Genomic DNA, 72,089 nt, shown 5'->3' with positions numbered 1-72,089 from the left:
TAAATTCAACTTTCACGGAGAGGCTATTGGGCACACTTCTAGTTTCAGCTTTCACATAGAGTCTATTGAGCACACTTCTAAATTCACAGAGGGGCTGTTGGGCCCACTTCTAGGTTCAACTTTGCACAGGGGAGTTACAGGGCACACTTCTAAGTGCGCAGAGGGGCTATTGGCACACTTCTAATACAACTTTCAATGAGCGGCTATTGGGTACACTTCTAAATACAACTTTCACAGGAGGCTATTGGGCATACTTCTAAGTTCAACTTTCACAGAGGGGCAAATGGGACACTTCTAAATTCACAGAAGTTATTGGGCATGCTTCTAAATTCAACTACTAATGCACTTCTAAATTCAACTTTCACAGAGAGGCTATTGGGCACACTTCTAGGTTCAACTTTCACTGAGAGTCTATTGAGGATACTTCTAAATTCAACATTGCACAGGGGGGTTATAGGGCACACTTCTAAATTCAGCTTTGTATAAAGAGGCTACTGGGCATACATCCGAAATGGTGAAGGTTGAGTGGTAGGGTAGTATGACGAGAAGTAATTGCTTCTGTCCCCGCCCTTGCCACACTTACTTGTTGGTGGCTTCTTGCTTCTCCTGCTGATACCTGCAGATACGACCTGGAGCCGTCACTGTGGGGGCTGTCATTTGCCTCGGGGTCCTTAGCCGATGGGGCTGCCGGGCAGGGGGCTGCCCTGGGGAGATTGGCTATGAATGGAAGTCCTCTTGACAGGACCAGTGGGAGGGGGTGGGCGGAGGCGGGAGGGCCGGGAAATAAGGAAATGGATGCGGGGGAGAAAGTGGGAGGTAGATGGGCTACCAAGGGGGCAGGGGGACCACGGATGCCACCAGGACAGGTGGATGTTTTACAAAAAACAAACAGCCGCACTCACCAGGCTCCGGAGGTCTAAAGGAGCCGTGGCAGGCACGCGAGTCACTAGGCTCGTTTCACAAGCTGGATTGACCAATGGAAGGAGGTGGGCAGGAGCAGGAGGCGGGAGGGCCATGAAATAAGGAAATGGATGCGGGGGAGAGAGTGGGAGGTAGATGGGCTACCAAGGGGGCAGGGGGACCACAGATGCCACCAGGACAGGTGGATATTTTACAAAAAACAAACAGCCGCACTCACCAGGCTCCGGAGGTCTAAAGGAGCCAGGGCAGGCACGCGAGTCACTTGGCTCGTTTCACAAGCTGGATTGACCAATGGGAGGGGGTGGGCGGGAGGTGTGAGGGCCGGGAAATAAGGTGGAACAATCTCCTGAAATGGGCAGACGCTGAGACAGCAGCATGGCATGAGGCAGCCAACAGAGGGGAGGATGAAGAAGTGGGACCTCTGACAGCATGGAGACAAATGGTAGCCACATTGTCGGGACCCTCCCAGGCCGATACCAGTGAATGTGATATGTCGGAAAACAGAGAAGGGGACGAACCCCATGACAACGGAAGTCTGAAGGACACAGATGGAAGTTCGAGTTAAAGGGGAGGAGGGGGAAGACATTAGTAAAGAACACGCAAATGTATGCTAAAATATTGGTGCTGAAAAATGATGGGTGTGATGGTTTTGGTTTGTTTTGTTTGTTGTAAAAACTAATAAAAACTATTTAAAAAAATGGTTGGGAGCACGAGAAACACAAAAAAACTCCAGCTGCAATACATATTACAAGACAATGTCGGAGTCAACCGAAATCGAAGAAACATCATGGAACTGTTAAGTTGCATGCCATCTCTCAGAACCATCGAATCTGGCGACATTAAGACTGTTGAATATATGTCCGAGCAACGTTCAGATTGGGTTGTTCTACACGTCCATTCTCAGCTGGTTGTAAATACTCTTAGAAACGCAACAAACAAGATGCTAATTTTTCGATATGAATTGACAGACTACAATGACCCGGAGCCTAATCCCCATAAAATGCCTTTTACCGAAAAATACCGCCAGAGTTTGCCTACGGCAAGTGAAACTCGAAGAGACTCTATACAGAAGCATTTTGAGAATGGAAGAGGAGCTCCTGACTCAAAGCAATCTTCGCAGGACATTAACTCACAGCTAAAAACAGATAAATATATAAAATCACAAAAAAAACGCTGATAGGCCATCTCTAAAAGACAAGTGGACGGGTGTTCCCTAATATCGTGGAACACGAGAGGATTTTTACACTTACTCCAAGATAACGAGCTGAACAAGGATGATTACACCATAATCTGCCTCCAAGAACTTTGGATGAGAACCGCGCAAGTATGCAAAGGTTTTTCCATGAACTTCTCTCCTGCACTGAAAAATGCATCTGGTCACCAGTTCTCTGGCTTAGACGAATGTATAACATCAGTCAGCACTATAATTGACGAATTTATGTTAAACTATCGGAAAATTTCAACTTTCATATGTGAGGACCGCAATCATTCATTTGACCAAGGGGTAAGATACAAAATCCCAACCATGGCTCCTAAAATGGTTGAGCAAAGAAATGGGTTGATGAGCTAGCAAGTAGGAACTGTGTAATGATGAACGGTCAAACATACGGGGACATACCAGCCCGTGCAACTTGGCAAAGAAACCAGTCTGACAAAACACTGGATTACATATGGGTCTCTCGTAATCTAGTGGAAACGACTACGAGCTTGAAGAGTGTAACACTTTGATACAGTGATCACGATGGTGGAAACATACATTGGTCTTCCCTAACAACACAAAGAACACAGCGTTATGACGCACCACTTGAGATAAATCAAGGTCTTAATCGGAATAGCATAAAACCTGCAGCAATTGCCGATCTCACAGCGAAACTGGGCAATAGCTCCTTAAACAGTGAAGTCTCAGTCGAGTATGCTCCCCTACTGGCCCAGTTCGCCTAAACTTGAAGAGGATGCAGAGCAACTAATCACTCTCATAAACATCCCTTCAGTAAGAAAATAGCCAGCACAAAGAGAAAATTACATATCGACCTTAAGTTGCTCAATCTATTTTGCCAACCAGCCATGATGTTGGGGAAAAAAAGAAACTGCAAAATTGTTACTGCAATTGGTTGCCAGCATTCAAGTTCTTTCGTGATCAGGAACAAGCCAAAACCTTGTTAAGATTGATCTGTTCTTGTAAAAGTCGTGGAATTTGGGCCATCATAAATTCTGGTCCTAGCTTCCAGACCGCTAACATGACAATCGGCATAAGTGAAAATGTCTGGATACAGCACTTTTCGAAAGTATTGAAATCTACTACTGTCCATGACCCGATGCAATACACTGATCACTCTGTGCCCTGGAACTTTAGTTACAGCACAACAGAGATAGAGGATTTGCTCACTAAGCTCAAAAACTCTGGGGAGCCAGGGCCTGATGGGATGACAAATTTGATACATAAGAAGAACAAAACCCTGTGGGCATCCTTTATTGAAAGCTTGTTTCAGAAGATAATGGAAGCAAGGAAAATCCCCTCCTCATGGTAATCGACAGTAGTTGTGCCCATATACAAAAAAGACCCGGCCAGCTACCGTCTGATTGCCTTGTTGGATGTAATTGGGAAGATCTTTGCTGGTGAGCTACAGAAGCGGTTGTCCCAATGGGCCAGTGAGACAAAGATTACTGATAAACGCCAGACAGGATTTACTCGTGGTGCTGGAGTCGAACTGAAACTCACCCTATTAAACTTCTTAAAACTGGAAGCCATGAAACACAACAGGCCCCTCTTCCTGGCATTTGTAGACCTACGCCAGGCTTTCGACCAAGTAAATCAGGCATTATTATGGAACAAATTGACAAAATGGAAATGCCCGGCAGAGCTGCTGCAGATGGTAATCCAGCTCCACTCAAACACCTCAATGAAAGTCTGCTTGAATGCCAACAGTGATTTATCGAAAGAAATTAAGACAGAACGAGGCGTCAAGCAGGGCTGCCCTCTGTGTCATGTGCACACATTCCCAGGCTCTCTCAGTCACGCACACACAATCACAGGCTCACTCAGGCACTCTCTCTAGGCCACAGACATTGCTCATGCTACTCAGCTGCAGCATCAGGGGTCTGTTCCACCGGCTTTCCGGCAAAAGGGTATGCAACTGGAACGCTGGGCGGGATGTCATCGCCTACTTCACAGATGGCAACTCCCATGGCGATTGTCCACACGACCAGCAAGAACATGAGTTTCAATTAAAACACAACGCGAGAGATGGAAACGCTTACTGAAACAACGAGCACGTGACATAGCGTCTCAGAATTCCTCACGCCCATCAAACAATCAAGCTTTCCTGACACCAAACTATGAACCCGCTACATGTGATGCATGTATCAGGACCACGTGACCCGTTACCCATAGCAACCCCTTAAAACAGCTGCGGTTCTCGACGAACATTGTTTCTCAGCTGTTGCAATCTGGCGTTTGCCGTTTCGTGTTCTGGATCTTGTTACTCTGCTTATTGGACCTCGGACTACGGATATCCATCCCTTTGTCTTGCCCTTGTCTGCTACGTTGTTTTGATACTAAGACTTCCTCCACTTCCGACCTCGGATTGAAACTACGGACTGCCTCTGGATCTTCCTTGTATATATATTCAGCTCGGACTGACCTTTTGAATCCTGCTCTCGGAATCCACAAACTCTGCTGAGTCCTCCCACTCAGTCTTGCCTCAGCAACCCTTCATGATCCTCAAGTGCTTCCAGTGAGCTAACAAAGTGTCTGCCCATACCTCCAGGTATACTCCCTGTTTATGCAGCTTTAGCCCACTGAGGGAACGGGAACTCCACCCTACACACCCTGCATCACTTCACAGTTCCTCCCCGTAGCGACCTGCATTCCATTTCCTGGTAGGTGCCATTATTGTTGTTCTGTTACCAGTACACTGCACGTAGCCTGTTCTATACTTACCTAACCTGCCCCTTTCTTTACAGCAGCCACTCGGAGGACCTGGTGTTCCTGTTCCTGCCACCTGTGGCCCTAATCCTCGAACAGCGAGTTTATTGTATCTCACTGTTGGTTGCTTAGGGACGGAGGTATACATACTTCACGCGATCCTCGAGTCTTGACACTCTGGCAGCTTTAATGTTTAACCTTTACATAGCCGATATGCCTGACGCGCTGTCAGATTGTAGCATCTTTCCACCTAAAATCAATGGTCACCATTTGAGCTAGGCAACATATGCTGACGACGTGGCGCTATTGGATGTTACGCAAATTGGTCTCCAGCGACGGATAACAAATTGGACCAATATCTCAAGATGAACAGCATGGAGATCAATGTCGAGAAATCAAAGATCATTGTTTTTGGAATCCAGTTGGGGAAGCGAGGGAAAAAGTTCAACTGGTCGGCTTCGGGAGAAAAACTTGAAAGAACAGAAACTATCCGATACCTTGGGATAATTTTCAATAAATCGATAAGAGAGTGGGAACGGATTAAAGATCTGCAAGTAAAAATGACTAACCTTGCCCTTCAAGGCGCAAAGTTACACCATGAATATGACAAATTTACACTCTTGTTGGTGATCCAATTCTACTGCCAAAAAGTGGTGCCAGCAATTACCTTCGGTAGCGAAGCTGGCCTGAATATCAACTCCAACACATGGAATCAGCTAGAAGTAAATTCTGGCGCTAGGTTCTCCGCCTCCCGCAAACTTTCGCAACTGCAGCGATGAGATATAAACTAGGCCTGCAGTCACTTGGGGCTACAGTATTATGGAAATCCCTTGCCTTAGACCGAAAGATGTCGATATTCGACAATGTTGTCCAATACGCAATCTTGAAAGAACATCCTGAAAGCCTGTATAATGGATTATTAAAAGCCTGGGAGACAAAAATCTTGGAAAACATGATTCACGTGGGAGCCTCTGTTGAATTACTCCACAATAATCCATGTGCAGTAAAAAAAAAGGTAAATCAGTGCGACTGGATTGCGACCCAGCAATATCGATCAAATTTAAAATCCCGTCTATCAACACCTGGAGATGTTTGCCCAGTAAATTACGTTCCAAGGTACCTGCGACAATTCCCTTCAAGATATCATCAGGATCAGTTCATACGGTTGCGATTAAACTTGTTACCAACTAAAGAGATGTTCTTTCTAAAACACGACAAAGAAACGTTCAAGTTATGTCGATTCCGGGGCAAGGATATTGAGTCACTGCTGCATCTAGTGACAGAATGCTCAGAAAGGACAGTGGCTTTGGACAAGTTTGCCCCTTTCAATGGAAACATAGAAGATTGGTGGAATAACCTAATATCTGGACACAACTGTATGTTGATTTGCGCAACTGTTGTTTATCTTGACAATCTATTGACAACTTGATGATTATCTAATTAACTTATGTGACCTGCGAAACTTGACCTTAGACAAAGTGTAGTTGTTCTGTTCTTTGTGTCTTTCTCTGAGTTTTCTTTCCTTTCTCTTGTGGTTCCTTGGTGCTATGCACTGGAAGCAATCGATTCTTTTTTTTCTAAATTTTCTTTTGCCCCAACCTTGTTCTCTACCTTTCCTAGGTGTTTTCTGTTGAACGACGAATGAGAATCATAATGTGTTCAAACATGTTTTTCCTTTGGTGAAAATTCAAAGGATTGTGTTATTTTTTGTTAAAAAGTTTTGTACAAAACTAAATACAAATAAAAAAATAAAAAAAATAAAGAAACAGAGTGACTATATATTTACACTATTAACAGAATCATGATATGGATCCAGAGTTATTACCAATAAAAATGCTGCTTATTCAACAAATCACACAAATGTATGTCCTGAAATTAGTGAATACCAAATTGGTCATATCTGAAATTATAGTAGTATGGAATTACTTACTACCTAGAGTCAAATTCAAAAAGTGATTTGTTTTTTAAACATGGGAGGGAAGTGGGCAGGGGCTTTCTTGCCTGCGCTGTGTCTTTTTGATGATCTGAAAATGGCGGCCACACATGGCAGTGGCCATTTTAAGACTCCTTTAATCTCAATGAGGTACAAAAACACTGGACTGCGAGATTCAAATTTAGGCCATGCCCCCTTTTTCGGCCCGCCCACCAGCCATGGACATTTCTAATATCAGTCCCTGGGCAAAGCCAAGCCAAAGTCTGGGTGCAGCTGTCTGCTGCTCAGACCCAGCATAGCCTTACTGTGCCTGCTCCACCTGCATCAACTGTGCTGAACGTAACATCAAGCTGCCCCTCGTTGTGAGAGCCTGTCAGCAGTCAGAACTGGTGCCCTGCGTGGGACCGCCTTCTGAATGCCTGCTCCTCGAGGGGTCCTGGATGGCATACCTGCTTGCCCACAAGCGCGAGATTCAAACTTAGGCCACGCCCTCCCACCAGCAACGGACATTTTAACATCAGTCCCTGGACAAAACCCCAGGCAAAGTCAGGCAAAGTCTGGGTATTTGTATTTTTATTAGTATTTATTTATTTATAGCGTGCGGCCTTGCTCTGGGGCATCTGGGCGCATGTGTCAGACTTGCTGTGTCGTGAAGAGTAATTTTTTTTTTTTTTTTATTTTTTTTATTGGTTATATTACAAACCTTTAAAAAGAAAGAAGCAAGAAGAAAGGAAAGAAGACAAAACCAAGCTATGCATTCTACATTCATCACAAATCGATACCAGTCCTCCTCCCATCATCTGGTTCCCATAACTTGTGCTAGATGCGGATCTCAGGATCTCACAACGAGCGGGACCACCGGGCTATCGTGTAAACGTTCCTTTATAGCACGAAGGAAGGAAATCAAAGCATATAACAACGCTCTGTTTGCTCCATCAAACATAGCTTTCCACCAGTCATCACGAGTGAGGCACTGAGAGTTCATTATTAGTGGGTTGAAAATGTTAATTCTCTCAGACTCAAACTCGGAGCACGTTATGATAAGGTGTTTAAGTGATTCCTTTGTGTTAGAACAGAATCGACACACAAGGTCCGAGTCCGAAGATTGGGACCAGTAGCAAAGACGTTCTTTAGTTGGCATAGCGTTCAGCCTAAACTGAAGGTAGGCGGCCCGGGCCCACTGGTCCGGGAAGCAAGCTAGATATGGAGCTACTTTTCCGTAAGCTCTTGCTTCGGCCGGTACTTCACGCATCGATTTAGATTTAGCTCTTTTGTCGCAAGTCTGGATCCAGTCATTTCGCCAAAGTTTCAGTTTTGCGGCATCTGGATTTTCGAGCAGCAATTGCATCGAAATGTCATAGAAACTGAGTACATCATAACATGTCTTATTCCATTGGAATGCAATTGTGGGTGCTTTGGCGAACTGTAGGCTGTGAAGAATCTTCATCTGAGGCAAAACGGTGTTAAGGTTTACTTTCCTGAAGATGCTTAGAAGATTCCAAGCGACCCTCGCTTGCATCGATATATAGCCAAGTTCATATCTAATGCAAACAGTGGAGGTGCCTTTGGGTAGGTGGAGAACCCTGGTCCAGAAGATGTTTTCTAGGGAACTCCACATTTCAAACCCACATCCAAAGGCATTTTCGCCAGCATAAATTAGAGAAGGTACCACCTTCTGCTGAAAGAAGGTTAACGTTGGTCTTAAGGTAAATTTCCCAAATTTTTTGTTGATTATGGCTGCTTGGCACGCCAATTGACGGCATTTGTTCTTCACGGAGTCCACCCAGGGAGCGTCATTTCTGCTGGCACTTAGTTGCATTCCTAAGTATCTGGTGTTAAGAACGCGTCCGATGGGTTCTTTGTTCACGTACCAGTTGAATTTTTGCCGGTTTAAATTGGAACCTTGCATTCTTTCAAGGACCATTATTTCGCATTTCCCTCTATTGATAACTAACCCGTTATCTGTTAGGTATTTTTCCACGGCATTTAGTTTGCGCTGTAAACCTATGGGGGTTGAGTCTATCAAAATGATATCATCTGCATAGACTAAATAGTCCACATGGGAGCCATGGAGTTTTGGCGGGAACGTGCGTAGGCCACTAAATACGTCCTTGATGTCGGATATGAACAAATTAAATATGGTTGCTGCAAGCGGGCAGCCTTGTTTGACACCTCGCGAGGTGTTGATGGGTACAGATAGATTGCCTTTTTGATCTAGGCGGACTCTGATGGTCGTGTTCGTATGGAGTTCATGAATAGCGGCCAGCAGACTTGCAGGGCAATTCCATTTGGTCAGTTTAGTCCAGAGTAGATCTCTGTTAATACTGTCGAACGCCTGAGACAAGTCTACCAAGGCGAGATAGATCTTGGCATTGGAGCGCAAGGCTTCCATTTTCAGTAGGTTTAGTATTAATAGGTTAATGCCGCAGCCCAAGCCTTTGACGAATCCCGTTTGTCTAGGGTCCATCTGATTGCATTTTGTTGACCACTCAGTCAGTTTTTGTTGAAGGAGAGTGGCATACACCTTGCCCAATACGTCAAGAAGTGCAATGGGTCTGTAGTTCTTAGGATTCCAACGATCGCCTTTTTTAAAGATAGGTATGATCACTGCTGATTTCCAAGACAGAGGGGTCTTGCGGTTGTTGACGATTCTTTTGAACAGTAGCTCACAAAAGGTAGTCCATAGTTCAGGTTGGAGCTTGAGCGTAAAGTTTGTTAAGCCATCAGGACCGGGGGCTCTAGAGTTGTGTAAATTCCTAATGACTCTCAATATTTCCTCATAATCAAAGGTCAAGTCCCAAAGTGGCAGCGCTGGTGGGCTCCAATCAGCGACCTCATTATTGTTACAAAAGAGGTTGGTATAAAAAGATACCCACTCAGACTCAGAGACCAGGTTTGCCTGGAGAGCATGTTGAGGAGCAAAGTTGTCCTTTATCAGTCTCCAATAATCAGCAGCGTTAGAGCTCTTCATTTTTGATAGCATCAACTCCGCATCATTCTGTAGCATAATAGATTTATGGGACTTAAGCCAGTTCTTATAGCTTTGTTTGAAATTTTTTATAAGCCCATTTGCAGCACTAGATGTTTGTTTGTGGGTCGATCTTATCTGCCAACGTAGGAGACGTTTCCGTTGTTGCACTTCAAGATCAAATTTATGTTTTGGAAAAAAAAGACTATTGGCCATGTGATTTTTGCGTTCTTGATATTGTGTTAGGAGGTGGCTGTATTCCGTGAGTTCGGAAATCTGGAGACCTTTCAAGATATTACCTGTCTCAGTGTGGTCTAGTTTTAGGCGAATCCTACCGACTCCTGTTCGAGTTGGAAAGGCCCAGCGATCTTGAGGTCTTATGTCAGTTGCCGCAAATGACAGTACCACCATCTCGTGATCGCTGTGTTGCATTGATCGGACGGACAGTCTGGATGTTTTCGTATGAATCCCACTGGAGACAATGATATAATCCAAGGTTGAATTTAGGTCGCCTCTTCTCCACGTGGGGGCAGCAGGAATATCGCCTACCGTTTGACCATTCAATATCATCAAGTCGCGTAGTTCCATTTCCAGAGACCATTGAGTTGCCAATTGAGATTCTAAATTGTTGACAGTCTTCTTGTGACCTGGTGTGTCCTGATGGTCAAGACAATCGATATTAAGGTCTCCACAGACTATTAAGTTAATTAGGGGGCAGGCTTCAATCTGCTCGTCCAACGCCTTGGTGACTTCATCTATGAAGTTTGTAGTTCCACTGGCCGCGTGGTTCCAGTACAGATTAAAGATGCAGATGTTAGTTGTCGCATCAGCAGCCATGCTGCCCACCCCGACCGTGGTCACTTGAATAAATGGAGAAATAACAATTGAGTTTAGGATCCGAAGACCTGAATTAATCCTAACGGCTACCAGAAGGCCTGACATTGGTCTTCCTCTAGTCTGTTTGAAGGCTGGAATATAGGCAATTTCAAATCCTTCCAGAATGGGTTTTTCACGTAGCCATGTCTCCTGTAGGCAAATAAGGTCCAAGTCATCGGCCCAGGTGGTATTAAACAGATGAGTGAAGCCCCTTGTGTTCCATGATCCCAGAGTAAGGGTTTTGTTGCTGGAAGGGTGTTTGAGGACCTGGCGTTAGCGAGGCGTGATATTATTTAAAGATTCAGCAATCCACGCCCATTCCTTCTCTTGACCCCTCGGCAGCATATCAGACCCTTGCAAAACTTCAGTATGATGTGTTTGACTGGCACCTGAGATTGTAATCTTGATGTTTTTTAAGCTAGATGTCTCGTTCACGGACTTGCTGGTATTCTGTGCCGGAGGGAAGGATGTTAAGTGCGGAACTTCAGTGACCCTCTCACAGGAGCGATCAGATGGGTTATTGTGGTCTCTTCCGACCTCCAGCAAGATCGCAGCTTTATTCAGAGCTTCTTCTGGAATCCGTGTAGGGGCTAGGGAAATGTCAAAGCCCAGCGACATTAAAACAGGTCCGGCTTGGAGCAGTGTATCAGCTATCAATTTGGACTGTACATGTAGAATAACTGCATCATTTTTGCTTTCTTCAAGAAATTCTACAATTTTTAGATCACCAGATTCTATTGCTCGCAGGCTCGGTACTAGATGACAAAGCCATAACACATTATGGCGATTCATTATCAAGTCATCAGCAGAGTCGATACGTTCTAGAAGTACTTGGTGGTAAGTAGGCTCATTCTTCCAATATTTGTTCTTGAGGGATTCGTTTGTTGTTTGCTTACTCAATGATAAGTTTCTTTGCGACCCCCCAGTAGCCTTGGGTTGCAGCAACTTAGGCAGGATACCCCTAGAATTAGAGCCAGACGAGTCATTTTTAGCAGCTACCGAGGATGACAGGTTGACACAAGGAGCAGAGGGAACTAGTGACTCAGGATCTTCCATCTTGGATTGGCCAGTGTTGCGTGGGTCACACGTTTTACGGCGTTTCTCCTCTAAAGTCATGAAGGGTTGCGACCAGGTGTCCGTGTCGTCTATGGGAGTTGTGGATTGACCAATTTTTTCACCTAGGGATACAATTCTGGAGGACTTCGAGGCTGGCGCTTGTGGATGAGTGAGATTATGTCCAGATGGATTTACTCCAGTGTCAGGCTGGTTAGTCATGTGAGGACAAGTAGCACTCAAAAGACCGGTTGAATTGCCAGGCTGCTTGTGTACATTGAGAGGGCTCGCCGGTAGAGTGTCAAACTCAGCAGCCTTCTCCACGTCCTCAGCAAAATCCTCTTCGTATACAGACATGTTTAGCAGGTCCTCAGATGTGCCACATAAATTGATTGTAGGATCTGCGATCAGGTCCAGATTGTTAGATGCAGCATTTAACGGAGGGTCTGATGCACCCTTTGTTTCTTTTGAGATTGTTTTATTAACAATTACATTCACCGTTTTTATGTTACGCAAAAATTTCCTGGAATGATTTCCTCGGTTCCTTTTTTTTGTTAGTATGTTTTTTGATTTTTTGGCTTCGTTGCCTCCACAGTTTCCAGTTTTTGGACCTGTAATGGGGCCGTTCGTGGGGTGCTTAAAGATGTCATAGACTTCAACAGCGGCGTCATTTCCGTGATTTTGTGCAATAATGGACCCCTCTTTAGTAGAATCAGGAGCAAGATTTTGATTGGAGGAGGCAGCCAATTGAAAGTCCAGAGGAGGCAAGGTCGCTGCGGCTTGAATTTCCACAATAATGGCCTGAGCATTGGTCAATTGAGGAGGAATTGGATCAATGGCAGAGGGAGCAAACTCGTCCGTTTGCGAATCTACAAAGCATGGAGCCGGCAGCGACAAATATAGATCCTGACCGGCTTCTTGCGGCGCTTTTTCATAACAGGCCAGCTTATTTAAACTTCGCTTTGATTCAATAGCAGTGGCCTCTGCTATTTGGGCACATGTGGCTAGTGGGATCCGAGCAGATGAACAGGCTACAGGTTTGTCTGGAGTCTGGGAGCACGGTAATCGTTTATCTTCAGGAATTCCAATATGGCCATGCTTATCGATTTTTTGTTGAAAAAGATGTAGAGCCTGTTTTGCCACTTCAGCCAATAATTTTCTATCCAAAAAAGCGTTTTTGTTACTGTCTATTAGTGCACCTAACGCCAATTCAGCCTGTTTGTCAGTGTGCAGAGAAGTATTTTTTAAGGTCGTCTGAGAGATCTCCAGTTCAGCGATCTTTGTATTCATGCCAGAGATTAAGGCTGTTAGGTCTTTCAAGTTGTCATTAATGTGTTCGTACATTTTCAAATATGGAGCCAAAGCAAGAGTAGTAGATGACATAATAATCGTCTGAATTTCTTGTATGGTTGGTAAGGGGCAATCGTTTCCAGAGCTGACCGTTGGGAGGCCTGTGGATCGCCTTTTATTCAACGGAAGGCGTCTGATTTTTGGAAAAGGACGCTCCATAAATGATGAGTCCGATAAAGATGAATCTGACGTAGCGTCGGAATGGGAACCCATGATTGAAGAGCTATTTTGCGAAATAGGGGAGTCAGCTCTTTTTGCTGAAACAAGTTTCTTCTGTGAGCACTTGATGTTCGGAGAGAGGCTCGAGCGTCTGTGTTTTCTTTGATTCACCTTGGTCATAGATACGCTCTGCGGAGGACTTTTATCCCACAGTACAGGAGGGGGCGCCTCGACTACAGAGATCGTGGATGCCCTGACATGGGCTGTAGCACCCGGCGTAAAGTTTTTTAATGCCGAGTTGTTCAATCTGTTTTTATTCAAATGTTTGAGGTCCATTAACAGCTTATTCACAACTTCCAAGGAATTTCTTCGATTGGTAGAGTCTTTTCCATGCTGGGCCGGCAACCTCTCCCGCTCAGCGGTTGTAAAAGAGCCACGGGAGAATGATTCCGGCTCCAGATTTTGCTCTGGTTTGTCCGCTTCGTTGAATGTAAAAGCTGTGTCAGGGAGATAAACATCAGGTATTGTGTTCTGTGGCGTCATAGGTGACGGTAACAGCTTTTCATGTGCACTGTAAAATCTTGTACGCGGAGAACTGCTGCTTATTTCTTTTGGCATTAGAGCGCAAACTGCATCGCATGCACCTGGGCTCTTTGGAAGAGCCTGGTCGTCCGACGTTACGCCAGTAGACTTGCGAGGAGGCATTAGCACAGTGCCACAGACCTGTTGCGTTGTACTACTGTTATGAGGAGCAGCAAAGGATGGAAGTACAGCAGAGCCACATGTTGGGGCCGAGGTGATCATCACTATCGGAGAAGTCTGAACTTCATATTGTTTATCACATTTATCAGATGGCTCATCATATTTACATTGACACGGGGAGTGGGATGGGGCGTCATGGAGGGTGTCCATTTGAAATGGACTAGGCTGCACAATAGTAGTGTCAGTAATATGCTGTCTTGTCGAAGACTCGACTACTGACTCAGGACACACACTCTCACTGGGCCCTCTCGAGTGGTCAGCATAAACCGGAGAGTCTGAATTTAGTTGCAAGATAGAAGACACACATGCACTTACTGTGGTTTCCTTGTTGTAATGTCGCTCCGCTTCATTCGTCAACTGTATGCCTTCAGCAGCATCAGGCGGTGGGACAGGTATGCGAGACGGTTCCGAGGATTCCGCCGAGAGCCATGAGCGTTCGGAGTCGTTACAGGCAGACTCACGCGCACGCTTCCTTTGAGCTCGAGTCTTTATGGCAGCACTCGTAGATTTACCTATCGCCGAGGGCATTGTAGCGTTGGTGCGCATTGTATCCTCGGCTGCAAGATGGTATGTGCGGGGAGCAGGGGAGGCCACAGGGAGAAAGAAGAGGGATTCAACCGGATTCCGTTGACTTTCGTGAGGCTGCCCCGACGCGCCTAACAGCCGCACAACAGCCAGTAGACTTTACTCCACCGGGCTTAACGCCGCAAGGGTAGACTGGCCCGATTTTGTGGGCAGGGAATGTCACGTGAGCAGTCACGTGACTTGCACTGAGCTCCGCCCCCTCCTGGGAGCGAGTGTTTGCTGTGCGCGAGTTCAAGGGAACTCCCAGCGCTAATTTCCGAGGCACAAAGTAAAGCGTTCGTTTTCCAACTGGAGATACTTCTCTATGCTGTAGTGATACACAAAATTGCAACCTTGCCAATCAGGGCTTTAGATGACAGCATTAGCCGCTGAAATCCAATAGTGTATTCAAAGTATGTGCCAAAAATGCTGACAGTAGTCTGTTGTAGCACTTCCATTATGCAGTAGTGAGCTACAAGGAATATGCAGGCCTAGTATGAGTGATAGGTCACATTATGCATTGTTGATAGACAGGTAGGGCGAAGGCCCCAGCTCTGTAAGCTAATAGACAATATTGGAGTGTTTGGAACATTATGCCACCTATATAGCGCTTAGATAGCCAGTCTTAAGCGCTATGAACACTAAGCTATGAGTGCATGTCTTTTAGAGCTTGCTCTGCCTCACTAACGGTAGCCCTGCATGGCCCCTAAGCTAATCTTCCTTTTCTCTGGGAAGGCACTGATAAGACATTCCTAAGCTTTCGCGCAGATGGGCTCCAGGGAGGGGCTCAGAAGAAGAAGCACAGTGGAAATTAACAGAGTTGGGTTTTTTCCATGAGCCAGCCCATATTTTGCACAGGGAAAGTTCTGGAACTGTGCGTCATGGACAGAGAGCACGAGATTATAAAATATGCATGCTCACATGACTCAGGTGGGAGATCGTCCTGTGGACTTGGTTCGAGCAAGATCAAGTGCCCGGAATTGGAGCTCTGACGGCACCCAGCAGTGCTGTCCTCTGAGCGGGGCTTGTTACAGCTAGCTTATGATGGCCAGGGTCTCCCAGTGCTGATTGAAGGGGCGTAAGACTGTGTTTCTCTATGTTTCTCTATGTTTATCTAAGTTCTATGTTTCTCTATATTTTGCATTTCTCTAAGTTTTGTGCTTTGTAATCTTCTCTAACTTGAATCCTAAAATGTATATTCACTCACTGTTTAGAATAAATACTAAAAGTTATTGAAGGTGTCATTTGTCACTAGCATGAGTTCACTGCTCAGCACAATAGAAGCTGTATTTTGGGCTGAATTGGGTATTTTTTGCTCTCAAAGGGCTCGCCCCGAGGAAGATTTTGCCCATATCAAGACATTTGGTGGCAGCGGTGGGATTTGTGCAGAGCAGTGCCTTGCTGTGAAATGACAAATTGTGTGAGAGAACACAGTGCAGAGTGAGGAGCAGGCTGTCGCATTTCCTTGGTGGTCTCACTGCAGCTCTGAGACTTCAAAAGACAGCAGCGTTGTGTTGGCTTGCCGTGGCCGATAGCTTGTGTGGTTAAGACTCCCTTCAGTAAATCAGTCGTGACTGACTTATTGCTTGGGAATGGAGCCAGGGAGTACAAGGCGATAAACAAGCGGGAAATGGCTTTGTTTAAAGCGCTCCGATGAATGGTCAAGAAAGATGTATGTTCAATTAGGAAAGAATTTTATCATGCGGTTTCCCCAGTTTAAAGTTGTAATTTGAAATGCAAAGTGAGACGGAGTTCTCATCTCTATTCTGTCATGAGGGCAGGGAAAAATAGTTGCGAGGATTTGACATGCAAATTGTGAATAGTAATCTAACCATTGACTCAGCCCCAGTGTGCTAGCGAGTGGGGGGCTGTAATGTACGGAGGCGAAGGTTCGCTTTTTTTAATGTATGCTTTTGAAGTGTTGACATTCCTGAAGATAACGTGGGGAATGAGCCGTGCTTAGGAGAAAGAGTAACATCTGTGCTGAGAGCCTAAAGGGTTTGTTTTTCTTTTGGCAACTGTAAATTCCATGTGCTGGTGGCGAATTCTGTTTAAAGGAAACACACTAAAATGGTTATATTGAATTTTAAGCTGTGCCATGCTTATAATGGGTGAGAGACTCACTTAAAAAAGAAAGTGAGTGATGTTATTTGGATTTTCGATTTTTGTGTATTGATTTGAAATTGCAGAATCAGTTTGCAATGGTTTGGGGGGAAAAACAATTTATATTTTTCTAAATTGCCTCTAAATTGCCCCTGGAATATTTTTGACTGTTCCCACGCTATGCCATGGATTTGTACTGTTGCCTTATAAGTGATGCATGTTTGGAAATAGTGACCTGTTGACTGTGATACATGGTGAAAAATGTTGTTGACACATTTAACAGCCCACAAGCAATATAGAGTGTGGGTTGCTCTTGCAGAAAAAAAACGTGTAGGGAGCTGCACTAAACATGGCATTTTTTAAATGCACTGAAATAAGTGGTTATATTCTGGCAATGGTACAACAGAATGAAAAATCTGTGTGTGATAAGATAGCACAAAGATTTAGTGGGTTGCGGGTTCTTTTGAAAGATCGCACATTGCATTGGAGTGAGCTCGTGAAGCCAAACTACAAGGTTACGAGGAAGAAGAGAAAAAAAAACGTATGCTTTTAAATGGGACATTAATCAGTTCAAAACAGTCTAAAAGACGCTTTGACATTTTGCTAAATTACATGGAGTAGAATCTGATGACAAGAAAAAGTGCCTCTTTTGAAAATAAGAGTCTTGCTGTGTGTGCAGAGCTTGTGCCTTGAAGATAACTTGCACTGTCTTGGGCGAGGTGCGCGAAGAAAAAAAAAACTGTTGGAGGAAGGCAGAAAAAAAAAGCAGAATACTGCACTCCTGTTTAATGAAATGGTGCTTCAGATATGGGAGCTTTTCTGAGTTGCTGGAACAGTGCAAGAAAGAGTTAATCTGGATGAACTGTCTCAAACGAGTGCCTTCCATTGAAGCCGCCACAGTTTAAGAGTTATAGAGCAAAGAGATAAGCTTGCTGCGCGAAAGATAAACAATGACATTCCTGCATTCCATCCCCTGTGAGAGACACCGTCAGTGTGAGCAAAAAACTGAGGAGAGGGGGTGCAAAGACAGAAATGCTGATCAGAAGTAAAGAATTTGCCCAGTATCAACACTGGAAGGAAAACAAACGCTGCATGCAGGATGGCAGATGGGCACATCACATCTGAACATTTGGGGAACCTGTGCATCTGTGAATGGGCTAAGAAAAGACAGCTGCCCATTTCAAGAGACATTGCCGTGCAAGCTGCATTCCCAGGCACCATGTGATGTGATGTGAAGTGAAGCGACATTGCTGTGCAAGCTGCATTCCAGTGCTCCATGTGATGTGAACTGAAGTAAAGCGCTCTGCACTGGAGAAGAAACCTCTAGGCGCTTTGAGAAGTGAAAATACACAGCTGTTTAAAAATGCAAGCTACATTGCCAGGGCTGGAGTAACTGACAAAGGCCCTCATTACGACCCTGGCGGAATTCGAAAAACGATGGCGGAAATGTAATACCGCCATTGAATACCGCTCGTTGCGATTATGACCCGTCACCGTAAAGTACGATGCGATTAGCGACACCGTAGTGAACGCCAACGCTAACTGCACCAAGTACGCGCACGCGCGCCTTGCAAAACCGTAATTTCCGCCATGGCGCAACGGTACGCGAATTCTGACGCTAGCGGACATTTACTTAACGCCATCAAGCATGGCGGAAAGTACCATTCCGCCATGGTGAGAATTACGGCATCGCGAACCAACCGTAAATGGCCCTACTGAGTGCCTGTACTCCACTCCCTGCCCACATTGCACAACTCCTCGTAGGCGCAATGTAGTCACACCATGCAACCAGTGAAATGTACAAGTCACCCATGCATGCCAACGAACAAATGCATGCAGGGGCTCCAAGTGCCTTGTGAGTGGCCATCCATATTTGGCATGTCACCATTGCCGTACTGATGCAGCACAGGCATGTGAAGGTTCAAGTACACCAAAATGAACTGAAATATTCCATGAGACAAAACAACAATAGTCCCCCATCGCCTGCCACCAGTGTAAATCAACATTCAAAGCAGTATCCTGCTCCAGCCCTGTACTCTTGCCAGTAGACAAACCAACCATCAGCATAAGCATGTACCACACAAGTTGGAGGAGTGACTGAGCAGCCAGGCTCATCTCAAGAGGGGCCAATGGGAGCTGTAGGGCACAGATGGCACGAATACAGAAGCAATTCCAATGGACCTGACCTCAGTCTCCCTCCAAGAAACGCACGCAAACACAGGCACCTGTGACCAGCCATTTTCTGATAATCCCATCATTCCACCAATCCACCTGGCTGACCGGCATCTGTTGCACAAAAGCTAATCCCCCGCCCCTGAGCATGACATCATAAAAACAGTCATAATGGCAGCCCCTATCCCTGACCTTACTGGGCTTCGTAGGCAAACGCGGCCAGTACAGTACCACACAACTCTACTCAGAAGCCGGAACCCAATGCAGATCATCTCACAATACATCGCGCCACAAATCGGAATATGCTACATTACTAGCAAAGAATAACGCTACACGGTTAATATCTGAATATAAATTTACTGCACATCAAAATCACCAAGCCCATACAGCTATTTGCTCATAAACTCCCAAATAGGTTCCATTACTGTGGGCTGCATCCGCAAGAAATGACCAGCTTCTTCTTGTGTGACGCCCTGTTCCTTCATGGTACACAGGGGCTACATTTACGTCCAAAAAGGCAACATGGAAGCGCCTAGAACCGCAGGGCCGTCCCATGAAGTAGGCACTAGTCCAGCTGAATGGTTGATATGTTGCTCCTAGCCACTAGTACTGCGTAAGGGCATGTGGCCCATTGGCGATCGTCCCATAAGATCGTAATGGTGCTCCACTGATTAACTCGAAGCTGCAGGTGTCGACTGTAAAAGCCATCTGCAGGAGTGGCGTACAGATGGCAGCGGCAAAAGGGGAGGAGATACCTGTCACCCAAATGAAAAGAAAAATAATAGTATGGGCATCCGAACTTCATATGTATTACTCACTTCATTCAACACACTAAATCTACAACCATATGCATGCTAGCCCACTCAAAAGGATTAATTTCACCCCAAAATCACTTGCGAATCATAACGATAAAAATCGAGGTGAATACACTATTACAAACGAGTGTTTGTGTGCATGCGTCTGTTAAAACAGAATCCATGAGATGGGATTAGGAACGTGCATAGACACAAGTGTATGAAGGCGCGTCGAGACAGGGAGGGTTCAACAAGGGCAGATAGACGATGGTCCCACTATGGCAGCTTTGCATCACATAGCGCAGGGGAAGGGGATAGATTCCAAAAAGCCATGTACATGGCAAACTCTCAATTAAATCATCTGTCCATGCATCCATTCATAATTCCCTCATCCCGGTATAAAAACGCCTGAATATTTACTCACATAACATTTGAAATTTCCATTGAGTCTGTGCGTAATGCAGTCTGCAAAATCCACTGTGCTCCTGCCCGGATTTCTAGTGTAGTGAAGTAACATGTATTTGGGAACGTCCTGCCTTATCGTCCACTACGCTATTGCGCATCCCATTCAATTCATATCAAACATTGCATTCTCGTCATGGGCCCTGTCCCAAGGACATTCAATAATAGAACGTTATATTTCCAGTCAGACCTGTGGGAGTCTCCTCGCCGCTAGTTGAAAACCAAAAGCGCTGTCCTTCGAATTCCTCATTTGCAACATCACGTCGAAAAGGCATCTGTGAACGCTTGAATTCACAAATACATCTATGTAGTGCGGCTGTGTGTGAAAATGGTAACTGGCTTCAATCACTAATGGGACTCCCCGCCCGTCGGTGAACGTCGGTACAGTGCTGCATGAGGGTCCACAGTTGATCGAGTACTACATTCCACTGACCCTTCACAAGTTTGTTCGCGACTGCAAATTTAGTATGTGAACCAATGGGACCATAGCAGAATTAACATATAAACCAATATTTCACTGCCATCGGGATTAAATACATGATTGTAATTGCAAGATGCCATGCGTCAAATTGCAGCGTTGTGTGCGGGACGTCCTCGCCCAAAAGTTACTGCAGCTGGCACAGGTGGAATGAATCACCACAGGTGGAGGCTATACAGCCTGAAAACACATAAATTGCACACCCAACCCCCTCCCACAACCACACCCACTCCAAAATGCTACCGACAGGACTACCGATGTTGGGCCTGGGGGACCTGATACCACTGCAAGTACTCCAACTTCAAGAAGAAGACGAACACCAACTACTACAACAACCGGCCGCACAGAGGAGACGCAGGAGGAGGAGGAGGAGGGCAAGGCAGGGGCAGCAAGGCCCACCAGCACAGCCACTACCACCACGCAGGCAGCCCGCAATCCCACGCCTCCGAGCTAATCCGTTCAACCTCACTGCTGAGCAGATCCACACCCTCTACCGTTTGGACCGGGACACCATAACCGCCATTGTCAACATGACACACGCTGACCTTGTCAGCATGATAGATAGCCCAACCGCCATCCCACCCCTACTGAAGGTGGTGTCTGTACTCCACTTCCTGGCCACAGGCACCTACCAGCACACAGTCGGACAGTTGCATGGCATTTCACAGCCACTATTGTCACGGACACTATTCCAAGTGCTTGATGCCCTCCTGAAGCACACAGACGACTACATCTCTTTACCACGCTCGGAGCAGGAGATTACAAACACAAAAGTGGGATTCCATGCACTTGGCGGCATACCGGGTTGCATTGGTGCCATCGACTGCACCCATGTGGAATTGGTTGTCCCACATGCCATGGAGGTCCAGTACCGCAACCGGAAACAATATCATTCTATCAATGTACAAATGGTGTGTGACTCCAACAGGATCTTTACACATTGTTGTGCCCGATTTCCAGGATCAACCCATGATTCTATGGTCTTGAGGAACTCTACAATACCACGCTACATGGAGCGACACGCAGGGCACCGATCCTGGCTACTCGGTGAGTCTCATTTAATGCATGAGAATGTGGGGTAGGTGATGCATCAATGACCTGGCAGGAAGGGGGGGGGATGCGTACGTAGCAATGTCATTCCACAAACATCCTTTATTGTCCACATACAGGTGATGCCGGGTATCCACTGAAGAGATGGCTCCTTACACCAATCCGGAACCCACAGAACCAGCATGAGGAGGACTACAACCATGCCCACTCACGTACCCGTGTAGTCATAGAACAGGCATTTGGCCTACTGAAGGCTCGTTTCCGCTGCCTCAGCAGGTCTGGCGGGGCACTCCTGTACCGCCATGAGAAGGTTGCAAAGATGGTCATGGCATGTGTCATGCTACACAACATGTGCGTACGTAGAAATGTGGCCATGCCCCCTGACGCAGAACTGCAAGCACCTGAAGATGGTCATGATGAGGGTGGGGATGTGGCAGCACCTCAAGGAGTCCGCGAGGCACAGGAGGCCCGTGAAATTCGTCAGAATCTCATAGATGCATGCTTCTAGCACTCACGCCTGGTGGCTGTTACATGGACACGGGACTTGTGGCACTGTGTGTGTCTGGAACATGCACAATGTGGACTGTACGCCAAGAAAGGCCTCGTACACAAAGATCAATGTCCACACATCTCATTGGATGAATATGAAGAAATGTATGGCAAATGTGAAATGATATTACACACCCAATCGACCCGCCACCCAAAAAAGCCCAACACACCCCCTCCACCCTCCTACCTCCCCCCCGAACACCAGTGTCCAAAGATGCTCATTGTCAGTGGGCAGACGCTATTGCAAGCCCCCTCTCCGGGTATCAGGGGCACCCCTACCTGTGGAGCGCAGGTTCCTCCCAGATCTACGTTGGGGGCTGCCCTGGACGGAACTTGCAACGGATGATGTCTCTGCCTGCTCACGTCCATGCATGTCCCTAAGGGTTTGTGTGAGCTCAGTGAGCACACGGCGCACAGCGGCAAGTTCACCACATACGTCTTTGGACGTCGCATGCAGTTCCCCCCTCAGGCTCTCGGTGCTTCTCTCCATTTGTCCCCTCAGGCTCTCGGTGCTTCTCTCCATTTGTCCCCTCAGGCTCTCGGTGCTTCTCTCCATTTGTCTCCTCAGGCTCTCGGTGCTTCCCTCCATTTGTGCCCTTAGTGTCTCGGTACTTCGCTCCATTTCTGCCCTAAGTGTCTCAGTAGATGTTTCAATGGCTGCCTTAGAACCCCCACATTCAGCAGCATGCTCCTTGAGGAGCGTGGCCAGTTGCTGCTGTTGCACAATCATCTGCCGGTCAAGTGGCACAGCGAGTAGAGCGCTCGCTTTGACACCCGTGCAGAGCCTGTTAACGCAGGTTCGAATCCCGGCGGGGCCAAACTCAGCCTTTCATCCTTCCGAGGTCGATAAATGAGCACCACACACTGTGGGTAATAATAAGCAGCGCTCGGATACCTGAGGGTTTGTAGCGCTATATAAAAGCCTAATTATTATTATTATTATTATTATTATTATTATTATCTGCTCGAGGGACTGTTGCCTCTGCTGGGCCATGCCCATTTGCGGTGGTGTCACAGAGGGGCTGATCACCTCATGTTGCCTTGCCACAGGCCTTGTGGGGGTTGGCCAGTCGTCGTCTTGTGGGTGCCCCTGCGTGGTTTCCTCATGGTGTACGGGATGAAACAAACAGGGGGATTGAGACAGGTCATGGATGGGTCCTACATCGACAGCACCGTTTTCTGTGTCGGAGCATGCTGGCATGTAAGCAGTGTCACCTATGGTGCTGCTGCCACCAGAAACAGTGCCTTCTGTGGCATCCATTGGGGGGACCTGTGGTGCTGCTGTTGTGGACATGCTGGCTGCTGGGGTGCCTGTTGAAGTCCCCTCCAGTGTGCTGCCACTTGATTTGTGCTGCTGCCGTGTCTTGATCCGTGCAGCTGAGGTGGAGGGTCTTTGGCCGTTGGTCTTGGCCCTCTTTGCAGGTGTGCTGGTAGGGGTGTCCTGAAGCTCGTCGTTTGAATCGGAACCTGTGGTGGAGTAAAGGAGGGCGAGCGTTATTTATGGGTCTGTGGAAATTGTAATGGCAATGTATCACATGCATTGGGGTGGTACCTGAGGGTGATTTGGGTCAGGGCCTTGGAGGTGGTCTCATTTTTGTGTGGATTGAGGATGCAGTTATTTTGCAGCCTGCAGTTAGGGTGTGCATGCTGCACATGTATAGGGTGTTTTTAGGAATTTTACTTATTTATGTATTTAATCAGACTTTTAAAGGGCGCTATCATGGCAATGTATGTGGACGTTCTCCTGGACATGTGTTTCTATTGCACTATGGGGACACATGGTACTTCACATGATTGGACATTGTGGATTTAGCATTGTTTTATTTGGGCCACCTACCTGATTCTTCGGATGTCTGCACTCCTTTCTCCATCCCTCCGACTCCCTCTATGCTCTCCATTCCAATGGTGGAGGCACAGATTTCTTCCCAGGGGGTCAACTTGATGGGTGATTCCGATCCTCCCCCGGTAGCTGTGGCAATGTTTCGGTTGGCAGAAAGTATGCTCCGGATGCGTATACGCAAGTCGTCCCATCGCTTTCTGCATTGCTGTGGGTTGCGGGGTGTGGTCCCCACCGCACTTACCCGCTGTGCCACCAGGGCCCATATGGCCTTCTTGTTCGCAAGTGCCGTCCTGGTCATTTGCGTCGAGAAGACGACGGCAGCATTCTCCTGGAGGGTCTCTGTGAGCACGGTGAGTTCCTCATGAGAGAAGTGGACCTGCCGCTTGCGATCGCACGCTTTTTTAGCAACTTTTCCCATATTTATGTTTTTTAACTGGGGTGGCTAACGGGTTGGGATGTTTCTCAGGGTCAGATTTTTAATGGTTGTGTTGGGATTCTGATTTTATAGGTGTACGGCGTGCTGTTTCCCGTTCCGGCCCCATGTTTTTACTTCCGTTTCCGTATATTTACGGTGACCGTAATTTGCGCTGACCGCTCATTACGGTGACCGCTGAGATGGGTGGCGGAATTGCACCTAGGGCGGCGTACGACGCCGGTAAGGGGCGTTTTGGGGTCATTTCCGCCATCGCGGACTTTGCACTTCCGCCATGGCGTAATGCTCGTGCCCGATGGGTCAGAATTAGCCGCACTTTACTCCATCGTGCAATGGCGGAAACGCTATTTACGCTATGGCGGTCATGTCAGTTACTTTCCGCAAGGGTCGTAATGAGGGCCAAAGACATTATGGCATTCCAGATGGAAGCAAAACTGACAAAAACGCTTAGCCGTTTTGCAAGAGACAACATGCAGAGCGGGGCTTTGGAGTACAACATGAACACTGCACATTAGCCATGATCCAGAAGCCTCACGGCTTAGTGCAAGAATGAATGATTTGTTGAAGCAACAAAAGAAACTGACTTAGACTATCGCGCTCAAAGGGGTGGTCCAAGAAATCAGCAAACACCCTTTGAGAAAATGATAAGTGAAAAAACCAGAGGCTTGGAAGACACTAGCTGTATGGAGAAAAATAAACAAAGCTGCTTGTGCAACTGCAGGCAGTATTGGACTGAAGGACTTTACCTTGAAATATGAAGTGATGCCAGCAGGGCAAACTAAATCAAGATCATGAGACACTGGAAGCAAGTTGGCGCCTGGCATCCGTGATCGCTTTGGTGAAAAAGAAAAGCATTGTGCGACCTGGGTACTTATTATATGGCTTTTGTAAAAGCACAGATCAGTCTGAGGTACCATTGACCAACTATGATCGCCTTGCACAAATGAGTTTGTGAATAGGCAGTTACACCCCGTATGGTTGAGTGTAAATAAGCCCCCAATAACATACAGAAGGGTGACAGATAATTGCAGTAGCAATGATAAAGTGTGTAGTTACCTGATGAGACTTCTGAAGATGGGGGTGGTGTTAAGGGAAGGGGTGGATAACGCTGATATTGAAGTTTTGATGACATCCTAACATTTCTGTTTGAATTTTGCCTAGGCAAAAAAGCAAGACAGGTGCGTGCCATTATTGAAGTAGATGTGTTCAATTTGCGGGGTGACACTGATCAGTCAAGCAGACGCATTCTCAGAGAAAGCGAGTCACTGCGTGATGAAATATGCGAGTCACTGCGAAATGTCCTGCACCGCACTCAATGCTGCTAACATGCATGACGTATGAGGACATTTGTTCTGCAACCTGCGAAAGGTGTCCAACAGAGTAATAACTTTTGCTGAACTGGCACGGTGCAGACTTGGCTAGTTATCAAATATTTGATGCTGCACATTCAAATGATTCAGTTGCTGGAAATAACTTAATTGACATGTCTTGCCTTTCTTGTTTAAAGGACTGTGGACAATGAGTTGTGGACTGTAACATCATGCACCACAAACAGCTGTGAGACACAGCACTTGAATGCTAACACATTGAAAAATGTTTTTTAAATGCACTTTTTGAGATGAATCTGAAAAAACGAAATGGTTTTGCTCTTCCAACTGAATTGCTTTAACCAGAGATGCTTTGCTTTTTTGAAAAAAAAAAACTTCTACGTTGAACGTAGGCAGGAAAATGATTTATGAATTGTTGGGGCAGCAGAATTATGCAAGCAGGAGCGTAATTTATTTTGAGATAAGATGAGTGCGCACATCAAAGTCACCTGTGCGTAGGTTAAGATCCTTAATTTGAAGTAATGCTGCCAAGTGTGTGAGCTCTAATTTGAGATGGTAACCTTTGAAACACTGGATACTTTTACAGCCAGCTTAAGGCAGGTAAATGAAACCATGACTGACTTGATGTTTGATTTTATGACACATAGTGTGACACGGTTTTTGTTAAACCAACCAGTTTCATGTTTTTGTGGGGACAGCTGTCTCCAGCACACTAATGCAAAGAGTCATCTTTTTGATTGTAGACATTTGGAATAATTCTTTGGAAAAGCGCTACAAATGAGTATCCACATGGAATTGCTAGCGTACTGGCCTGGCACATTGTCGGGCATCTTTTGTCACTGAATGGATACAACGATTTGTTTAATTTGTTTAATGTGATGTTTTTTTTCTGACCAAGAAATGCAGCGAGTGTTCTCGCCAAGATTTTATGGACTATAACTTGACTATATGCATTTCACACAATGGTGTGATGAAACAGCCACTGCCGGATGGTAGTATGGTGTTTGTGGCAAAAACTAATATTGTATATGGTAGATATCCCACTTGAAGAAGGGTATTCTCCAAGTCACAATAGGTAAACACTGTGAACATGTTAGATTTTCCAGTAGTAAGGCAACATTTAAATTGTAGGCTGGTAATGCACACCTCTATTATTACAGTGATACACTTAGACATAGATTTATCACGAGGCAATGTTTCCTTAGTACTACCAAGCTGCTACAAATGGAGTCTATTTCTATGGCCCATCACTAGAGTGCGCGTAGCTAGGGAGCTAGATTCATTAATAACAGGAGCTTTATATGCTTGTGACATAGAAACTGTGCACAATAAGCTAGCCACTATGGGTTCTGATGCCAGCTCTGCTATAGAACTTCTAGCCTAGTGGGGTTCATTGATACGCCAACACTGCTACAAGTATTGGCAACCACTGAAGATGGCAGAATTTTAGGTATGAAGACATTTTTTCTGCCATAGGGCAGGTCAACAAGACTGCTAAATACACACGATGCATTGTATGGCAAACATTGTTTAATCAGCAGGTGTTGGCTTTTTACTGAGTGGGGGCGACCATCCTCCACACACTGGCACACAGAGCTACAGTTACCAGCATACATATGGATTAAATTGTTTGCTTTTGAATGCATGAATAACACATGCCATGCTTGATGTAAATTAGTAGAATTGTTTTTATTAAGATAACCTGGTGCCCATGGGTTCACCTTGTTCACGAAATTAGATGGTTTCTGGTTGGGTTCCACATACATGGGGGAAGTGTCTAATCACACAGCCCATAGTCACGTATGAATGCCCTGGGATCAGGGGGAGGGTAGGCCCTTAGAGTGAAAGGCTGCCAGGTTTAGAGTTGGTAACCATACATAAATGCAATAGTGCATTGTAGATTAGACTACACTGGATTGCCTTGACATTCTAACTGCATGCTGCTTTTTAACTGACAATCAGTTATACAATAATTATTTAGGTATTGTTGTGTAGGCCAGGTTTTGGCTAGAGTAAATGTCCATGTTCACTTTGTGTAGGTATTTTTGTGTAGGCCAGGTTTTGGCAAGGGTATATGTCACTGTTCACTTTGTGCACATTTTTGTTTAGGTAGTGTTTTACCTTGCATGCCACGCTGACTAACCGCTAGAAGATAGTTTGCTTAAACCTCTTGCAAAGCCCCAAGGTCTTTATCACTGCACTAAATACTATATTGATGTGTATTAGTCAGCATTGTCGCACACACTTTGAATAGGGGTGGAATGTAGTGATACACAAAATTGCAACCTTGCCAATCAGGGCTTTAGATGACAGCATTAGCCGCTGAAAGCCAATAGTGTATTCAAAGTACGTGCCAAAAATGCTGACAGTAGTCTGTTGTAGCACTTCCATTATGCAGTAGTGAGCTACAAGGAATATGCAGGCCTAGTATGAGTGATAGGTCACATTATGCATTGTTGATAGACAGGCAGGGCGAAGGCCCCAGCTCTGTAAGCTAATAGACAATATTGGAGTGTTTGGAACATTATGGCACCTATATAGCGCTTAGATAGCCAGTCTTAAGCGCTATGAACACTAAGCTATGAGTGCATGTCTTTTAGAGCTTGCTCTGCCTCACTAACGGTAGCCCTGCATGTCCCCTAAGCTAATCTTCCTTTTCTCTGGGAAGGCACTGATAAGACATTCCTGAGCTTTCGCGCAGATGGGCTCCAGGGAGGGGCTCAGAAGAAGAAGCACAGTGGAAATTAACAGAGTTGGGTTTTTTCCATGAGCCAGCCTATATTTTGCACAGGGAAAGTTCTGGAACTGTGCGTCATGGACAGACAGCACGAGATTATAAAATATGCATGCTCACATGACTCAGGTGGGAGATCGTCCTGTGGACTTGGTTCGAGCAAGATCAAGTGCCCGGAATTGGTGCTCTGACGGCACCCAGCAGCGCTGTCCTCTGAGCGGGGCTTGTTACAGCTAGCTTATGAGGGCCAGGGTCTCCCAGTGCTGATTGAAGGGGCGTAAGACTGTGTTTCTCTATGTTTCTCTATGTTTATCTAAGTTCTATGTTTCTCTATATTTTGCATTTCTCTAAGTTTTGTGCTTTGTAATCTTCTCTAACTTGAATCCCAAAATGTATATTCACTCACTGTTTAGAATAAATACTAAAACTTATTGAAGGTGTCATTTGTCACTAGCATGAGTTCACTGCTCAGCACAATAGAACCTGTATTTTGGGCTGAATTGGGTATTTTTTGCTCTCAAAGGGCTGGCCCCGAGGAAGATTTTGCCCATATCAAGACATTTGGTGGCAGCGGTGGGATTTGTGCAGAGCAGTGCCTTGCTGTGAAATGACAAATTGTGTGAGAGAACACAGTGCAGAGTGAGGAGCAGGCTGTCGCATTTCCTTGGTGGTCTCACTGCAGCTCTGAGACTTCAAAAGACAGCAGCGTTGTGTTGGCTTGCCGTGGCCGATAGCTTGTGTGGTTAAGACTCCCTTCAGTAAATCAGTCGTGACTGACTTATTGCTTGGGAATGGAGCCAGGGAGTACAAGGCGATAAACAAGCGGGAAATGGCTTTGTTTAAAGCACTCCGATGAATGGTCAAGAAAGATGTATGTTCAATTAGGAAAGAATTTTATCATGCGGTTTCCCCAGTTTAAAGTTGTAATTTGAAATGCAAAGTGAGACGGAGTTCTCATCTCTATTCTGTCATGAGGGCAGGGAAAAATAGTAGCGAGGATTTGACATGCAAATTGTGAATAGTAATCTAACCATTGACTCACCCCAGTGTGCTAGCGAGTGGGGGGCTGTAATGTACGGAGGCGAAGGTTCGCTTTTTTTAATGTATGCTTTTGAAGTGTTGACATTCCTGAAGATAACTTGGGGAATGAGCCGTGCTTAGGAGGAAGAGTAACATCTGTGCTGAGAGCCTAAAGGGTTTGTTTTTCTTTTGGCAACTGTAAATTCCATGTGCTGCTGGCGAATTCTGTTTAAAGGAAACACACTAAAATGGTTATATTGCATTTTAAGCTGTGCCATGCTTATAATGGGTGAGAGACTCACTTAAAAAAGAAAGTGAGTGATGTTATTTGGATTTTCGATTTTTGTGTATTGATTTGAAATTGCAGAATCAGTTTGCAATGGTTTGGGGGGAAAAAACAATTTATATTTTTCTAAATTGCCGCTAAATTGCCCCTGGAGTATTTTTGACTGTTCCCACGCTATGCCATGGATTTGTACTGTTGCCTTATACGTGATGCATGTTTGGAAATAGTGACCTGTTGACTGTGATACATGGTGAAAAATGTTGTTGACACATTTAACAGCCCACAAGCAATATAGAGTGTGGGTTGCTCTTGCAGAAAAAAAACGTGTAAGGAGCTGCACTAAACATGGCATTTTTTAAATGCACTGAAATAAGTGGTTATATTCTGGCAATGGTACAACAGAATGAAAAATCTGTGTGTGATAAGATAGCACAAAGATTTAGTGGGTTGCAGGTTCTTTTGAAAGATCGCACATTGCATTGGAGTGAGCTCGTGAAGCCAAACTACAAGGTTACGAGGAAGAAGAGAAAAAAAAAACGTATGCTTTTAAATGGGACATTAATCAGTTCAAAACAGTCTAAAAGGGCCGATGCGGGGGAAGAACTTCGGAAGATCCCTGGTCAAAAACAGACTGAAAGTCCTGGTATTGAACAGGAACACCAGTTGCTACTGCCCCCACTAAGTGTGAATCGGTGGGAGATGGGGCGTCATCACTCAAGGTCAGTTGAGCGATGGCCCCCAAAGCCAGCAGTGGAGATTCAATCCCCTCAGGTGCAGTGAGGCAATAATTCAGACACAACCCTGACTCGAAATGGACTTGCCTTGTCTTCCAGTTAATCAAGGGGTTGTGTTCTTTCAGCCATGGAATGCCTAATATCAAACCAAACTGTGGCATTGCAATTAGATCAAACGTGATTGTTTCCTGGTGGACGTTGTGTATGTGTAACGTGAGTGGAGCCGTCTGTTGCCTGATTGGGCCAGAAATCAGTGCAGTGCCATCTACTGCGTGTACGGGTTCAGGATGATGTTTGTTGACCAGGGGAAGATTCAGAGACTTGGCTAACTTGATATCCACATAATTGCCCGTGGCACCTGAATCTATTATGATGGATACTGAGTGGACAATGCCTGGTGTGGTTGTTAATGTAGTCTGTACAACCACTGGTCTGACATGACCAAAGGCAGGTACTGTTTCCGAGAGTGCAGGAGAAATACTCGACCCAACCCTCGGATCTAGGTTCGAGCAATCAAAAAAAAACGGGTTCTTTAGCTTCGGACATCGTAGACAGGTTTTTACAAAATGTCCATTTACAGGGTAATTCATAGAAATTCGCACAAAAGTGGCGCACGCGGCTGGCGCACAGTGTCCCCGTGCGATACACTGCGCCAGCCGCGTGCGATAAAATCCTTTTCATCGCACAGCGTATTCATGGATTTTAGCCTCCAAAACCAGCCGTGGCGCAGCGACCCTGCAGCAGCGCCAGTTACGCCCCCAAGAACACCCTTGTGCAAGGAAAAGCCTTCAAAATTCCCAAATCATTGCAAAGGGCTGCGCTAACCCTGGACCAGTTCACAGGGCTGCCAAACAGCAAACGCCAAGCGGGGAACGTGTTACACCTTTGCACCGGTGGTCGCTTTGGCGACAGCATCGGGTGTACAACACAATGCATTCCTACTCACCCAAGATAGCGGACGCCTCTGAATCTGATTGTGAAGCTCCCGCTGCAGAGGTTGCACGTTGTTTTCCTTCACGCCGCGACGATCATGTGACTCCATATAACCCGACCAGGAAGTTAAGCAAATGCGTCGCTACTCTCCAGATCGGCGCTTCGTAAGTTCGTTCCTAGGGAATCTGTTTCATGTTCCGTCCTCCTATCTATAGTTTTCTGTATCTAACTAACTGTGCTCTCTGCCCTTTCCTCCATTAGGCCATTTCCCGTACTCCGTCCGCTCACCTCCTCTCCCCTAAGGTCCGCTTCCAACCTAAAGAGTGAGTCTTGAGGGTTTATAGTTCCCTTCAATCCTCTCCCCATTCTTAGCTCAAATACTAACATCCGCTTCGGGTTTCCGGAAACTCTCTCTCTTTCCTCGTAGGACTCACCCCCTTCCCGAAGACTTTACACAGACTTCTCGAATCTCTCAACTCCATACCCGGAGTAAGTTAACATAGCTATTCGTATCAACAACAGACGATCGAAAGTGGAGAAAACTTACCTCTCCTTTCTTCCGTCCAGGACCAGCTTCGTCTGCACCGGATCTTTTGAAGGGAAGCTGGCTGATTCATCCTGAAGGTCTACAGTATCCTGTCATTACAACACAGGGTTTTTCTTCCCCGGAGGGTTTTCCCTGGGGACTGTGGTTCCTCCTCAGCTGAAGCTAACGGCTGGGAGGGAGCAGGGTTTCCCGGGAAGCCTTCACTATCTGCCTTGTTGCTGGTACGGAGTCCGCCCGCTGCCCAGGTTAGTGAACTGCATAATTGTTCTGTCTCATATTGGACGCATTGTAATAGTTAGCGACGCCCAAATATAGGAAATATCCTATCACAGGCTCTTGTGCAGACGGTGGACTCCGATGGAGCAACAAATGCAACAATTGATGGCTGCTATGCAGTCTATGTCTCTGGAGATGCAATCTCTAAAACAAGACAATGCTCAGTTAAGACAACAGGTCGCTCGAGCGTTTTCAGAAACTCCTCCTTATGCCTTGCATACCGATAAGTATGACGGAAACCCGCACAAACTCAAGGAGTTCCTGGATAGTTGCCTGGTTCAGTTTACCTTCAAAGCACGTTTTTTCCCTTCTGATAAGGACAAAGTAGGTTATCTGATATCCCACTTGGCAGGCCCTGCATTGGCCTGGGCGACACCCTTAGTCACCTCAGAAAATGCCATTCTAGACTCATACCCAGCCTTTACTAACAGTTTGCGGTCTATGTTTAGTAGGCAGGAAATTTCAGTCTCTACTCAGGAGAAACTGCTAGATTTAAAACAGGGAAATAAAGATCTTATGAGTTACGTGACTCAATTTAAACAGCTATCAGCTGAAACAGGGTGGCCGGATGACGGTCTCCTCACGCTGTTTCGCAGAGGTCTTTCCGAGGAACTGAAAGATGAAGTCTCGAAGGTTCCTCGTCCCGCCAATTTAGCCGAGATGATTGCGCTCACCATGCAGATTGATTACCGTCTCCATGAACGCTTCCATGAGAAGAAGAGAGGGAAACCCTCTCAACTATTCTCTAGTTCTCCTTCCCCGGTTTCTCGATCCCAGAAACCCGACGAACCCATGCAAATAGGAGTGGCCAGAGGCCCTTTGTCAGAGGGCGAAAGAGAAAGACGGATGAGTCAGGGCCTATGTATGTACTGTGGGGCTTCATCTCACATGCTGAAGGATTGTCCCGTCGTCCCTCCTCGTCGGACAAGGAATCCGATGCGGGGAAACGCCAAGACCCTGTCGTAAGGGGAACCACGGCAGGAGGTCCTGAAAGGAGTTCCCCAAAGAGACTTGGTACTTCTCTTAAAGAGGACATTACGGAACACACTATGTTAGTACTTCCCCTGATCTTGAAATTACCAGACTTAGAGCTACGTGGGGTTCCGGCATTGATCGATTGCGGAGCAGCTGGCAACTTTATTGATGACCAATGGGCTGCGAAGCATGGAATCATTAGATCCACCAAGACGTGTATAACACCCATTCAGGGGGTGGATGGTTGTCCCCTTAGTTCTGGACCCATTCGAGAACAGACTACTCCTCTTACATGCCTAATTTCAACCCACCAGGAGACGTTAGTTTTTGACCTGATAAAAACTGCTCATTTTCCCATTATTTTGGGCTTACCGTGGCTGCGAACCCATAATCCTTTTATAAACTGGAAGGCAGGAACTTTGTTTCTAGGTTCCGAATATTGTGTTTCCCATTGTCTTACTCAATCATCTGTTGGCATTCAAGCACCTTCCATGATGGTAGTACCAACTGAAGGCTCCTCGATTGGGATGGTCAGTCAGATCCCGAGGTGTCATCAACAATTTCAGTCCATATTTTCTCAGCCAGAATACCCTACATTACCTCCTCACCGTCGGGATGACTGTCATTTAGATTTGTTCCCTGATCAACCGATACCTTTTGGCCGAATGTACATCTTATCCCAACCGGAGAAAAAGGCTCTCAAAGACTACCTTCAGACTAATCTTCAAAACGGTCTTATAACTGAGTCCAAATCACCCGCCGGTGCTTCGTTATTCTTCATTCCCAAAAGGGATACAGAGGAACTACGGCCATGCATAGACTACCGAGGGCTCAATAAGGTCACCATCCCGGATAAGTATCCAATGCCGCTTATCCCAGACATTCTGGAAGCCGTTCAAGGGGCTTCGCTCTATACCAAGTTGGATTTACGAGGGGCATATCACTTGATTCGCATCGCCCCTGGCGACGAGTGGAAGACTGCCTTTCGGACCCCATTCGGTCACTACGAATATAGGGTGATGCCGTTTGGGTTGGCTAATGCTCCCGCTGTTTTTCAGCGCTTCATGGACCATCTATTCGCCGATGTACTCCTTCACTATGTAATCGTCTATTTGGATGATATTCTAGTCTTTTCACAGAAAATAGAGGAACACATCCGACATGTCAATTTGGTATTAGACCGACTTAAGGCCAACCAGCTGTATTGCAAACTGGCAAAATGCGAGTTCCACAGGAACCAAGTGACGTATCTTGGGTTCGTGCTGTCTGCCCAGGGGATTTCTATGGACCCTCGGAAGATCTCGGCTATATTAGATTGGCCTTCCCCTTCGAACGTCAAAGAGATCCAACGATTTTTGGGGTTCGCTAATTTTTATAGAAAATTCATCCCAGGATTCTCCGAGACCGTGCTTCCCATTACCAGTCTTCTGAAGAAGGGGAAGACTTTCGTTTGGGATGACCCTGCGCAGAAAGCCTTTTCGGAACTAAAGAATCTTTTCACGTCTGCTTCCGTTTTGCTCACCCCAGACCAGTCTCGACCATTCATTGTCGAGACTGATGCGTCTCACCATGCTCTAGGAGCAATTCTTTTGCAAAAGGACGAGTCAGGAGTAGAAGGACCAGTTGCTTATCTCTCCAAGACCTTCTCCTCCTCGGAAATAAATTATTCAGTCCTTGATAAAGAATTGCTGGCAATCAAGCGAGCCTTTGAGGAGTGGAGACATCTATTGCTGGGCTCGGCCTACCCGGTCGAGGTTCGAACCGACCATCACAACCTCAAAGTATTGCAACAAGCCCATACCACTAACAGTCGACAAGCTCGCTGGGCTCATTTTTTTCTACCGTTTCGGATAGAATTTACTTTCCTTCCCGGGAATCAAAACCTCCGAGCAGATGCGCTTTCAAGAAAGGATCCTCCTATCAAAAAGTTCCATTCTGAGCCTTTCTTTCCTAAAGCTACATTTCTGGCAACAGTGACTGATTTTCTACATATTGTCAGACAGGAAACGGCACGTCTAGATCCAATCTGCAGGAACTTACAAGAGACTCATTCGCTGACTCAGGAGAAGGGATACTACTTTTTTAAGGATCAGGTATTTATTCCGACCCCGACACTTCAGAAAGAAGTCCTGTTCATGTGTCATGACTCCAAGGCAGCCGGGCATCGAGGATATCAAAACACCCTTGAGCTGACTACTCGTCATTTTTGGTGGCCAGGGATAACCAAGGATGTCCAAGATTATGTATCAGCATGCACGGTTTGTCTACAGTCTAAGACTCCCAGGTATCCACCTTTTGGTTTACTCACCTGTATGCCAATTCCGGACAAGCCCTGGCAAGTCATTTCCACTGACTTCATTGTCGACCTTCCGTTGTCCTCGGGTTACACCACCGTTATGGTGACTATTGACTATTTCACGAAGATGGCCCATTTCATTCCTCTGCAAAAACTCCCTGGGGCTGCTCTTATGTCAAAGATATTTATTTCAGAAATATTCTCTAGACACGGTCTTCCTAACACTATTGTGTCTGATCGGGGTCCCCAATATATCTCGCAATTTTGGAAGGGTATTTGTCAATCATTGGGAATCAATAGAGCCCTTAGCTCAGGATATCATCCCCAAACAAATGGGCAGACTGAGCGCCTAAACCAAACACTAGAGACATATCTGCGCTGTTTTGTTTCTGCGGCACAGGATGATTGGGGAGATCTCCTACCCTTGGCTGAATATGCATACAATAATGCCAGTCATTCGGCACTAAAGACCAGTCCTTTTTACTGTTCCTATGGTTTTCATCCATCCTTTGAACCGTCCATCTCTAAGTCCTCCGCCAATTGTCCTGGAATAGACAGTCTAGTCGATGGTATTCAGAAGGGTCAACAGCTCGCTCGAATAGCTCTGCAGGCCGCCCAAGATCGAGCCAAGAGGGCAGCTAATCGCCGTCGACTAGATCTGCCATCACTTCAAGTCGGGGATGCGGTCTGGTTATCAGCCCGATTCCTCCCGAGACATCTGGTGCCGTCCAAGCTGTCGCCCAGATATTTTGGACCGTTTAAAGTGAAATCTTTTGTCGGTCCGGTGGCAGTCCGACTAGCGCTGCCTCCTTCCTGGGCCCGTCTTCATCCGGTCTTTCACGTCTCCCAGATCAAACTATCCGTGAAGGATAGATTTCAACGCACCCCTGCAGTTCGTCCTCCTCCGATGATGACTGATACGGGACCAGAGTATGAAGTGGCAGAAATTTGCGATTCCAGATATCACAGAGGCCGGTTGCAATTTCTTGTGGACTGGAAGGGCTATTCTCCTGCCGAACGGACTTGGGAATTGGCATCGGGGGTTCATGCTCCCTCGTTGGTTCGACGGTTTTTCAGGCGGCACCCTGGGAAGCCGGGTTGTGCGCCTCGTAGGAGGGGGCATACTGTTACACCTTTGCACCGGTGGTCGCTTTGGCGACAGCATCGGGTGTACAACACAATGCATTCCTACTCACCCAAGATGGCGGACGCCTCTGAATCTGATTGTGAAGCTCCCGCTGCAGAGGTTGCACGTTGTTTTCCTTCACGCCGCGACGATCATGTGACTCCATATAACCCGACCAGGAAGTTAAGCAAATGCGTCGCTACTCTCCAGATCGGCGCTTCGTAAGTTCGTTCCTAGGGAATCTGTTTCATGTTCCGTCCTCCTATCTATAGTTTTCTGTATCTAACTAACTGTGCTCTCTGCCCTTTCCTCCATTAGGCCATTTCCCGTACTCCGTCCGCTCACCTCCTCTCCCCTAAGGTCCGCTTCCAACCTAAAGAGTGAGTCTTGAGGGTTTATAGTTCCCTTCAATCCTCTCCCCATTCTTAGCTCAAATACTAACATCCGCTTCGGGTTTCCGGAAACTCTCTCTCTTTCCTCGTAGGACTCACCCCCTTCCCGAAGACTTTACACAGACTTCTCGAATCTCTCAACTCCATACCCGGAGTAAGTTAACATAGCTATTCGTATCAACAACAGACGATCGAAAGTGGAGAAAACTTACCTCTCCTTTCTTCCGTCCAGGACCAGCTTCGTCTGCACCGGATCTTTTGAAGGGAAGCTGGCTGATTCATCCTGAAGGTCTACAGTATCCTGTCATTACAACACAGGGTTTTTCTTCCCCGGAGGGTTTTCCCTGGGGACTGTGGTTCCTCCTCAGCTGAAGCTAACGGCTGGGAGGGAGCAGGGTTTCCCGGGAAGCCTTCACTATCTGCCTTGTTGCTGGTACGGAGTCCGCCCGCTGCCCAGGTTAGTGAACTGCATAATTGTTCTGTCTCATATTGGACGCATTGTAATAGAACGTGTATTTCAGTGGTTCTCGGGAAGTGTCACACGCGATTGTCCTGGGCACGTGTACATCAGGGGTGCGCGGGAAGTAACACACGCGATTCCATCAGGGCACGTGTATACCAGGGGTGCGCGGGAAGTATCACATGCAAAAACAGCAGGGTACATGCATTTCAGGGGTGCGCAGGAAGTATCACACGCGATTCCATCAGGGTATGTGTATTCCAGGGGTGCGCGGGAAGTATCACACGCAAAAGCAGCAGGGTATGTGTATTTCAGGGGTGCGCGGGAAGTATCACACGCAATTCCATCAGGGTACGTGTATTCCAGGGGTGCGCGGGAAGTATCACACGCAAAAGCAGCAGGGTACGTGTATTTCAGGGGTGCGCGGGAAGTATCACACGCGATTCCATCAGGGTACGTGTATTCCAGGGGTGCGCGAGGAGCACTACACGTGAATTGCCCGTGTAGGTCCTCCCAGGTGTTCCCTCTACACCCTCCACGGCCCCTGCAGGCGGCCCACACCACAGGGGACTACCCTGCACATGTCCCGCAGGCAGCCCATCCACCATGCCCATGCCCCCCAGCCAACCCACATGTCACCTTGCACTACTGCCCACCAACGCATGTCCCCCTGCACCCCCACCCCCCAGCAGCCAGGGGCACCCTCCACCAGGTCCCCACTCATGTCCCCCTGCACCCCCACCCCCCAGCATCCAGGGGCACCCTCCACCAGGCCCCCACTCATGTCCCCCTGCACTCCCACCCCCCAGCAGTGCAGGGCACCCTCCACCAGGCCCCCACTCATGTCTCCCTGCACCCACACCCCCAGCAGTCAGGGGCACCCTCCACCAGGCCCCCACTCATGTCCCCCTGCACCCCCACCCCCCACCAGTCAGGGGCACCCTCCACCAGGCCCCCACTCATGTCCAACTCATGTCTCCCAGCATCCCCACCCCCCAGCAGTGCAGGGCACCCTCCACCAGGCCCCCACTCATGTCCCCCTGAACCCCCACCCCCCAGCATCCAGGGGCACCCTCCACCAGGCCCCCACTCATGTCCAACTCATGTCTCCCAGCACCCCCACCCCCAGCAGTGCAGGGCACCCTCCACCAGGCCCCCACTCATGTCCCCCTGCACCCCCACCCACCAGCAGCCAGGGGCACCCTCCACCAGGCCCCCACTCATGTCCCCCTGCACCCCCACCCCCAGCAGCCAGGGGCACCCTCCACCAGGCCCCCACTCATGTCCAACTCATGTCTCCCAGCACCACCACCCCCCAGCAGTGCAGGGCACCCTCCACCAGGCCCCCACTCATGTCCCCCTGCACCCCCACCCACCAGCAGCCAGGGGCAGCCTCCACCAGGCCCCCACTCATGTCCAACTCATGTCTCCCAGCACCCCCACCCCCCAGCAGCCAGGGACACCCTCCACCAGGCCCCCACTCATGTCCAACTCATGTCTCCCAGCACCCCCACCCCCCAGCAGTGCAGGGCACCCCCCACCAGGCCCCCACTCATGTCTCCCAGCACCCCCACCCCCCAGCATCCAGGGGCACCCTCCACCAGGCCCCCACTCATGTCCAACTCATGTCTCCCAGCACCCCCACCCCCCAGCAGTGTAGGGGACCCTCCACCAGGTTCCCACTCATGTCCCCCTGCACCCCCACCCACCAGCATCCAGGGGCACCCTCCACCAGGCCCCCACTCATGTCCCCCTGCACCCCCACCCCCAGCAGCCAGGGGCACCCTCCACCAGGCACCCACTCATGTCCAACTCATGTCTCCCAGCACCCCCACCCCCCAGCAGTGCAGGGCACCCTCCACCAGGCCCCCACTCATGTCCCCCTGCACCCCCACCCACCAGCAGCCAGGGGCAGCCTCCACCAGGCCCCCACTCATGTCCAACTCATGTCTCCCAGCGCCCCCACCCCCCAGCAGCCAGGGGCACCCTCCACCAGGCCCCCACTCATGTCCAACTCATGTCTCCCAGCACCCCCACCCCCCAGCAGTGCAGGGCACCCTCCACCAGGCCCCCACTCATGTCCAACTCATGTCTCCCAGCACCCCCACCCCCCAGCAGTACAGGGCACCCTCCACCAGGCCCCCACTCATGCCCCCCTGCACCCCCACCCCCCAGCATCCAGGGGCACCCTCCACCAGGCCCCCACTCATGTCCAACTCATGTCTCCCAGCACCCCCACCCCCCAGCAGTACAGGGCACCCTCCACCAGGCCCCCACTCATTTCCCCCTGCACCCCCAGCCCCCAGCAGCCAGGGGCACCCTCCACCAGGCCCCCACTCATGTCCAACTCATGTCTCCCAGCACCCCCACCCCCCAGCAGTGCAGGGCACCTGCCAGCAGGCCCCCACACATGTCCCCCAGCCAACACGTCATCACAATCCAGATCCCAGGCTCCCATGCCCACCTAAATCACACCCCACGCCACCTCAGTCCAAACACCCAACCAAGCTTTACATCCATTCAAAATTGAAATACCCATTACATGATAGATAACAAATAAGCAGTATGCGCATGAGTACAAGTCTGTCAGACCCACACAATGGCAACACATGACTGTGAAAACCCACATTGTGGCAGGCATGAAATCAATGAGAGAAGTCCACACATTGAAGTAAGAAACAAAAATGTATTACAGTGTAAATGAAGTGAATGAAATCAAAAGAAACAATAATGGCAACAGAAATCAAAATGCAGCATGTCCACCAAAATAATAAATAATGAAAATGGGAATCCAAAATAACCTTAATGAAATTGTGTCCAAAGTCATCGTCCAACAAAGCGAATCCAAAGGGAAAGTAAAGTGAGAATCCATTGCTCCCTGGTGAAAAAATAATAAAAGATGAAGGCCACAAATCCACTGTCAAACTATGTACAAAGAGCAAATCCAGGGTCCATGATCCCAACGATGTAAATGAAACCTACAATAAAACCCACCTAACTAATAACTATATACAAAAAAGTGGGGCATAGTCCAAGCGCCCCAAATTAAAAAAAAAAAAAAAACCTAACACTAATTAACTATATACAATGGCAGCGGGCTAGTCCAACGGCTCACTTCTGGATGTTGCGGGCCAGGGCATCATCGAACTCCTGCTCAATGTCCCGGAGGCGGTCCTGTTCCATGGCCCCGAGGGTCCGCAGGGACGACGACATGTTCTCCTCCAACTCCCTGCGGATTACCTCGAGGCACTCGGCCCGCCTCAGGGCCCTCCGCATGGAGTTCTCCGCCCTGACCATTGTGAGCCGTGCCTCTTCTGCCCCCATTCTCTCCGCATCTATGGCGTGGCCCAACCGCTGCCACACGGAAGACACTTCCCGTCCTGGGTCCTCATGCCCTCCGGCCGATGCCTGCCCCTCCGATGTCGAAGGCCCCGGGCCATCGTGGCTCCCACCTACAGCCTCCTGCTGCTGCTGCTGTCCATGTGCCCTGTCCGATGGTGCCTGCACATCCTCCTCCAGCTGGGGTGCAGTTGTTGATGTGGCCACCCCTGCTGGACGTCCGACTCCCGACTGTGACAGGGATCTGTTGTCCACCAGCCTGGCCGCACGGTCAGAGGCAGCTCCACAGGGCACCCAGGTGATACATGTGTGGGAAGATGGCATGGAGGACGACTGGGGCATAGGGGGTTCCGTTGAGGAGGGGGTCGGAACAAGGTCCAGGAAATGGAGGAATCCGGCCATGGTGAGCTGTCCCAGTGGGTCAACGCGGTCAACGAGCCATGCGAGAAGACGTGCAGTCTCATCATGGAAAGACTGCAGGTCAGCTCGCATGGCCCGTTGATGCAACGCCACCCCACCCTGGACAGGCTCAACCTGTTGCAGGATAGCCACATCCACAGGGAGAGGAAGGCCAGTTGGTGTAAGCCAATCCCCTCCCTGAGAACGGGTCTGGAGGTAGGCATCCCTGCTGGTGCAAGATGATGCAGTGACAGGAGCAGGGACAGGATTGCACACAGGCATCTCCGCGGCGGTCTGTGCTGCCACCTGTCCCTGGTCCTGCACTGCACCACTAGCACCAGTGGAATCCCCACCTCCAGACCCGCCTCTGTTGCTTGCACGGCCTCCTCCTCCACCAAACCCCCCACCAACCTGGATGACTCCGTGCCATCTTCCTCCGTTGGGCCCTGTGGGGTCCCAGCTGCCCCTTCTGCTGCCGAGGAGTCCAACTCCAACCTCCGCCTCCTGGACCTCCCCTCGGCAGCTGCGGCCTCGGACGCGGCACCGGACTCCTCACTCCCCGACGAGATCACAACCTGGGAGGGGAGCCGGGCCTTGCGTCTCCGGCTGGTGGTGCAACCCTTGCCGCTGTGCTCCACAGCACCTTCTCGCCCTCTTCATCAGTTGACGCTGCAGACAGGGAGAAATAAAACACAGGCATCGGGGCACTGTATAATGGACTCATAAACACATGACAATTGTACATGAGTGGCATTGGCAAACCTCAGACATGCCATTACAATCCCCAACGCACATGTCATTTCAACTTGCACACATGAGCTATACCACAGCCATATCGCAACAGCCAGCACCATCCATACACATACAACAGCATGAGCAGGCAAAGGTGAGCCAGACATCACATGCGACACAGGGAGTTTACTACACATGCACACACACCACCACACTTGCATGCATGTGTACTCCTCCGCCAACTGTCGCAGTGTTCAGATCAGCATCCATGTCACACCTGCCAATCATTCTTCCACATCCTTTGCCATGCAAGCCTATGCACACAAGCACCATCCATGTGTCACACATGAGAGCCCTCGCATGTGTCAGCCTCACGGCCCTGTACCCCCCCATACTTGGCCACATAAAACCACACGTGGAACCTGCACACTCCTGCCACACGCGCAGCTTACAATCCGTATGCATGTACACTTACCGCTCGACTCCAGACGGGTCTGCCTCTCAAGGACCTGGACGTGAAGCGCTGGGGATATGCGTTCCAGGACCCTCATCTGATCTTCCGACAAGTGGCCCCGGCGCCCCTTTGCATCCGCTGCTTTCAGGAGGCGCCGGGCCTTCTTGAGGGTCCTGGACCTGAAGTCCTCCCAGCGCTTCTTCACATGATGGAATAGTCGGACTGCCACGCCCTCCGCGTTGATGGCAGTCACGATGTCCGTCCAGATCCGAGTCCGTCCTTCCTTGTCGGCGCGCAACCTTCCAAGAGGGCATCATACTGCCCCAGGGCATGCTCCACCTGGTCACCAACTTCGGTGGCAGTGAACCTGGTGCCCCTCTGCCTCTCTGGCCGGGGGTTGCCACTGGTGCCAGATGTTGCAGTGCCCGACATGGCAACCCCAGAGGCAGGAGTGGGTGGGCAACTGGGTCCTGAGGCTGGGCTGTGGAGCGATTGTATCCCAGTCGGGAGTCTTCGGTTCCAGCAGGGGTGGTCACAGCAACAGCACCCCTGGCTGATGTGCAGGCAGCAAATGGCAGGACACGTGGGCAGCAGGCAGTCAGGCAGCAGCAGATGGCAGGTGGGAGCGTGCTCGGGGCTCTGGGGGGCAGTAATTCGGCCTTCTGGGCAAGAGCTTGGTCTTCCATGTGCTTACGCGTGGCCAGCTTAATACAGAGTGATTTGGCACGTGAAAATCCAGCACGTCTGCGTGTAATTCGAGGAAAGGCCCTTAGCACGTAAGCGTGTCAGCACACGTACGTTAATTCATTGGCCCAAAGGCCGCCAGGCGCGTCTATGACGTCACGCGCATGACCGTAGAGAATGGCGCGTGTAAAAAAAAAATACACGTCCCAGTGTCAAAGCGTGTAATTGGTGGAAATGGCCTCAGCGCGTATGCGCGTCTGTGACGTATGTATAAAAGGTACGTGTAGAACACCATTTCCTTGTACGTGCTTTTCATGGAGAGCGAGTGGGTGAAATCTGTACTTCTTGTCGGTTCACACGCGAGTTACTTCACGGCGTTTCAACTTCGTACTCCCTGTTACCTCTGACAGCTTTTTCTCTTTTCCTCTTTTTCCCGGGCCTGTTTCCTCAAACAGCGTTCCCTTCTACTGTTGTCCTGTCTCCTCAGACAGCGTACAATTCTTCTTTTGGCGGGGGTGTCTTTTTCACACTTTTTTTCCTGGCAGAAGGTGAGTCGAGCACGTATTTAACATCTGTGCTTGCCCCGTGTGTCGCGTACCCCTTCAAAGGTCATTCTAGGCTGCGTGTGACACGCATACGTTCATTCTTGTGTTTTTGGGTGCCACAGCGTAGTGCAGGTTTATTTTTCCACACACGAGGTCTAGGAGGGGTTGCGTGCACCTTACTTCCCTTTTTTGGGGTGCCTGTGCGTTGCGTGACCCGTCATCTTTCCCCAGGGGTGACATACAGCCTTGCTAGAGCACTAGAGTACCATTACCATCAGGTGCCCAACCACTTTGACCCCCAATTGCCCAGGACAATAGTTCACAGCGACTCCCATATGCACAATAACATCAGTGCCATGGCTGGGAGGCGAACAAGCCGTAAGGGTGGCAAAGGTGGCCGAGCCCCAAGTGGTGGCCGCGGTGGATCCGGTAGGGGACGTGGCCGTGACTTGCAGGGTGCCCCTAGCCCCCATGTGTGGAGGACCAGTCAGGGACACCCATGCACCCCCCCTGGTTGAGGGTAACGTGGCTGACACCATCCATGCTCAGCCCTTGGTGGACCAGCCCACTCTGGCACCAGACCTGGCACAGGGTGACTCCATGGCTGACTTCCAGGTCAGCGGGTCTAGGCCACGTGCGCCGGTGCACGTTGGTGTCATCAGGCCACGTGGATCAGGGGCAGCTAGGTCATCTGCTGCCCCGCGTAGGCAGGCTGGGGAGGCTGCAGGGGCAGCTGTGGCTCCATCCACCCCACCTCTCACCCACCCAGCCAGGACAGTGTCGGTCCTAGTCCATCCTGCTGACATTCCCCCTGACACCATCACACTTGAGCTAATGCCTGCACCAACTCCCATGCTGAGTGTGCAATCCCACACTCCTAGTACAGAGTCCACCGGGGCTCCTGCCCCTAGTGTCCAGAGCGGCATAGGACACTCAGGATCCCCACCACCTTCCAAGCGGAAGAGGAAGAGTGCTCGTCCAGTAGAGGCTGATGCCCCAGACACGGCTACACAACTGAATGCACTTGTAGAGTATGTGTCCGCACATGACCGAGAAATGGTGATTGTTGCAGGATCCAAGACCACACCTGCACAACGTCTGGCACACTGGCAGACCATCGCAGACATCATAAGTGCCCTTGGAATCGTGAGGCGCACAGCTACTGAATGCTACAAGCGCTAGAATGACCTGAAGCGCAGGGCAAAGAATAAACTGGCCTCAAGTCATGCCGCTACTCTAGTGACTGGAGGTGGGTCTCCAGCAGAGGACATAGAACTCACTCCACATGAGCATGTTGCTGGGACCTACGTCACGGGGGAACAGATCCAAGGCGTGGGAGAACTGGCAGATTACGAGGCATTGTCCGGTGAGTGCACATGCATGTGTGTGTCATCCATGTGCATGGTGTGTGTGTGAGGGCTTCTGTTTGGGTGCCAGGTGAGGGTGTGTGTGCCTGAGTGGTTTGGGTCACCCCTGTGCCTCATCCAATACATTCTGCGCACCAGCATTTGGGTATAGCAGTATCCCTTCTGCCAACAGTAGACATCTAGCCCAACACCATGCCAGTTGCCCTTGAAGTGTCATCTTGCCACAACATTGTTGCTTATTTTTCTCTGTTTATTCAGGCAGGTTGTTTGCATTCCACCACTTTTACTAGGCATTTATCAGTCCTATTGTCACATGTCTGACATGGCTATGGTACAGTGGACTGACTTTGTTTCCTGGATATCATTTGTTTAGACATGTCCCTGTGCTATAGGACCATTTTGGACTGGCAGCTCCAGGTTAAACATTTGAACCATTTCAATTAAAAAAGCAATTTCATGAGCAAACTAGACTGAATGAACAATTGGTGCCCTCCTCTCCCTTTTCACTTTATGGCTAGGGTACATGCCATCTGTGTGATGGCATGTGTATTTGACCTGCCAATCACAGGCCAATGTGTGATGCCACTGCTAGGCAGCATGCAGCAAATGTGTTCATCTTCCATCTTGGTGTCATCAATGTGTGCCATCTGCCTCCCCTTCATTCGCAGTGATGGTGCATGCATGGGAGGGTTTTAGTCATGTGGGACATGTGTCAATCAAGTACTGTTTCTGTAGCTTCTAGGCCCTAATTGTGTGCCATAGTGCTAATGGGTGTTTCCATTTCTTTTCTTTTATGTCTTTGCAGGGGATGACACACTTGATACTGCTGGGGTTGTGGAGATGGTGCAGACCCAGGAGGGGTCTCAGTGCCGACCGACCACCAGTGAGGGACGTGGTGTGGTGGTGGGTAAGAACCCACAACTGCTGCAGGTCGTGCTCTCAAGTGGTGTCTCTGGGTGCACCTCCCCCGAGCTGTATTCAGGTGTCGATTCGGATGATGAGACCTATGTGCCGTCACAGGTGAGTGTTCCTGGGAGGGATTCTGTTCTGTCCTACCCACCTACACCAGGGGTAGAACCCTCAATGGGGATGTCAGTGTTGGCAGGTACGCCTTTGGTGGTTACGGATGCAGGGTCACACTCCGCAACATCTGATCCTGTTCCTGGGCCAGCAGATCAGAGGGGGAATGCAGTCCTGCAGCCTCAGGCAGTGCCGGCACAGCAAGGCGCAGTTCGCCTTGACCCAGACAGGTGTGGTGCCCGCCGACGTGGTGGCCGTACGCCACCTGGCAATACCGCATGGGAGCAATCCATATACGGTATGGCAACCCAACAGGCAGCATCATCAGAGATGATGGCTTAGGCCATGGATAGGGTTGCCACTTCCATTGTCCCCCCAGAAAGGCTGATGGAGCGACTACAGCAGGCAACAGACTCCATCTGCCAGTCACACAGGGAGGACATGTTGGCGTCCGACAGGGACAGGCGGGCGGCACTGGCGACTCTGCGGGAAGCCATTTCCATAGAGTCCCAGGGCCACAGGGAAGCCCTGAGGGTGGAACTCCGTCACCTCAGGACGACTCTTGTTGAGCTTGAGGCTTCAACAAACACAAAGCTGGAGCGTCTCACACGTATGCTCTCAGCTGAGATGCAGGCAACTCGTGAGGAGGTCCGGTCATCCCATGAGTTATTGCATGGGGACCTCCGCACGATTATCCTCCAGAACCAGACCTTCCAGACCTGCATGCTTGCTGCCATGGAGGACCAGACTAGGGCTTTGCGTGGGCTGCCTCCCATAGTGCCACCACCTCCTGAGGCAGCTTCAGAGTCTGGGGAGAGGGACAGCAGTGATTCTCTCACAATAGGGTAGCCTGCAGGCCATGAGCCCATGGAGGTGTTTTTTTTCGCAAGATCCACACAGGTGGGTTTTGGTGTGCACCCTGTCCTCGGACCTCCTGGGTGGCCTCCCCCACCTTGCCGGGCCCATTAATGGCCATTTTTTTTTTTTTTTAATTTTTGATTTTTTGGACAGTGTGTTGCCTTGTGTGGCTCCCGTGGGCATACGCTGTATTGTGGCTGGGCACATGCAGGCTTGTCCTGAATTTGGGTCAGATGCTTGGGTTTGTGTGACACACACCCCTCCTGCTTCCCGTTTCCATGGGCTTGCAAAGGGTGTGCCCAAGTGACATTGACATACACGGTGACGTTGGACTCCCATTTGATGTGTGGGCAGTCTGTAGTCAATACTGTGTATACATTCCTAGTGCATATTGTTGTTGTATTGTACACTGCATGGTGTATTGATATGTGCCTCTGCATCCATCTCATCCTCCTAATTTGCAGGTCCATTTCTCATGTCTTCACAAGGCGGTCTACTTTGGAACTGGAGTCCATGTTGTAAGCAGTGCACCTACACTCTTGCGTGGCGCTAACACTGTATACTTGGAAGTGTTCGAAGTACTGACATTATCAGGTAGTGAGGCTACCAATTTTTTATGTCTGTACTGTCATATTTATGGTAGGTTGGAGGTTGTGTAGGTGATTGGTATTCTTGGTAAGTATTTGGTAATGTGTGTTGTTGGTCCTGCATTACTGTGAACATTTCATGTGTGGCCAGTTTCCATTAGGGACACTGTAGTTGGTGACACTTGGGTCATGTTGTGGGGATTAATTTGTTTGCTCTCACATTGCATGACATGCCATGGTGTGTTGTGTGGCGGTGCCGGGGAGGGGTTGGGTGACATGGCACTGTTCTCATGCAGTATTTTGCAAGTGGGTATTCATTTCTGCTGCATGGAAGTGTGTCTTTTGATGACACTGCATTGGTGGTGTTTGTGTAGGTAGGGATGCACACATTGTGACACTTCCACATGAACAATCTCAGGCTGCTATGGTTCTGACAGTTGACTGTCCCTTTGTTCGTCAGAATTGTCATGTCGAGTCATCATTGCTTATCAGATGGTATGTGCCAGGGCTGTGTGCACTCCACAGGGGTGTGATTTCTATGTGAAGTAATTATCCACCAGCTGCGTACGGGCTACCTCACCCCATGCCCTTTCCCCTCCCATGCGCAGCGGGCGTGCATGTGGTTGGGGATGTGGAGGCACCACCATGTCCACAGCCAGGCCCCGGCGTGTTGCAACATTGTGCAGGACACATGCTGCCACTATGATCCTGCACACTACTGGGGGCGCATATAACAGCTGCCCGCCAGAACGGTCAAGGGAGCGAAAGCGTGACTTGAGCACTCCGAATGTGCGCTCCACTATGCCCCGGGTTGCAATATGGGCTGTGTTGTATCTTACCTCGGGAGGCGTGATGGGGTTCCGAATTGGCATCATCATGTGGGTGCTCAGAGGGCAGGCACTGTCCCCTGGTGAGGAGGTGATGGGTATCATTAGTAGGGTAGTGACATAACTCTGCAGCTGACATGCATGCATGTGCAGTGGCATTCATACTCACCAAGCAGCCATGTATCGCCATGCCGCCCAGCTTCTAGGTCCCGGCTTAGGGTAGACATTCGGTAAATGAAGCTGTCGTGGGTGGACCCTGGATAGTTGGCATATACTGAGGTGATGATTCCCTTGGCATTACGTACTACCTGCACGTTGATGGAATGCCAGTGCTTGCAGTTCCTATAGATGTGCTCAGATGCCCTGGGGGGACGTAGTGCCACATGGGTGCAGTCAATGGCACCTAGCACTTTGGGGAATTGTGCCACACCGTAGAAATCCAGGGCGAAAGCCTGCCTTTCTGCAGGTGTCCTGAGCAGGTATATGTGCCTGCGGACTGATGGGCGTGCAGTGATGATGTTCAAGACCTGGTGTAGGCAGCGTGACTGCGTGGCCTGTGACACCCCACCCACTATGGTACTTGTCCGCTGAAATGATCCAGTGGCCAAGAAGTGCAGTACATTAAGGACCTTCTCCAGGGGGCTGAGTGCTTGGGAGCACAGGGTGGGTGATGTGAGGTCATCCTCCCACTCACTCACCAGTTCCAGTATTATGTGAGGTGGAAACCTGTACCTCCCATACACCTGGTCATCAGGCATCCCAAAAAGGCTGGTTCTGCGTGTGAAAATTCGGGCCCTCACTATCCTCCTCCTCCTCCTTCGGTAACCCACGGCCACTGCTGCTAGGAACGTTATATTCATCCTGGCGTCTGAGCTTGTTTGTTGTTTGTGCGCACTTTTATGCTGCGCGGGTCGACGTACTCCTGCTTCCTGCTGGCGTACGTATTTCTGGATTAGCACGTTTTTTTGTGCGCATGCCTCAGCCCTGTTCAATTCCATGGATAAGTGTTGTTGGCGAGCGTGTAAAACTTCCCGCGCACCCCTGTAATACACGTACCCAAGCAAATCGCGTGTGAGAATTCCCGCGCACCCCTGCAATACACGTACCCAAGAAAATCTCGTGTGAGAATTCCCGCGCACCCCTGTAATACATGTACCCAAGCAAATTGTGTGTGAGAATTCTCGCGAACCCCTGCAATACACGTACCCAGGCCAATTGCGTGTGCGCGCACTTTCATCCAATTACATGCAATGATTCTCTGACGTGCAGTGTTTCCACGTGTGCTCTGTCATCACGTGCTATGAGGGAAACACACGCGCGCGTCACGTCACAGACGCGCTTAAGCGCTGACGGCCTTTGGTCCAATGGAATCGCGTATGCGTGCTGACGCGCTTATGCGCTAAGGCCCTTTCCTCGAATTTCACGTTGACATGCAGGCAGGATTTTCACGTGCCAATTCACTCCGTATCAAGCTGGCCACGTGTAAGCACACGGAAGACCACGCTCCTGCCCAGAAGGCCGAATTACTGCCCCCCAGACCCCCGAGCAGCCTCCCACGAGCCATCTGCTGCTGCCTGCCTGCTGCCACCGTGCCCTGCCATTTTGTGCCTGCACATCGGCCATCTGCAGGGGTCCAGTTGCTGTGTCCACCCCTGCTAGAACAGAAGACTCCCAACTGGTATACCATCCCTCCACAGCCCAGCCCCAGGACCCAGTTGCCCAGCCACTCCTGCCTCTGGGGTTGCCATGTCAGGCACTGCAACATTTGGCACCAGTGGCAACCCCCGGCCAGCGAGGCAGAGGGGCACCAGCTTCAGTGCCACCGAAGTTGGTGTCCTGGTGCAGCAAGTCCTGGGGCAGTATGATACCCTCTTCGGATCGTCACGCGCCAACAAGGAAGGACAGGACCTGGGACGACTTGGTGGTTGCCATCAACGCGGAGGGGGTGGTAACCCGCAACATCCAGAAAGTCAAGAAGCGCTGGGAGAACTTGAGGTCCGGGACCCTCTTGAAGGCCCGGTGCCTCGTGGAGGGGGGCCAGGGCCGCATGAGTACCATCCAGCTGAGGGTCCTGGAACGTGTAGACCCAGCACTCCATGCCCAGATCCTTGCGAGGCAGACCCGTCTGGAGTTGAGCGGTAAGTGGGCAAGCATTGCTGTGTGATACAGGGCATGTTGCAGTGTGCTGGTTGTCTGATGCTTGCCTGTATGTGTGACATAGGCCATGTACGCATGTATGTGTGCAGGGACATCATGGTCATGCATGTGAGACCAGTAATGTGTGAACCACACGGTTAGTGCATGTGTTTAAATGCAACATGGGGAGCCCTATGCGGATTGGACACATGAGAGCATGCCAGTCTCTGTTCCTGGACATGGGTGGGGGTGAGGGATGGGTGCTGATGCCATGTACATGTATGGTATCCATGTCTGTGTGTCTGACCTGCGTGTCTGTGACTTGTGAATGCCATGGATGCATGACACATGTCTGTGACAATGTTCAGAATCACTGTTGCAGCCTAGTTATCCTTGCATCCACTGTGTCTGGGGTGTACGAGGCCAGATGGATGAAACTACGGTGAAGTGTGTGCATGTGATAGGCATGACCCATGGTGCATGTGAGTTCATAAACAACATTGTATGTTTCAAGAGTCCCTTGGACATGTTTGCTAATGTCCATAGCATGTGCCATGCCTGTTACTGTGTGTGTTTTGCCTGCACTGACCCATGTGTTGTGGAGGGACATGATGGAAGTGATCTTTGACAGTGCCACTCATCTGCTATTGCTTCCTGTCTAGGGGACCATTGTACAGTACCCTGATGCTTGTGTTCTATGTCTCCCTCTACACAGCGGCAAGTGAAGAAGAGGGCGGAGACAGCGCTGTGGAGCAAAGCGGCGGGGCTGCCCCCACGGCTGCAGCGGAAGGGGTAGGTGAGCCCCCACAGGGGATTGCAACGGCGGAAGATGGTGTGGAGCCATCCAGGTTGGTGGTTTCCACAGAGGAGGAGGAGGCCGCTACTGAGGTGCACATGGGGCCTGGTGGGGGCATCCCTGCTGGTGCAAGTGGTGCAGTCCAGGAGCAGGGGCAGGAGGCAGCACAGGTCACCGTGGAGGGGCCTGTGCATGTCACTGTCCCTGACACTGTGACTGCACCACCATGCAGCAGCAGGGATGCCCCATCCCAGGCCCGTCCGCAGGTAGGGGGGATGTTCATGTCATCTGACTCCCCTCCACCTGCGGACGAGGGGACCCGTGGCCGTATGGAGAAGGTCCTGATTGGTGTCGCATTGCGCACGGGAGTCATTTGTGATGACGTGCATGCTTCCCGGGAGGAGCTTGCACGTCATCACGAAGAGCACCGTGCCAACGTGGCCCAGTTGGGATCGGCCGTGGTCGGGGGTTTCATACATGTGTCGACCAATCTGGCGGCCCTCTCCTCCTCTGTGGAAACTATACGCCAGTCGTTCTCCATGCTGTCTTCCGGCCCAGATGCCACCAGGGCCCCCTGTGGACCTGCCCTGACCAACGCAGCCAGCTTGATGGGGGGGATCCCATCCCTGCCACAGTCGGGAGTCGGAGGTCCAGCAGGGGTGGACACCACAGCAACTGGACCCCAGCAGATGGAGGATGTGCCGGCATCATTGGGCAGGGCACGTGCACGACGGCGTCGGTGGATTCCATCAGCCTGGATGCCGTCGTGCTGGCAGAGGCAGTTGCGTCGGAGGCAGCAGCGGAGTCAACGTGGGAGGCATCATGGCTCGGGGCAATCTACATTGGAGGGGCAGGCATCGGCCGGAGGGCAGGAGGACCCAGGACAGGAAGTGTCTTCCGTGTGGCAGCGGTTGGGCCAGCAGATAGGTGCGGAGCGGCGGCGGGCGGAAGAGGCGCGGCTCACGATGGTCAGGGCGGAAAACTCCATGCGGAGGGCCCTGAGGCAGGCCGAGTGCCTCGAGGGAATCCGCAGGGAGTTGGACGAGGACATGTCGGCGTCCCTGCGGACCCTCTGGGCCATGGAACAGGACCGCCTCCGGGACATCGAACAGGAGTTCGATGATGCCCTGGCCCGGGACACCACGGAGTGAGCCACTGGACTAGCCCGCCACCTTTGTACATAGTTAATTAGTGTTAGGTTTTATTTCTTTTTTTAATTTGGGGCGCTTGGACTATGCCCCACTTTTTTGTATATAGTTATTAGTTAGGTAGGTTTTATTGTAGGTTTCATTTACATCGTTCGGATCATGGACCATGGATTTGCTCTTTGTACATAGTTTGACAGTGGATTTGTGGCCTTCATCTTTTATTATTTTTTTCACCATGGAGCAATGGATTTTCACTTTACTTTCCCTTTGGATTTGCTTTGTTGGACAGTGACTTTGGACACAATTTCTTTACGGTTATTTTGGAGTCCCATTTCCGTTATTTATTATTTTTGTGGACATGCTGCTTTTTGATATTTGTTGCCATTATTGTTTGTTTATATTTCATTCACTTCATTTACACTGTAATACATTTTTGTTTCCTACTTCAATGTGTGGACTTCTCTCATTGGTTTCATGCCTGTCAGAATGTGGGTTTTCACAGTCATGTGTTGCCATTGTGTTGGTCTGACGGACTTGTACTCATGCGCATAATGCTTATTTGTTATCTATCATGTAATGGGTATTTCCATTTTGAATGGATGTAAAGCTTGGTTGGGTGTTTGGACTGGGGTGGCGTGGGGTGGGATTTGGGTGGGCATAGGAGCCTGGGATCTGGATTGTGATGACGTGTTGGCTGGGGGACATGTGTGGGGGCCTGCTGGCAGGTGCCCCTGACTGCTGGGGTGTGGGGGTGCAGGGGGACATGAGTTGGACATGCGTGGGGGCCTGGTGGAGGGTGCCCCTGACTGCTGGGGGGTGGGGGTGCAGGGGGACATGAGTTGGACATGAGTGGGGGCCTGGTGGAGGCTGCCCCTGGATGCTGGGGGATGGGGGTGGTGGGAGACATGTGTGTGGGCCTGCTGGCAGGTGCCCCTGACTGCTGGGGGGTGGGTGTGGTGGGAGACATGTGTGGGGGCCTGGTGGAGGGTGCCCCTGGATGCTGGTGGGTGGGGGAGCAGGGGGACATGAGTGGGGGCCTGGTGGAGGATGCCCCTGACTGCTGGGGGGTGGGGGTGCAGGGGGACATGAGTGGGGGCCTGGTGGAGGGTGCCCCTGGATGCTGGTGGGTGGGGGTGCAGGGGGACATGAGTGGGGGCCTGGTGGAGGGTGCCCCTGACTGCTGGGGCGTGGGGGCGGTGGGAGACATGTGTGGGGGCCTGGTGGAGGGTGCCCCTGGATGCTGGTGGGTGGGGGTGCAGGGGGACATGAGTGGGGGCCTGGTGGAGGCTGCCCCTGACTGCTGGGGGGTGGGGGTGGTGGGAGACATGTGTGTGGGCCTGCTGGCAGGTGCCCCTGACTGCTGGGCGGTGGGGGTGGTGGGAGACATGTGTGGGGGCCTGGTGGAGGGTGCCCCTGGATGCTGGTGTGTGGGGGAGCAGGGGGACATGAGTGGGGGCCCGGTGGAGGGTGGTGGGAGACATGTGTGGGGGCCTGGTGGAGGGTGCCCCTGGATGCTGGTGTGTGGGGGTGCAGGGGGACATGAGTGGGGGCCCGGTGGAGGGTGTCCCTGACTGCTGGGGGGTGGGGGTGCAGGGAGACATGAGTTGGACATGAGTGGGGGCTTGGGGAGGGTGCCCCTGACTGCTGGGGGGTGGGGGTGCAGGGGGACATGAGTTGGACATGAGTGGGGGCCCAGTGGAGGGTGTCCCTGACTGCTGGGGGGGTGGTGGGAGACATGTGTGTGGGCCTGCTGGCAGGTGCCCCTGACTGCTGGGCGGTGGGGGTGGTGGGAGACATGTGTGGGGGCCTGGTGGAGGGTGCCCCTGGATGCTGGTGTGTGGGGGTGCAGGGGGACATGAGTGGGGGCCCGGTGGAGGGTGTCCCTGACTGCTGGGGGGTGGGGGTGCAGGGAGACATGAGTTGGACATGAGTGGGGGCCTGGTGGAGGCTGCCCCGACTGCTGGGGGGTGGGGGTGGTGGGAGACATATGTGTGGGCCTGCTGGCAGGTGCCCCTGACTGCTGGGGGGTGGGTGTGGTAGGAGACATGTGCGGGGGCCTGGTGGAGGGTGCCCCTGGATGCTGGTGGGTGGGGGTGCAGGGGGACATGAGTGGGGGCCTGGTGGAGGGTGCCCCTGGCTGCTGGGGGGTGGGGATGCAGGGGGACATGAGTGGGGGCCTGGTGGAGGGTGCCCCTGACTGCTGGGGGGTGGGGGTGCAGGGAGACGTGTGGAGGCCTGGTGGAGGGTGCCCCTGACTGCTGGGGGTTGGGGGTGGTGGGAGACATGTGTGGGGGCCTGGTGGAGGGTGCCCCTGGCTGCTGGTGAGTGCGGGTGCAGGGGGACATGAGTGGGGTCCTGGTGGAGGGTGCCCCTGACTGCTGGGGGGTGGGGTGCAGGGGGACATGAGTGGGGGCCTGGTGGAGGCTGCCCCTGACTGCTGGGGGGTGGGGGTGGTGGGAGACATGTGTGTGGGCCTGCTGGCAGGTGCCCCTGACTGCTGGGGTTTGGCGGTGGTGGGAGACATGTGTGGGGGCCTGGTGGAGGGTGCCCTGGATGCTGGTGGGTGGAGGTGCAGGGGGACATGAGTGGGGGCCTGGTGGAGGGTGCCCCTGGCTGCTGGGGGGTGGGGGTGCAGGGGGACATGAGTGGGGGCCTGGTGGAGGGTGCCCCTGACTGCTGGTGGGTAGGGGTGCTGGGAGACATGCGTTGGTGATCAGTAGTGCAAGGTGACATGTGGGTTGGCTGGGGGGCATGGCCATGGTGGATGGGATGCCTGCGAGACATGAGCAGGGGTGCAGGGTAGTCCCCTGTGGTGTGGGCTGCCTGCAGGGTCTGTGGAGGGTGTAGAGGGAACACCTGGGAGGACCCACACGGTCAATTCACGTGTAGTACCAACCGCCACCCCCGAAATACACGTACCCTGCTGAAATCGCGTGTGGAACTTCCCGCGCACCCCGGAATACACGTACCCTGCAGGATTACGTGTGGAACTTCGGAATACACGAACCCTGCAGAATTAGCGTGTGGAACTTCCCGCGCACCCTGGAATACACGTACCCAGGCCAATCGCGTGTGGGACTTCCAGAGCACCCCGGAATACACAGACCCAGGCAATTCGTGTGTGGGACTTCCCACGCACCCCGGAATACACGGACCCAGGCAATTCGCGTGTGGAATTTCCTGCGCACCCCGGAATACACATACCCTGCCAATCGCGTGTGGGACTTCCCGCGCACCCCGGAATACACGTACCTAGGCAAATCGTGTGTGGGACTTTCCGCGCAGCACAGAATACACGCACGTGCTATTTTTCACACAGCGGGTGTCCGTGTTTGTCGCGTACCCCTATGCACGTCATTTGTCTTAGAGGGCCACAGTATGTGACATTCATCATAGCTGTATATAGGTGCTTTTTGTTGGCGCACATTTTGGCGCACATTTATTTCAGGGGCAGGGACACTACCACCTGCTTTCTTGTGGCGGACGTGTTTGGGCCTTTGCGCTGGTTTGACCGTGCGCTGGTTTGCCCTATTGGATTCCATGAATACGTGTTGTAGGCGAGCGTGTGGGCGTTCCGCGCACTTGCCTCCTGTACTTCCCCCGTGACGCCCACATTTTGACGAGTTGTTCCCCATTCCGAGTGTTACGCCCCGTGTTCCGCCTACTTTTGTTGTGTGCGCCGCGCTATGTGTGATTTCGCTGTGGCCGTGGCGCACGCCGTTAGATATCCTGTGCGCTGGCGTGCGCCGCGCACTTTTTCAGCGCACATCCGATATTTTTCTCGCGCACGGGCTTCCATGAATCGATGTGCGCTGGTTTCCCTGCGATTTTCGCACTTGCACTGTGATTTTCGCACTTTTACTGCGAATCGCACGTTTTGGCACCTCTGCGTGGGAATTTTCGGCGCACATTAATTCCATGAATCGACACCTTAATCCACAGTAATAGCATGCATTGTCGGTTCTTCGTCACTCCCTTTCAAATGGTGAAATTGGGCTCCGAATACCCCCTATTTGCATAGGCTCCCCACCTGTTTCTGTGGAAGGGGACACAGGAACCGTGTTAGAAAACCCAGCCTCAGATCTGCGTTCAGAACGTCTTGCATCAATCTGTAGGGCGAGGTCTACTAGCTCAGTATGTTGAGTGGGTAAGGAGGGAACGACCGGCATTGCATCCTTCATGGAATTACTTAAACCCCTGTAAAACACCACTGCCTTTTTTGTATCGGGCCATGAGGTCTCAACTGATTGAATTTGGTGATGTAGTCAATTAGTGCACCTTTCCCCTGGATTAGGTCTAGTAACTCGAGATCCCGAGACTGGGCCTTATGTCGTGTGTCAAATACATGAGACATTTCAGTCACGAGCAACTCGAAATCATAAAGGGACGGACTGTTGGTTTCGAGTAATGGATTGGCCCATGCTGCAGCAGTGCAAGCTAAATGAGATAGGGTGAATGCAGCCTTGGTGGTGGAATCAGGAAAGGCCTGTGGTCTACAGAGGAAATGTAATTTACATTGATTTAAAAACGTGCGAAACCTCCTGGGGTCTCCATGAAATCTCTCCGGGGCTGCTAGTGGAAAGGGAGTGGGCATGATTACGGGGACCTGTGGTGAAGCGGCAGGGGCAACAGGCTGAATCACCGGGGTTTGGGCCACAGCATCCCCAAATTCTGCATCAGAGAGGTAACAATATACTCTCTGTGCGAGCCTTGAAGCCACAGGTGTTGGTGTTGTTCAACGGGAACCAGGCGCAACCACAGACCCCAAGGCTGTGGGAAGGAAGCCAAGTATTAACACAAACAGTTACAGTATAAGTATGAAAACAGGCACACCCTAAATACCCAAAGATCTTACCTAAACGGGATCGGGAGTGGTGATGCAAGGGTGCACGCAGACAGTCCCTGAAGCCTTGTAATGCTGGCTGTCAACACCTGGATGTCTCGTGGCACTTGGTATGAAATGATGCTTGAGCGTGACTTTAACAGATGGGGCGGGGCGAAGGCAAATCCAATATGCAGTCCGACGTTCGATTCCGAATGTTCATGAAATGCGAACAAAGCAGAAGGAAGATCCAAAGACAGTTCAAAGTTCGTAATCCAAAGGTTAGTATTCCGTGTATCCGTGCCGAACAAGTAGTGTTGCCAAAGGTTGAATGAGGAAGCAGTCCGTGATCCGTGAGCTGAGGTCGAGTACCATGAAACTTGAATCCTGATTCGAGACGCTGAACAGTGTTACGGGAAACAGCTGTGAAGCAACAAGCCATTTGAATAACCCGCCTTTATGTGTGGCTGCCGATCACGTGAGCGGATGACAAGTCACGTGATCGGGAAAGCGTCCCGTAACCAGGAAGCGAACGCGGTCAGCAGCGTCTGCCTGCTTGCAACCTCCAAGGAAGCTGCCAATGGAAGCGAGGAACGTAGTGAAGGGGGCGGCAGCCCGGCCTTGCAACAAGGACCGCCCACGCTTCCCTCACACCACAGGTAACCTAGAACCCTGGACTAATTGTGACCTTGGAAGCTTAGCGCTATTACTGGTCGAGGAGGTATCGTGAGTGTGAGAGGTGGTTTTACTCCTGGTATTGGGTTGTGTGACCTGTATGGAATTCCTCTCGCGCATGACAGCGTGGTTATAAGAAGCTGTCTGCTGCTGTCCAATGTTGGACGCTCTTTGCTCTACCCTCTTTACTGCCCTCTACATTCTACAATGTTGTTTACTGCTCTGTGTTGCTTCAGTCCAGTACAGTGGACTTCTCTAAGTGCAACACGCCCAGCTCGCCTATTAGCAGGTGCCCTCCTTTATTTCATCCTAGTGCTGCTTCCACCAGTACATCTTTTTCCTGATATTTGAAGCAAGCCTAGTGCAATACCTACTCACTGGTCTTGGCGTAGATCGCCTCATCTCTTAGCTTCACGTAATATTTCTAATCTTGTTTATCGGCCTCTTGATTCTGACCCCTCTTGCATTCATGTTGCACTTTGGAATGCTAAGTCCATTTCTAAGAAAACTCACTCTATTCTTAGTATGCTCCTATGGCTTAATATGCATTTTTTATGTATTGTGTTGTAATGGAACCTTGGGCTGTTTACCCATGTCCAAGGTTCCACATTCTTAATCAGTTATTTTGCTTGGTGTGAGAGCTGCAGAAAAGAAAATCGGAACTGCTCCTCATATGAAAGCTACAAATCAAGATTGGATTTGTGGCATGTAGAACCCCCAAGAGAACATCATAGAAATCCAGTAAGAGAGCATACTAGAATCAGACATTGTGAAAGGAATGGGGAAGAAAGGATTGCAGATCAAATTACAGGGAGAGAGTGTCACGCACTCTGTCACGCACTCCACTCACTCTCCCTTAAGTTCCTCTGGGGTTCCTGTTTCCCGCCCCCGTACCTCCATTTCCCCCCGTCCTCTTGCCCGGTTCCGGGACTCACATGTGCTTTCCTCGAATCCCCAGGTGCCACGGCGCCAAGTGCCACAGTGCATGGTTCGGCATGCTGCTTGCCCACGGAGACGCCCGCTCCATTGGCGTCTTCCCTGGCGGTTGCAAGACCGGCTTCTTCTGCGTCACATGACCACCACCTCCCACTTGCGTGTTTCTCAGCTACGCTCACGTGATGCGGTCGCGGCTCATGTGACCGGGAGGAAATAGCAGCGCTAGTATTTAAACGGCTGCATCGTAGTGCTTCGGTGCTTCACAGCTGTTCTCTTGGACTCCTGTACGGCGCTATACTTATCTTTTGTCACCTCTGGATTTTGGACTCAGATTTCACTATGGACTGTTATCGGATTACCCCTGGCTCTGGTTTCTGCTTCTTGGATTCATTGCTACGATCACGGACTACCTCTCGGACTTCTATCCACTACGTTCCGCCTTCATTGTGCGGATTCTGGCACCCGGTGGGCCCGGCTCTTGCAACACTGCTGGGATCGCTACACTGCTGAAGGAACAGCCTTGTTGGGTCTCGGAACCTCCCCTATAGGTACAACTGATACTCCACGGACACCTCTTGGTAAGACCGTTCCACTTACTTGTTGATTGGTTGTTGATGCTGTTTTGGCTTGATACTTAACTGGTGTTTCCCTTACAGTGGTTCGGGGTTCCACGAGTTACGCAGTTCCGGAAGAACATCTCCCACCTGTGGCCTCAAAGGTTGTACAGAGAGTGACTTTGTTTCTCTCTGTGCGGCACTTGTGGACAGAGGACTCTTCGACTACACGACAGTCAAGACACAACAGACTGTGAAGCCATCCTGTCGTGTAGCCTATGGAGGGAGCTGCGGATGACCCCTTGACCACTATGGTTCAGGCCATAACCGTGTTACGTGCAGACATGGTCGCAGCCAATACTGCCATTCACCAACGCTTAGATAACATCCAGAGTTCTAGACACCCCTTACCCTCGGAAGCTGAATTTGGGGATTTGCCACCAGCCCCTCCGCCCGTCCAGCCTCCTGTTCCACCCACTCCTAACCCCATCCCTGTGGTACTTCCCCTCCTTTTCCCTTGGCCGCCCCCGAGAGGTATCATGGGGATCCCAGCAAGTTTAGAACCTTCCTGAACCAATGCAAGTTGCATTCCTTGTGCAGGCCCCTGGCCTTTCCGGACTCCACCACCAAGGCAGCCTTTACTCTCTCGCATCTAGCACATACGGCCGCTGCCTGGGCTAACTAACTCCTAGAAAACGACAATCCAGCCCTTTAGGACTTTGATCTACTGGTTACGGAAATGTCCTGAGTATTCGACACTCGTCATAAAGTTCAGTCCCGAGACTTGGAACTCCTGGATCTGGGGCAGCGTAGGGGGTCCTTAATCGAATACATCACTAAGTTCAACCAGCTTGCAGCCGAAACGTCCTGGCCCGAAACCAAACAGGCTGTTGTATATTATCGAGGCCTAAACAACGCTATGAAGGACGCCCTTGCGGTTGTTCCCTCCTTACCAACCTCTTACCAGGATCTACTAGACCTAACCCTGCAACTGGACGCCAGACGTTCTGAACGCAGGGCTGAGGCTGGTTTTGTGCACACAACTGCCCCATCTCCTTCCACCTCTGCCCCCTCTGGCACCAGTCCCGAACCCATGCATATTGGGGGCATCAGGAGCCCGATCACACCTATAGAAAGGGAACGTAGGAGGGTGGACAACGCGTGCTATTATTGCGGCCTAACTGGCCATTATGTGAAGAAGTGTCCCCATCGCCCAAAGCTTAAACCTTCGGGTTTTCGGAGTGCTCGACCCTAGACTCGGGGACTGGATCGAGCGCTCCTTGTCATACCCCAAACCCTGTGTTTACTTTTGGTCGAATCAGGCCCATTTATGTACAGGCCGTTCTACAACCCACGCCTGATGTCTCTCACCCAGTTACTATTATCATAGATTCCGGGGCCACAGGCAACTACATGGATATCAGGCTTGCTCAAACCCTGAACCTACCCTCTTCTAGCCAAAACCAGGCTGGAACCAGTGCAGGCAGTCGATGGTACGTCTCTAGTATCTGGGCCAATCAAAAAACAGACCGCCCCAATGCTCCTGACCATACAAGCCATACATAAGGAAACCTTGAGTTTCGATCTCATCTCGATGCCCCAGTTCGGTGTAATATTGGGGATACCCTGCCTTCGGGAGCACAATCCCTTAATTAACTGGAAAGTGGGTTCAGTGCATTTTGAATCCGATCTCTGTCAACACTATTGTCTAACAGCAACCACTAGCATCGATACACCCGCTCAAGCGTTGGGAGTCATAGCTCAAGTAACCCTAGAAGAGCCCACTATTCCCTCTACAGAACACCACACAGTTGGATTGGTCTCCACACTCATTCCAGCTCAATACCAAGATTTCATGGGAGTGTTTGACCATGGTTCGTCGGAAGTCCTACCGCCACATTGTCCATACGACTGCCCGATAGATCTGGTTCCGGACAGTGCTATTCCCATAGGCCGTATCTATTCCCTTTCCCCTACTGAAGACCTAGCCCTCAAGGAGTACATTCAGAAATCCCTCAGTTTGGGCCAGATACGTCCTTCTACTTCCCCGGCGGCTAGCCCCATCTTCTTTGTTCCCAAGAAGGAGGGTGACTTACGGCCTTGTGTGGACTATCGCCGACTCAATGCCATCACGAAGAAAGACCGCTACCCCATTCCACTAATCACGCCCCTGTTGGACCGTCTCACGCACGCCACTGTTTTCACTAAATTGGACCTCTGCTGTGCCTACAATCTAGTCCGTGTGCGTCCCAGAGACGAATGGAAGACCGCTTTTTGTATCCGCTATGGCTTGTACGAGTATACGGTCATGCCGTTCGGTTTGTGCAACGCTCCGGCGACGTTCCAGAGGTTCATGAACAACATCTTCTCTGACATCCTGGACGTGTTTGTTGTGGTCTATTTAGATGACATCTTGATATTCTCCCAGACCATGAAGGAACACGTACAACACGTTAGGGAAGTGCTTTCCCGCCTACGAAGCCACTCCTTGTTTGCCAAACCCGAGAAGTGCCAGTTCCATGCCGACTCCGTAGAGTTCCTTGGTTTTCACATCTCTCTGGAGGGCTAGCCATGAATACCTCCAAAGTTCGAGCGGTGTTGGACTGGCCGGTCCCCGATTCCCTGAAGGCGCTCCAGTCTTTCCTTGGCTTCGCTAACTTTTACAGGCGGTTTACCTCTGGGTTCTCATCTCTGGTGGCTCCTCTTACCTCCCTGACTAGCCCTCGCTCTCCTTTCTTGTGGACGGAGGCACATCAACGAGCCTTTGAGGCCTTAAAGACGCCCGCCAAGTTCCAGAAAATGTGGAATAAATGGGAAGATGCCATTTAAAAGTCTTTCAAACATTCAACTTCTGGCAGTAGATGTTGTGGTGATATATTCGATTTGCTTACCTACTGTATGTGTTTGCCTAAATGCTTGTTGAAGATCAGTGCTCAATCTTGTTTCATGTTTACAACCAATAAAATATGTTATTAAAAAAACAAATTGGATTAAACCTTTTCTTCCTGGAGAGAGAGAAGCGTATGCAATTGAGATTTGGAATACGGAATCTGCAGAAAGGTTGTGAACTGAGTTACGAGAACTGATGAACTTTTAAGACCTCTTGGAGAAAGAGATCCAAGCGATTGGGCCAGGCAGAAGCCCAAAGACAGAGGCCATTGCACAGGCCTCCTTTCTTTTGTTATTTTTCTTCTAAGTGGCAGGGACTAGTTAGCTAATAGGATTTAGACTAAAGACTATTTCTTTGGACTTTGATGAGCACCCTTACTTTTTAAGTTGCTAAGCAGGGAAGCTCCCTCATAGCAGTAGGATTAGATAGCCATTTTATTTTTATTTAAATAAAACATCTTAAAAATGGCACACGTTAGTCAGAGTTCTTTTTTGTTCGCCACAACCGCCCACTCCACCATCGTTGGTAAATGGCGGTTCCGCAAAGAGAAAGTGGGTGGACTTAGCCCCCTTTTCAAGACTTTCAAGTAGAGTGAAAGATGGGTGCTTGAGTAGCTGGTGGGAAGAGGAGAGTATTAATGGGAGGAGAGTAGTAGAGGCATGAAGAGTAAAAGATTGGAGAAGAGGAGTAGCGGTAACATCAAAGGGTGGAAAGAACAGGAGCAGTGAAACATTGGAGGGACAGATGAATGGTGGGAGGAGCAAAGAAGAGGGGTGTGGTAGTAACAGCAGAAGGGAAGTGGTAAACATGGGTGTGGGTGAACCATCAAGAATCCAACAGAGTAAGTGCAAGGCACTATCCCAATTTCTATTAGAAACCCTAACCACTGGATAGATTAGGGGCAGTTATGAAGTCGCTTGGGGAGGGTTAACAGCCACAGTCTTAGGGTTATAGGTCAAAGTTTCGACTCAAAAGGGTCCAATGACAAAAGGGTCGAGTCAATTCGACTGAAAAAAGGGTTGAATTCTTTTTTTTTGGGGGGGTCCCCCTCCACGAAACACCTGTTTTTGGTGTAAAAACACCTTTTTTTTACCTAAACTAAAGCAAAAAAAAAATATATACATTTCAAAAAAAAAATTCTATCCTTTTGTTTTCGGTCGAATTGACTCGACCCTTTTGTCATTTGACCCTTTTGAGTCGAAACTTTGAACGGACACCCAGTCTTAGCATACCATCCATAGGATAAGATAAGCTTCTATTAAACAGTAGTTGCCAACATTCGCTAGCCCCGAACAAGGGTTATGGATGCCTGGGTTAACAAGGTGGTTACAAAATAGACAAGAGAAAAAGAGACGGCCTTAGGCCCCACAAAGGAAAAAAATAAACACTCATGAACCGTCTTTACGTCTCAGAGTGATTTTTGTGCAATCTGCCACAGCGGTCCCACAATGACTATCCTTCTCAGGATAGTAAACTTCTCCATTATCGAACACACTTTTCAAGACAGACTACTAATAGGGCTCATCCTCTTGAAAGAACACACCCTTGACCCGAAGGATCTGGCAAACTACTGTCCTATTGGTAGGCTCCCTTTTATCAGAAAGATCATTGAGAAGGTGCTTGGTAATCTATTTGCCAAAATGTACTAACTATGTTTTCTTTGAGATTATCAATCCAGCTTTTGCCCCAAACTCGGCAAGGAGACAGCCACCATCGAGGTAGTTGATGAGACCTTGCAAAGGTGATGCATGCCTATTAGTCCTCCTCGGCCCCTCATTCTACCAAGACACACTGCCGTTCTCCTCTAGTCACATAATGGGCTTTGCCCTCATACCTATATAAGAGACACCAGGCTTTCCAAAACGTTTCTCTAAGATCGACATGCTGCCAAGTGACCTGGGGTGTGCCCCAGAACTCCATCCTCTCTCCGGTCTTATTCAGTACATACATAGAACCCTCAACAGGCTCCTAACTGACTGACATCTGAATACACCAATATGCGGACGACACTCAGCAATAACAAAATGTTATCGGTTCCCAGGACATCGCCCATTGAAACTTAGCCCCCACCAAGACAGAATTCGTTCTCCTAGGTTCTCACTCAAAGGTGGCTAGAGGGCATGCACTTGGACAGATTTACCCTGCAACTCACTAACTTAGCATAAATCTCTCAGATTCATTGTGGAATTGAAAGTATCCTTTCAACAACACATAGCTAAAAAGGCCCAAAAGGGCTGGCATCAAATCAATCTACTTTGCAAGATCAAACCCTTCCTGCTGCTCCAGGACTTCTGAGCAGTAGTGTAGGCTCTGGTGACAAATGCATCACTTAGATGGGGGAATGCCCTACTAGCAGGGCTCCCAGCCACGTAGCTAGCCTCCTCCTTAAGGAGACACGCCACACAGTGGCTCTCCTCAATACCATCGCATGCAAATTCGAAACCACATCCCCTCCTCTATATGCAATCTGACTGGACACCCTTACCAGCTATGATCCTGTTAAAAGATGCCTTCATCAACTACAAGACTACCTCAGCAGGCACACCACCTTGCCTGTTGGTTAAGTTAAACACCTCTGACAAATTGCAACAGACGTGCAATAAGATCATTGCCACATCCAAAACTGGATGGGCCAGCAAGAAGAAAAATCAGGAAACATCCATTCTCTTGCTACACTCCGTTCTTATGGAATTCTATCCGAGCAGCAATATGGACTGTTCCCTCTCTCCGCCTGTTCTGTAAAGAACTGAACCCCTTCCTATTTCAGTCACACCCTGACATTCCCTAGACTCTGAGACTGCTCACCAGCCACAGGGTGACTATATGTAGCTCAACAAAGTGCTACAGTGTTAACTGTTTCGTGGCCACACAATACTGCGTTACTGTCTGCCCCCACTCTCGCCTGTTAATGTTGCCCTAATTCTGATTTACAGCGCTCCACTCCTTCTGAGCTACGTCTGTGTGATATAAATATAATAATATAAATTCAAATAACACAACAAATAATCATCCTTCTGATACCTGTGAAAACCAGCAACCAGGCTACTGTGCAATGCTGCACCTTAACACCAGCCAAAGCCCTATCCAGAGGCATCCAAAAATGCATTCAAATACCTCTGTGCAGCCTCATCTGGACCCTTTGTTTGCAGCCTAATCAGGACACATCTATGCACAACTTTTGTCTAGACCCCACGCTGCAAAAACCCAGTCCATATACCTGTTCTCCCTGACCTATCCATACATTTCTCTATAACCCTATCCACACATCCATCAAAAAAATCACTCTCCAACACACTCTTAAAAAGGTACGTGAAGGCGCCACTACAAAAGAGGCCCACCCATGCCACTTCAACAAACGTGGTCCTATACATGCCCTTTTTACAAACCGGAATCCAGACCCACTTAACAAGGGCACATCCAGCACCTTGATTCTAAACAGCCCAGGCAATTTACTTTGCAAGATCTCATTAACCCTCCCCAAAGTTCCATCGAAAACCCCTCTCAAGGTCCAAACCTGTCCCACTTATAAAACCCCATATAAAACCTATGCGGCATAGTTCTATCCTGAGGCTCCTCTACAAAGCCCCCACAAAAAGCCTCTGAAAAGGTCTGATCCTGGTCTCTTCTACAAAGACCCACCCAGAAAACCTACACAAATGTCCAATTCTGCCCCCACTCTACAAAGCCACATCCAAAAGCACTATGACAAGGTCTAATACAGGTGCGCTCTCTACAAAGCACCATCTGAAACTGTTCTATAAAGAGCCAAAAGTGGTGCCTTTTCTGTAAACTCCATCCAAATCACCTCTAACAAAGTACAATCCTGATACATGCTATGTATAGCACCATCGAAAAGCAATGGCACGATCCAATTCTGCCCCCCTTACATTGCACCTTCCATAACATCTCTAACAAGGAGTCATATAGACCCCTCTACTACAAAGCTCTACCCAGCTACCCTTCCTCAAATTGGACCACTACATCCTGCCACCACCCAAACAAAGCCATATGCCCCTTTGTCGAGGTAGTTAGACTTCTCCTCTACAAAGACAATCCTGACCCTCCTTTATAAACACCATGTTCCCCATTTACAAAGCCCCAACATACATATGCTACACTTTCACATTTCAACTTACAAACTTGTTCCTAGTCTCGTGGAGACTGCTCTTCACAGAACCCAAACCCAAAATGTAACATGGTTTACTGCAATTCGCCTCTCTGCACATAACCATAAGAAATTCACCACGCAGCACAGGACCAGAAAAAAAAATCTACACTGAAACATGTCCCTCTCTCTGTACAGGACGAGTAACATCCACACGTCTGCTGCACAAAATACATCTCTTCGGCCGGGAAATCTCATCCCACTATCTGCATAGAGCGAATACTCAACGCTGTTCTTTGTAAAGTACACCTGTCCCCTGGTCAAATATCCAAATACCCCCTGTTGTGCATGACAACAAATCCCATACTTCCCCGGCTCTGTGTACGGGACTAACACCTAAGTTTGCACTACCCGCCTAGGAGCCATTTTTATTTATTTACAGTGCTTTAAGTGGGGTAAGAAATTGAGGCGGGGGCCTCATTTGAGGGCGTGGCTTGCATGATTTGCGTGGTCTAAGACATGATGGGCGTGGCATAAAGAAGAACAATTAAAAATGCACCGGGTTGTATGTGGGGCTGGGTCTCAGTGTGAGCATGCCCAACCCCAAATACAGAAACATCTTTAAGGAATAATAACTATAGACAGGAAAGGAAATCCTACAAGAGGCACCCAATAAGCAATGAACAGAAATAATTTTACTTCTTACAAACTTTAGCCTGACCAGTAATAAGTTGATGAACAGTTTTCAACAAAAACAAAACCGGCTTCCAATGCATGGTAAAGAGTCCAAAGTTCCGCAGCCACTACCTCCTCACCATTACACAGGCCCCAGTGGTTATTTCTGCAAAAAAAAGAGCAGGCCCATGCTTTATCGAACAGAGCTAGCATTAGCATCTCGTGTTAGTGCTGGCACTGCATTGATTTGCCATGGACTACTGTCTGCATGGTGACACACAATGAAACCTGCTTTCTTAATCTAGGTGCCAAGTGACATTGAGTTGCCATCTGGTGTGCGTGCTAGGCAGTGGCTGGCTTGTTTAGAAAATAAAAAAAGCTTTGTTGCAGAGTGGATGCATTTGAGTCCATGTCCCAAAGCAGCCACTAAAATACTTAAGCAAGAAAATGACAGTTAACCTTCCCAGGCATGCACCATACATAACTAAAAAGTAATACACTAAAAAAGTTTTGGTGTGTCAAATAAATAAGACATGAAAATAAAGAACATAATTTTAAACATTTTCTGTGTAGCAGGTTAATTCTCTTGGAAGAATGCGTAGATTTCGTCAGCTAACTGATGCATTGTGCTGGCCTTCTGAAAAAAAGCCTCATGGTAATGTCTTAACACTGAAATGTTAAGCATATGCTGTGTAATAACAATGGCTTGTTAAATGAGCTATGACTTATGAATTGCCCCGACTTGGAAGGCTGTCAGCACAAAGAGGGACACAGGATGTGTGTCGCCAGAACATCTCAGAGGCTACTTTCAAAATATGCATTCCTTTGTTTGCAACAAAGGAATGCTTATGCTTTTCTCCCATGGTGAGCAGGGAGGCAGCTGTCTGGGTGAGCCACCTCCTGCCCCATCCCCTGAGATATTAAGCTCTGCTGTCCGGTCATTCGCCAGGGAGAAAGGCAGTGCTTTTTTCTGGGCTCTGTAACTCTGGTGCGGATCGAAGGAAAGGAGTCAGAGCCGTGACTGCCAGAAATGGCAGCCACAGTGTCACGCACACTGCAACTTGTGCGCGACGCTGTAGCTGACACTTCTGTCACTCCAGCTGTCTATGTCTAATGTCCTGTTGTGGCTAGGGCGGGACGTTATCACGCCGCAGCTGCAAAGGGGACATTAGCCCGCGGGGCTACCATTAACAAAGACAGTTGGACGGTATCCCGATGTGGCATGGTGGCACCGGGGGCCCCGCCAGGGTCCCGGTTCAGCTCCACTTTTTGGAGACGGCCCCGGCCCACTTAAAGCACTGGTGTGTTCATCAGCTCTCGACCACAATGCTGTCTCAAGGTCCTGCCTTCTGCTTGTGCAATGATGATATGATGCCAAAGTGAAGGGCCTCTAAGGCTCAAGCCACATCCCCCATAAAGCTCTCTCCACTGCCTGGGCAGGACAAAAAAAGCCACTATGTGAGAAAAGAAAGATAACCTTACTACTGTGAACTGGTGCACTGGGAACGTGCCCCGCCGCATTGACACACCGAGTTACCAAGACACAGCGTCCTGGTGCCCGTCCTGCGCTTGGTAACGTTGCAAGGAGGCGCCCAGCAGCTCTCGGCCACGAGGTCCCGCCAGCCTTCCCGCCGCGCGTGCCACGTTACGCAAAGAGGACGTACGCATCTGACGCACGCATCTGACGCACGTGACTTCTCAGACGCGCTCCCACGTGCAATCCACGTGATGAAGAGGAGGGATGGAGCGTAGCTAAGGTGCGTTTCTCGAAAGGGGTCTAGACGCACGCACGCTTCCCGAGCAATATGGCAGCGGCCACAGCGGGACAGGTAATGGGGGCAAAGCCGGGGCCAAATAGAGAAGAAGGTGGCCATAAAGGTAGAGGAGAGATGAGAGCGAGCAGAGCACTGCTCCCCGTGTCCGTGTGTCACAAGGGTCACTTGGTCCTGTGATTGCTTGCAATGCTGGGACTTGTAGTCTCCCTACACTTCGGATCGGCTGGACTACAAGTCCCAGAATCCAAAGGGGGGGGGGGTGAATCCCCTGGAATTCTCGCGCGTGGCCAGGGGACACTTGGGGGCTCTGTGCAAGTGAGACAGAAAGAAAGTGAGGAGAGGGAGGCAGATGGACACTGCAGAGGTGGGGGCAAAATTGAGGGGTGGTGGATCAGGCAAACGCAGGGTACAGAGAAAGGCAGAGTGTAGTTAAGGTATGACAAGAGGTAGAGAGATCCAGTGGAAGATATCTGCAGAGGACAGTGTTGTATTATATCCTTGACAAATGACAGGAAGCGTGTTGACTCCTTGATGTCTCTTTATTCAACAGCAGACATCTTCAGGGTATGTAACTGCACACATAAAGAATAATGGGTGGACAACAGGCCCTTTAACATGTGGATGGCTGTGCCACAAGTTCTGTGCTTGATTAGGCTGTGGGGCATAATAATCTGTGAGGAGCGCTCAGGACGCGTCTCCTCACGTCCCCTCCTCGCTCCGTATATCGCGCCGGGGGGCGGGGCTGCTGCCCATGGACGAGAGCTTGCGGCTCTCGCGATATCTCTACACACCTCCCCCTGATAATGCAAAGGCAGTTCATTGCAATACATAGTCATTGTATCTCACCGGTCTTCTGTGCTCCCTTCTGGGCCGATCGCCTTTCTCGCTGTGCACATCATGCTGTTTATCTTCTCGCTCTACCGTGGGTGCATCCGCTTCCAGCTCAGTTTCTTCCCCTTCTCTACCCTCGGTGACCGGCTCACGTTCTTCCCCTCTCTCATAGTCCATTTCTCCTTCGGCTTCAGATCTTTCCAGGGTCTACTCTCTCTCTTGCCTCTTCCCAAACAAGGCTACTCTTTCCATGTGTGTCCATCTTCGGTGCGGACATGGTTGGTTCCTCGGTGAATCACCTTTACGGGTCTGCTGAACCGTGAGCCTGTGATTTGATCCTTGGTCGGTAGTCGTATTTTGATCCAGTCTCCCTCTTTGACATCTGACCCTTGTGTGGTCCTTCTTCTTTTGTTACTCCATATTTTCATTCGTGCCTTGCTGTTTTCTATTCTCCATACCACTTACGACATGTCCACTTCTTCATCTTCTCTTACTTTGGCCAACCATGGTGGCACTAGCGTGGAGGCTGCTCTCCTCCCTCTCAACATGCGAAACGGGGATATTTGAGTGATCCCGTTGGAAGTCAGCCTGTGAGCCGCTATGGCCTCCTTTGTTGTTTTGAGCGGGTCCATCCCTGAGGCAGTTGCTAATTGGATGGCTCCCTTGATGAACCTGTTGGCTCTCTCGACAAGCCCATTGGCTTGGGGATGATATAGTGCTGCTTTTTTCTGGTGTATGTGGTGTTTCTTCAGGAATAGTTCCATGTCCCTGGAAATCAGTTGTACCCCGTTGTCCGTCACCAACTCATTGGGGAGTCCTTCCCTCTGAAAGATGGCGGTGAGGACCTCTATTACTGTTGCGGTGGTAATGTTGGGAACAAACTCGGCCTCGACCCATTTTGATAAGTAGTCCACTAGCACTATGCCATACCGATGTTCGGGCGCCATCGCCTCCAATGGTCCTATAAAATCTAGACCTACTTTTGACCACACCGCTTCTGGGACCTCAGTGGGGATCAGGGGCGCCTGTCTGATCTTTAGGCGCTTGTCACTGTTTAGACACTCATGACATCTCTCGACCATGGTGTGGATCTCTTGATCCATGGACGGCCACCAGTAGGCTTCTCTCACTCTTCGACGTGTCATGGTGTTTCCCAGGTGGCCCGCATGGGCTCTGCAGAGAATGGTCTTTCTCATACTTGTGGGCGGGATTATCTGGTCTGACTTCATTATTATTCCGTCGGTCTCTGAGATCTCATCTGACACTTTCCAATAAGGTCTCATACCCTCTGGCATTGCTTTCTCATTAGGCCACCTGTTTCTGATCCACTCTCTGATCCTCGCCATGGTCGGATCCTTTCCATCTTCCTCCATCCAGTGTCTCTCACTGAGTTCTAGGTAGTCTGGCGCTTTGAGATCTGTGATGGATGCTACAATGCATTCTTCTTGCAGGAAGGTGGTGGCATTGTCCTTGCCCTCTGGCAATCTTGACATGCAGTCCGCCTGCGAATTCTTCCATCCCGAGATGTGTTGCACCTCAAAAGTGTACTCCTGCAGTTTGGCTGCTATGCGTGCTAATCTGGGCGTTGATACCTTCGTGCCTCCTGGGCTGAGCATGTCGATAAGGGGTTTATGGTCCGTCACTAACTTAAATTTTGTGCCCCACACATATGTTCTGAAATGTTCTAAGGCCCATGCACACGCTAGCATCTCCTTCTCTATGGTGGAGTAGTTTTGTTCGGCTGATGATAAGGCCTTCGAAGCAAAAGCTACCACCTGTTCTGTGTCACCTTTCTTTTGAGGTAAGACAGCTCCTAAGCCATATGCACTGGCGTCCGTAGTGATGACTGTACTCCACTCGGGGTTGAACGGTTGCAAACATGGTGCTTCTACTATATGCTGTTTTATGCTCTCCACCGCTTTCCTTTGGGGTTCTTGCCACGTGTACTCAGATCCTTTTTTGAGGAGTTCACAGAGTAGGGCTGAGGTTTCTGAGAATTTGGGGATGAATTTGGCAACCCAAGGAATGACCTCACTTCATCTTTGCTGGTGGGTTCCGGTGCTTTAATTATGGCCTGCATTAAATTTTGTTTGGGACTTATCCCTTGCTCGGATATCCTGTACCCCAAATACTCAACTTCTTTTGCCTTGAATATGCTTTTTTCATGCCTTAATCTCACACGCGCATCCTGCAGTTTGGTGAGGACTGTTCTCAATGTGGCATCGTGTGTCTGTTCATCCCCCGCATAGACGAGGATGTCATCCTGAAAATAGGCCACGTTTCTGACGTTCCGTAGTAGGGCATCCATCATGTGTTGAAATGCTGAAGCCGCTGACGATAAGCCGAATGGCATTTTGGTGAACTGGTAGGTTCCAAACGGGGTGATGAAGGTGGTGAGGGGTTTGGACTCTTTGTGCAATTGTATTTGGTGGTAC

This window comes from Ambystoma mexicanum, chromosome 8 (assembly GCF_040938575.1).
Source record: "Ambystoma mexicanum isolate Mex_15411 chromosome 8, UKY_AmexF1_1, whole genome shotgun sequence".
Taxonomy (NCBI): domain Eukaryota; kingdom Metazoa; phylum Chordata; class Amphibia; order Caudata; family Ambystomatidae; genus Ambystoma; species Ambystoma mexicanum.
Note: the sequence above shows the minus strand (reverse complement) of the source record.